A 71,734-nucleotide genomic window follows, 5' to 3' on the forward strand; every position below is an offset into this window, starting at 1 on the left:
ACATATGTTTCTGGCCTAGACAAGTTTGGTGAAGTTTTCTTCACTTTACATGTCCTCGAGTTATGGCCTTCTTTGCTACAATTCTCACTTGACTTTGGATTTTTCAACTGGAATGTCTCTCCCGTCTGCTACAGTCTTTGTTGCCACATCAGATTTCTGCAAGTATACCACATATCATCAATACATGAAAAACAATAAATAAGGTTTAAAGCAGGTTCATGTCATATATTTGTTGTACAACTTCTTTGATTATGACCAGGAGCTTTACAATATGTGCAATAAACTTTTGTATTAGTCCTCTTCAGCTGTGTAGGGTTTGTAGAAATATCATTCTTTTTGTTCATATTTTTTTTTGGGTCTTTCTGTAGGTATATTCACAGCTGGTGGCAATAACTTTGGTTATGGGGTATCATCCCAGAATTCTGGACCAACAATGGGTTCCAAAATATTCCATTGATCTTTTTCAATGCCCTCACCTTTGCTCTGTAAACTGCATGTATACTTACATGACATTTCAAATCATTTACAATTGCACTGATTGGCCAGCTAAGATTCATTCTTATTTTCGTTTCACAGTAATCAGCTATCCACTTGGAGTTGATTTGCTTTTGATAAAAGGTTGGCATACATGTGTGCTTCTTCACATAGGTTTTAATCTGATAAGTAACAGATCCTTTATGCCATGGAGATGCATATATTTTCCATTGACATGGAGGCTCACACACATATTGGACAATCTTACCAAAATTTATGCAGTTCATGATTGGCCTCTTATCAATAATTGCATGTTTTTTAACCGCTTCTCTAAAACTCCTAGAATTTCTAAAACACATACCAAGGTGGAAAACAGGGTTAACCATGTCTGCATCCTCATTAAACACTGGATAGTTGGTTTCATCTTCATCTGTGCTGTTGGCTGTCATCCTCTCCTCATCAGAACCAACATGGACACTTGAATGATCACTCTCATTCTCTATCTCAGTATCAACATTAAATTTATTTCTAGAAGTCTCATCCTCATCAACGTTTGTATCAAACGACAAGTCATCATCACTCTCATCCTTATTTGAATGGTCGGAGTGGAAGCTCTCTTCACTATCATCACTTCCATCACTATCAGCCTGATATTCTTCATCAAAACCCTCAAAACTCTCATCACCTTCATTCTTATTCAGGTCAGATGCAAATGCCTCTATAAATTCTTCCTCACCTCTAATAACAATCTCTTCAAACTGTGTAATGTTGTAGTAGTTTTCATCGAACATGGCTTCATCAGCTTCAACTTGTGTGTTCATTTCAATTTGTGAGGTAGAAATTGATAGAATAACTTCTGCAAATACCTCTATATATCTATCTAATTCAAGGCCCCTATTGCTATCAGTTGACACATAACTAGTACATCAGCATCAGTCTCCAACTCAAAACACCCTGCCTCCATTGTAGTATTAGGCAACCTATACCAAAATGTATAAAAGCCTCCACAGTCATCTACTTTTTTCATCATCAAGGTTAATTCTATAAGACACATTTTCTCTCCATTACAATGGTCAATATAATCAACACGACCATTTACATACTTCTTAGGATTACACTCCATTTCTCCATCATGTACCAATTTTATAGTAAAATAATCCACATTTGCAATTTTACAAAGAGGACTCTAAATTCAACATGTTCGTTTGAACCATCTACATTAACCACATACAAGTAACATCATTCGAACAGGTAAGTCACTTTCAAACCCTAATTGTAAAAACCCTAACTTTAAAGTAAGAAAACAATACCATAAACACTTTGATTAAAAGGGAAATGTCATAATTAAACATGCATGTAAACAAGAACAACATTTTCAAATAACCCCCAATTTGCATACACGTATATACAACTATCCATTCCATGGATGTACCTGTATACTTGAGGTTTTGTAGTGAATTGTAAGCTTCTGCATTTTTCTTTAGTCTTCGAAACCAAACCATTTCTTTTACTTCTCACCAAGAATTTGGTCGCCTTGTATAGTACGAGAATAATTTTGGGGGAATTGGGGAGAATGGTAGTGATCTGTAATCATATATTCTTTTAGACGTAAGTTTACCCAAATACCTTTGCAACCCTTTACTTTTCAAAAGTACATCAAACGCCGTTAGCTTTTTTTAACGGAAGTCGCCCAGAGCCCTTTAATTGCTTTAAAAAAGTATTGTCAGCCACACATTTGGCAACTTTGTTGTTTGAGCCACCAAAATGCAAAAACATCATATTTCGGGTATGAATAGTGCAAAACTGAAAACGCAAATTCAGGTTAGGTTTTCAAGGTTTTCAATGATTTTTCATTTCTTTCATTTTTTTTACCCAAAATGTTACATAATATTAAAATTTTGACTTCCATCTCTCTTCCAAGCTTAAAATATTATTTTAAGGGGAGTTTTATTCATATCTTATATATATATAAATATTTTAATATTTTTAAAACTCAAATTGAGAATTAATGAATTCTAAAATATTAAAAACAGTTAATATTAAAAACAGTTAATAATTGAGAATTAATGAATTCTAAAATATTAAAAAACAGTTAATATTAAATATTATTTTTTAAAAAAGTTTCCAAAATCCAAATGGGAGAATGTTAAATCCTAAAATATTAAAAATTGTTGAATGATGGCCCATTTTTTTCAAATAGTTCCGAGTTCAACAATTCTCAATTTAAGGTTTAATTATATATATGAACAAAACACTTTTAAAACAGCGTTTTAAACTTTAAAACATAAAATCATCTAGTATATTAGGTAAAAATGAAAAAAAGATGCAAAACACTAGTTAAACTAGTTTTATAAAACAACAGCTGAAATGCCGTTTTTAATCTTTTAAAAATTAAAAACAGGAAAACGGAAAATCTAAGTTGAGTTTTTGGCCTTAAATCCATGTTTTCAATTTTGAAAAAAATAAAAAAATGAAAACGCAAGACGTATTCACGTTTTTGTTAAATAAAAAAAATGAAAAGCGAGATTCCGTTTTGAAGTGATATTTGAAATTATATTTTCATGAAGTGACATTGATATGATGATCATTCTCTGTTAAGTAATGATATTTGAGACATTTTTTCGGTTGCAAAGTGTTTCGAAAATCATTTTTGGAAAAGAAATTATTGTCAATTTTGTTCCTAAATCACTTCATGAAAAAGAGAGAATTTCTAATTAAGTTTGAAAGAAAATTTTATATAAATAATGTTAAAGATACCAAACTGGCCGGTTAATAATCACGTTGATTGATTACGGATTAATTAATAATAATGAACCATTTCACCATAACATCATCCCAAATCATCAATTTATCAATTTTATGGTATTTGAGACCAATTTCTAATATTCAATTGGATACATGTGCACTACTCTTTCTCTATATTGTTTTTCAAAATTCTTCACACTTTCGCATAGATAAGTTACAATCTTCTATTTGATTTTTTGTTTCGGAACACAATTTTAATAGTTCTTTCAAAATTTAAAAAAAATATCATTTTACTAAAAGTTTCGTCTTTCACAAAATAGAGTGACCAACAATAACAAAAAACATATTCAAGATAAATAAGAAAAGAAACAAATACAAACCTTTTTATAAAAGAGTAATAAGAGATCGAATTTAGGCGGAAACCCGATTTGAGTTGAAAATTCCGGTAATTTTTTTTGAAGTCTAGATCTGTAGTCTAACATTAGTATAATATATTCATTAAAACTTGAATAGTATCAAACTATTGATAATATTCTATTTTAATTCTAATTATTTTAAAATTGCAATTTTGCCATGGTATAATTATTTTTTAACTAATATAATTTCTTAATCTTATAATTGTATATTTATTTTAAGATATTATTGGGCGAAACAAAGTCGTATCTAAACTTTAGGATAACTGAGAAATAAATTTTTATCCACTTGAGTTATCATTGCTATGTAACTATAAAAAGCATAAGTTTAACTTAGTGCAAGTTGAAAAAATCTTAAAATAAATAAATTATAACTTAAAATGATTAAGCGAACTAAAAGTGATAAATTAATAAATGTTTATAAGTTAGATTAATAATTCTACTTATAAATCAGATTTTTTATATAAATAAACTGAATAAATAATTTTTGAATAAAATTATCTTAATTCTAGATTTTGAGTTATATTAACATTTAAAAAAATATATATTTTAAAAATAAAATTAATAAAAATGCAGAAAATCAAAATGAGTTGTGAAAAAATATGTTATTACTATCATTGAATTTATAAATTGTAAATTCAAATTACAAATTAAATGAAAAAAATACTCGTTAATAAACTGTTACCTGGTAATGACACTCTTAACTAGTAACGACCTTATAAGATTTGACAAACCCTTGATAAAAGAAACAAAAAAGAAGTTACACCACTAGTGAGTATTTTGTGATAAGATGAGGAGTGAAATGGTTTGATGAACAATATTTGAGGTGATAATAAGGATGATAGAGATAATGGAACCAATCAACCGAAACTAGGGAGATGATCCTTCATCCATCAAGGCCCTGAGTTTCTTCGGTGACAATGACCAATGAGCCGATCATTACTAAAGTTGATAGGATATGGTTTTAAGTTCTAACCTCAACTCCAAGAGTGATCAATCTTGATGACCTAAATTAGAACGAGATAATTTTCTATTTCAACAATTCGGTCTAAATTTTGGTTCAAATTCATGTATTAATATTTTATTCCTTCAACTATTAAAATATTATTATTTTAATATATTGATACTAATTCACAAACATATTAATTCAGTTATACCCAAAATGAATAAGATCATATTAATTTCAAACTTAATAAATTTATTGAATTAGAAAAATATTACACTTAAATAAGAAAAATAAAGAAAAAATAATATTATATTTAATTAACTAAAATAAAATAACAAAAATATTAAATTAATATTATATTTAATTAACTAAAATATTATATTTCATGTTTAATGTATTAATAATTTGAATTAAAATAATTCATGGTGTTTAATATATTTTTGTTAAATAACTATTATATATATGTGTGAAAATTAAAAAATATAATTAATAAGTACTTAATATATATAATAATATTCCATCAATAACCTAATAAATATATAAATCATAAAAATTTAATATTTTATATTAAAAAGATTTAGACCGGTGAATAGTGTCGGCCCAGATTTAAACCGTCACGTCTAAATTGGAACAAGGCAATAGATTAATTATTAGATAAATTTGAATCGAAATTTAGACCAATTTAAATTAATAAAACACTGTTGGAGATGGCTTAACAAATTCAACGTAGGCTTATTAGGTTCCAATAAAAATTTGCTCAAGCACTGGTCTTTTCTCAAAATGAAAAAAAGGAGAAGCTGAAGTTCAGCTTATAGCTTGGGAGTTGGGATTATATCAATGAATCTATGAGCAACATTTTATGTTCTTGACGTTTAAATTTATAAATATAATTCGCATTGATTGTTGAAAATCTCATCGATAAATAAAATTTAGATTTTGTTAATTGGATTTAACAATTTACAAATTTCCCACACAACTCCTCCTTGGTCTCACAATCAGGCAAGTCCCGAAATACGATACAAATTTAACTCGTAAAAATACAAATTAGGAATGGAGGTTTTAATTTTCGGTCGAGTAAAAATTTATCAGAAAGAATCAGGTCATTTTTGAGTTGACATGAAATAACCGAATCCGACTTATTTATTTAAATAATCAATATATATATACATATATTTACATATGGTTATATTTGTATAAAATATTTATAATATTGTATTTTGTTATGTTTCTATTTCTTGCGTAGATTCGGCATAAAATTTTATTTTGTAATGTTGTAAATTAAAACTTATTAATTATATTTAATTTTGAATCGTTTCCGGTAAAATCGATTAGTTTGGGATAATTCGATTTTGTATCATAATTTTTGAACTTATTTTGAATTGATCAAATTTGAGTTAGACTAAAAGAAATTAGGTATATTGAACTATTGAAGCCGAACCGAATCCCATTTAGAGGCGAGAATTGGCACCCCTGCCTAGAGTTGTAGAGTATAGTATCTCTCAAAAGTAGTCAGCATCAACGACAAAAATGTTGACTAAACCAACAAAAACATCAGCATCTCTCTCTCTCCCCCCCAACAACACACCTCACTCTTCTTTCTTGTTACCAGCCGAACAACCATTATTTCCTCCACTCCCAGGTACACGCGTCTATTTCGTTTTCTACATTTTTAATTCAACTACTTATTCATACTTCATTTTTTGTTACTCCATTTTACCTCTATTTCGTTACTTATTTATCTTTATTTAATTTAGTCTTTTTCCTAATCTTCCTTTTAGGTTTTCTAGCCTAATTTTATTACTTTCATTCTTTGGCTTCTATTAAATTCTTTAGTTTTTTTTCTAATTAATTATACACGCACTCATCAGGACTCCAACTCTTAGGCTCTTATTTTGAGTTTTTGCTAATTACAGGAATTTCAGGACTGATATTGAAAGTAAATTTTACATAGTAATAGATAATTGGGTCTTGTTATAGTATTTCAAATTCGAGGGTTTGAAGTTTCTGGAATGGCTACGTGTGTATCGCCCTGCGATACTCGAAACCCTTTGGGGATTTTCACTTTTCTCAATGCTGGAGTTTTAGTCGATAAATCGAGTAGGGTTAGCTACAAGAAAATGTGTGATGTGAAAGTTGGGGTTAAATGTTCAGCAAATTCTCCGGGTGTGAATAGATATCAAAGTAAAGACTCGTTTCTTAATTTACATCCGGAAATTTCTATGCTAAGGGGTGAGGGTAGCAAGACATTGACTAATCCTAGACAGGATAGTCCAAGTTCAAGTGATACTGAGAGTTCAAGAGATTCGTTGAGCTCGAATGGTTATAATGCAGCTAGGATCAAAGTTGTAGGTGTCGGAGGAGGAGGGTCGAATGCAGTTAATCGTATGATTGAGAGTGCGATGAAGGGTGTAGAGTTTTGGATAGTTAATACTGATATTCAGGCAATGAGGACTTCTCCTGTATATGTGGAGCAACGTTTGCAGATTGGACAAGATCTCACCCGCGGCCTTGGTGCTGGTGGGAACCCGGATATTGGCATGAATGCAGCAAAAGAAAGCAGGGAAGCCATTGAAGATGCAATTGATGGTGCAGACATGGTCTTTGTTACTGTAAGTTCGTGCTTTCTTAATTAGATCATATTATATGCCTACATTGTCCATTACCTTTGGTGGTTGCAATTATATTAGAGTCAAGCGAGTCTCCAAATGTACTTGATGCAAAATCGCTGATGTTAAAGTTTTAGGAAAGTGCCTTAGTATTGGGTTGTAAAACTGATACCCGCAGTCTTTGTAAAAAGTACTCCTTCATTTGCTAAACAACAGCAAGTTGCCAGAATTTTTATTTGACCAGGTTATAATTATTATTATGTTTTTGTGGAGTATGAGATTTGAGAATGGTAAGGGTTTTGTATCTGTTCTATTTTTGGCCTATTATTTTAGAACTTATTTTCGACTACTTTCTGGAAACGTGATATGCTTTCTGTTCTCTGGTAAAGTTTGAAATTTAATTTGCAGGCTGGGATGGGTGGAGGAACAGGTACCGGTGGTGCCCCTGTGATTGCAGGGATAGCAAAAGAAATGGGCGTTTTGACTGTTGGTATTGTCACAACCCCTTTTTCTTTTGAAGGCCGGCGAAGAGCAGTTCAAGCCCAAGAAGGCATTGCAGCTTTAAGAGAGAATGTGGATACATTGATTGTCATTCCAAATGACAAATTATTGGAAGCAGTGTCGCCATCTACCCCAGTAACAGAAGCATTCAATTTGGCTGATGATATACTTAGACAAGGTGTTCGTGGTATTTCGGATATTATCACGGTATTATAACTTTTATAATTTGTTCAGAAGAGTTAACTTCTATCTCTGAGTAGTTTTTTGTACCAAGTAATTTATTAGCTGCTATAAGCACTGAATGTTCCTTTCTCTCCTTTGACCCCACTCTAAAGCTTGCTTATGTTAATATCAAAGATAATTCATCTGTATTTTATGCTGTTTAGACTTTAGAACAAGTACCTCTTTAGGTTTCCCTCGATTAGTTTTGTTGTTTATCGTAATTAAAAATTACATAATGTAAAAACCTGCAAATATCCAATTTAGATATTTGTGATGTATTTAATTTATTGGTTTATTAGATTAAATTTTTGGTGAGAGGGATAATGGGATGGTGTCCATCTGGACTATGAACAAAGACTTATGAATATACAGGGAACTGCTTTTTAAGTTACACACATCTGCTGATAGGCATATTTCCTGCCATTTCTTAATAACATATACTTTGCACATGAGTTTCTGATTTCATACTCTATTATATAAGTTTCTGAAATTATGCTCAAATATATGTAAAAAAATATTGTACATCAGGTTCCTGGCCTGGTTAATGTGGATTTTGCTGATGTGCGAGCTATCATGGCAAGTGCTGGTTCATCGTTAATGGGGATAGGAACTGCAACCGGTAATTTACATATGCTAGTTATTGATATATAGTAATGTGGCATTTGTAGAAACTTATGTCCATGCTTTTGTGGGGTTCTTTTTAATCATATTCCCCTTTTACAAATAAGTTTCTTGTACTTTATAACAGAGGGTAAAGCTCAAATGCAGATAAATAATTACTTGTAAAGGAAAGGCCTGGCCACTTGCGTGTAGCTAAGACTATCTAAGTATAGGTTATATAAATTTACATCATTCTCTGTTTAATACTTGCTACCAACTCACAAGTCACAACCAATGTAAGAAAAATGATATTATACTCTTCTAAACTTTATTGCAGCATTTCTTTTAATATATAGGACAGCAGAGAAAATCCTTGAAATTTCAGTCTTCCCGAGTTAATCTAGCTCTTTATTTCAAAATACATCCCTGTTTAGTCTGTTGTCTTTCATAAATTATATTTCTATCCTCGGTTCGGTATAGGGAAATCAAGGGCAAGAGATGCTGCGTTGAATGCCATTCAATCACCTCTGCTAGATATTGGTATTGAGAGGGCTACTGGAATTGTTTGGAATATAACTGGTGGCAGTGATTTGACATTGTTTGAGGTATCCCTCGTTAATTTTTCCCTCTTTAAGACTACAGTTCATATTTTAATTCTATATTCATCTACTTAATCAAGGGAACTGACAAATAGGGTTATTTAACATATTCATAATGTACCGAGTATAATATATTGAGGTTATATTTTTCCATGCGGTGAAAATCACCACACTCGAATGCATATATAGGGCCATCCTTTCGAGTAGATAACTTGTGTCTCAAACACTCAATTGCCTGAGTATCTTAACTGTCCTCATCAGAAAAAAAGTAATATGATTCTCAATGTTTCTTCTTGCGAAATTTTCCTTTCTTGCTTTTGATTGTTGCTATGCTATTGTCGTACTATTTACTGTCTCATATTGAATATTGGTAGGTAAATGCTGCAGCTGAAGTTATATACGATCTTGTGGATCCTAGCGCCAACCTAATATTTGGCGCGGTCATTGACCCATCACTAACTGGTCAAGTAAGTTACCATCTAGTCAAGCATGAAAATGATAATGCTTTAATTATCCAGACAATTTCAGTGCTGACATTTGCAATATAATTTCTGGAATTTTCATGAACTTTTTGTTTTTGGTCTTTTAAACTAATGGCAAGTATTAGATAACTTAACTTCCGACTCTTTTTGAATCCAAGTTTATTAATCTACCTGCATGTCGAACATGATGGTTCTAAGAATGCCCAAGCTTACATATGTAATTTTATATTACTATCAGTAGTAGGCTTTAATCTTATAGCAGTATGGTTCTTTCTAACAGATGTAGACATGTAGTTAATATTGTGTTATTAATTATTATTCAGATGCTGGTTACTCGCGTAGTTGCGTTGCCAAAGCAAGATTCTGAAGCATTTTACTTTAGTGTAGTACATTACTTTTGTAGTTTATCATATAATTTGTAAACCTTCTATCTTCTTGACTGAAGCAACCTAAGCTGCCATTATCTTCACTTGGGTTGCACTTTATGTTCTAACCTGAATTGCACCTGTCAGGTAAGTATAACCCTAATTGCCACCGGGTTCAAACGCCAAGAAGAAGGTGATGGAAGGCCTGTCCAGGTATATGATTCTTTTTAGTTTTCTACACACTATGCACTTGCATGCACAGAGTTTGAAGATAGACATCACATGTGAGAACTCACATACAGAACAGCACAGTCCCTTCTTGGCTGACTGGCTTATGGTTGGATTGCAGGCTGGTCAACTAGCACAGCGAGATGTCACACCTGGAATCAATCGGCGGCCTTCCCCATTCAGTGAGGGTGGTCTGGTGGAGATACCAGAGTTTCTGAAAAAGAAAGGACGTTCCCGCTACCCTAGAGCTTGAATCACTCCTTGCTTCCCATTGTAAAATAACCTCCACCTCTTGAGGGACCAATGGCATTTAGTTCTACAGGTTCGGGATTTTTCACCATTAGTCAGAGGTCTTTCTTAGCTGAAAGAACATAGCGTGTTCCACCAATCCTAATAAACTTTTATAGTGTTTTAAATGATATGAGTATATGTTACTGGTTTGTACAGAATAATTGTGCCCCACCACTGTTATACCTCTAATCCTAGAATTGTATTAGGTGATAATATAGGCGAAAAGAAGTTTGCTTGATTTCCTTTGCAAGTGAGGGCAAAGTATATTATAGATGATTGTGTAATTGTTTGGCATCTGCAGCCTCTTAAAAATAATGCAGACCTTGTGTGCGGTGTGTGTACTGAACATACGAAATTGCAAGGTCTACAAGAATACCTAGACTAGTTGACAAGTGCATCTTTAAATTTGGTTCAGATGGATAACATGAACAAGTCTGCATTCAGATTTCTCACTTTTAGTGAAGTGTCCCTGATAATTTGTCGGGGCCCCAAGTACAGCCTTGGTATTGGGCTGGCCCTGCAGGGATGTGAACGGTCATCAGCTCCTGATCAATGTGCCTCCTGCAGGCACCAAGAAAAGAACACCATCCAAAAGCATCAGGCTCAAATGGCCTCTTGCAAATTGTTTAGCTTCTTCAAACATTACAGTCCTGAGAAGCAGATAGTTGGGTCTAGATTTTTTAATTTCATATATTATTTTGGTAGACATCTCACACCTTTAAATATAATTTTCATATAAATTGTTGAAATACATTAATATGACCTCAAAATAAAATGAAAAAGAATGGCAGATTCAGGAAGTCTGCCACAATGCAAAGACATAAACATAGTATCTTATTATCTGGGGTCACTCAGATGCAGTATTATTAAGAGGTATGGTTATTAGGCGGCCTAGTTCATGGACACGATGATGCATTGCTTGCCAACATAAAAAAAAACACAGCCTGTTTATGGAGTGAAAAAGAGTACTCGGACCCAGACTCATCGATTATATTCAACACTTCAACTTCAAGGTACGTCGTATATTTTAATTCCGAGTAACCATATTGGACGACAGTCACATGGATACTCGTAATTGAATACTTTTATTTTAGACAAAAATTATATAAATTTTTTAAAATGTTTCCAAATCCGATACTTAAATACGTTTATATTGGATACTTTTAGCCGAGATGAATAACATGGGGCAGATCTTTATTGGCCAGCTATACATCTTCTTATTACAAACGCAGTAGATGTGAATAGTTAGGCCGGGTTTGAATGTTTGATGACTTGATTTTGTATATAACTTCATTGATTAGGCTATAGCTTATGTCTGGTAATTAGCGTAATGCATCCGCTGTATATGGCATATTGCCCTAGTATGAAAGGTTACTAATCAGACAATCAGACTAATTAATCTAATCTTGCTCGAGTAGCAATGTATATGTATACAATGTCACAAACAATGTTATTATCAGCATCACACAAGTCATAAATTTGGGAGAGAGATGTTTCAACGCCATGAAAAGATGGATTTCATTAAGGGAGTAGAATATGAGGGTGATATCACATGCCAAATGATGGCAATAAGTGCTGCACAATCAAAATATCCGATACACCCTTTGTTTATGAAACAAGTCTTCATCATTGTTCACATTCATTTCATTGCATACTATATTAATACATTGATACAACATCAAATACATGACGTGAACTAGATAATGTATTTTGTTATAATTATTTAATCAAATTTTACAACTACAAAGATACTTTAATCTACAATCTTTTGTCCCGGTTCGAATTAGACGAGTCCATAATTAAAACTAGTAAACTCTTTATTTTTTGAAAATTGCTTGTTTAATGTTGATATTTGTAGATATATTTATTTGCATTATTTTATGAATTTTACTAAAAGATATGTAATATACAATATACCTCATACCAGTATTATAACTGAATCAAACTGTTCGTGAGTTATTCAAACTCGACTCGTAAAATCCCCGAGCTTTATTGAAACTATGCTATTGGTGAGGTTTATCGAAACTGTACTATTAAAAAAATATAATAATAATAAATATATTTTTATGTAAATATTTAAAATTTTATTTATATTATATATAAAAAAAAACCAATCTTTTGAGTCTTTTTTAATATATGGTGAAATTAATTCAAATCTTCGAACCGAACTCGAGCCAAGCGAATTAATTACGAGCCAAGTTTCGAGTTCGAGTCCAAACTTTTTATTTTAGTTCAAGTTGAGTTTGACAGCATTTGACTCGACTCTTTGACTCGACTCAACTGACTTCTTTTTAATTTGTTACTCTCTCCATCCATCCCGTATTACGTTTCCTATTTTGACTTTTTACACGATTTATGATAAATGATTAACTACTAATTTACGTTTAATTTATAAGATCAAATATTGTCATGAATGATCTTGTTGGATTCGGATTTATGAGTAATTTAATATAATGAAATTTTTATATTTAATATTGATACGAAATTAAAGATATTAACAATTAAAAATGTGTATTGACAAACGTGTACAACACAAATATGAAATGTTTTTAGGGACGGAAGGAGTTACATGTAGAAAATGTGAAAAACTTTATCATCATTAATAAAAGTACTTACAAATTTCTGTCAAATACAAATACAAATAGTTCAAAAACATTTTTTTTTGACAGGATTCAAAAAACAATATGATTATGTTATATTAATCTATTATTAAAAGTACACATAAAGGTTTCATGAGTTTTTTTTATAAACTTAGAGTATCTTCGCTTAGTACATTTTTCATTAATATAATAAATGATTAGATTTAGGATATTATAAGATAAGAATACTTCAAAAACACTTTTATATATATGCTCATTTTTATTATTATACTAAAATTTTTAAAGAAGAAAAGGAAGAAAGAGAGAAAAAAGTAGATTAAAAAGGGGAGGACAGTAAATATTTTATTTATAAAAATGAAATAAGGGATGAGATATATGATTCCTTATTCCTTAATAATAAATTAAAAGAATAACATGTGAAATTTCAAAAAACAATTATGTGACATATATTCTATTTCAAATTAAAAGGTTCAATTTTGGCAAAAAAATAAAATAAAATAAAAGGTTCATTTAGGCAGTATTTGGATGATGCAACAGTACGTAAAAAAAAAAAATGTAAGCAGCATATGTGATACATAGTGGTGGCTCAGCAGCCTGTATAAAGGGTAGGAGCGAGGCAAGGACATAAAAATCAGAGGACAGAAGGAGGGTGGGCAAGTGAAAATATCAACCTCAGAAATGTTAAAACCAGCGAGGGAGGCGGCCTTTGATTTTATGAGGTCTCTCTGAAAAGCAATTACAAACGTAAGGAAAAGAAAAGAGACACCACACATTAGATTAGAGGAGCCCCCATCTTACAAAAGACACGTACTCTTGTCACTTACCATTCAAAAAAGCGCAACACCTTGTATTCTTGACGTGTTAACTATCATCCCATTCATTTTTCTCTCCCTTTTTCAATATTATATACACTATACACCCTTCCCATTCATTCTCTACACTCCACATATTCTTTTCTTTCTTATTTTACTTCCTCTCTTGTATTCTACTACTATTCTCCTAACCTAGCTACCTACATTCCCCTCCATCCTCTCTTCACCACAACTTGGACAACAAACAAGATTTTTAACAACAATACACGTAGAGGTATAGCTGTACTGTCTTGGTTTGATATACATTTTCATTCTTAGATAAGTTATACATGACATTACCATCTACTAGAATGGCGACTCCTACAAGCATGTCAGATCATTCACCCAAGAAATCTCCTTCCAAAGATGATAGTGGTGATCATGAAATCCAACCGGAGAAGCTGCAGGAACAACAAGAAGAATCATCATTAAAGAAGATTTACGATAACGATAGCGAGGTTGTTGAGAGTAGTACTAATGAAACTTCAAAGTCTAGTAGTACTGCAGCAGAACAAGAAGCTGCATTACTCGCAACTCCGACGGATATTACTACGGTGGTAGGTGGCGACAGCGTGGTGACGGAGGAGGAGAGTGGAAGGGAGAGACTGAAGAAACATCGGTTAGAGATGGCGGGTCGGGTTTGGATACCGGATACATGGGGTCAGGAAGATCTACTTAAAGATTGGATAGATTGCACTGCATTTGATGGATCACTGGTGAACAACACTATACTCTCAGCTAGGGCAGCTTTAATGCAACAACGTTCTACCACAAGTCCTGCTAATAATCCTACGCTTCTTACAACAATAGACAACAGGTGTTAAGTTTAGTCCTTTTATTAACTTGTTCACTCTCTTTATATTATTACATATATTCTTATCTTAAGCCATAGCAACCTATGTATATGTATGGTAATATTATCATATTATTGTTGATAATACAGGAATATAATAAAGTGATTATGGGAATATAATTTTAAACTTTCAAGAACGTTAATGCAAAACTGATTGTTTTTTTATTTTTTAATATTCTAGCGATGAAACTTCAAACTAGCTAGAAGATTGAGAAACCCAAGTAGAAGAGAAATGACGGAAGAACTCAAAATCGGACCAAGTATGTCACTTTCAAAATCCAAGTCTAATTACTCACTAACACATAATTACTCATTGTGGTACTATTAAGTGTTGATTTAAAATGGCTTTCACCAACTGCTATTTGAAGGAAGAATTAGTTAGTTTCCAAGGGGTCGACTATGGCAGAAATCGATTTTGCTGTATAAATCCATAACATCGTATAGGTTACTGGATATCCCAACCTATCCCAACCTCTTTCTCTTGGGGGCGATAATTTATTTGGGGGGCCGGTCTACAACAAACGTTTGTTGTAGACCGGTATACAACAAACACTCTTTCCACCGTTGGATGGTGGATCTAACGGGTGGAAACTAAATCTGCATAAGAGGGATTGCGGAAAATTTCAGCGGTCCGGTGTAATTTACGGTTTCCGCGGTCCGGTGTAATTACGGAAATATCCTTAGACACGGACCGCGGAAAATTTTCGCGGTTGGGCTCGTTTTTTGTATACCTACTCCCGAGCAAACACAGACTCTTAGCAAAACACAAACACAAAACACAGTCACACACCGCAGCAGTATATACACAGCAGCAGCAACACCTCCAACAGAAGCAAAACACCCACAACAATCAGCAAAATCATTCTCCTTTTCCGTAATTAAGGTATATAATCGATTTCTTTATGTTATTTACAGTTTTATTGATATAAATTTATGCTTTTTTCTTAGTGTAGATCTGATTTTATGTATGCAATTCAAATTTTTAGGATTAATTAATGTATGAATCCTTTTAATGAATTTTCATATGAAATATAGTATGATTAAATTCGAATTTTTAAAATTTTTAGGAAAATATTTAGTTTTAGTTTAAATTAGTGTTTAGTTTAATTCGATTAGTTTAATTTAAATCATTTTTAGGATTAATTTAATAGATTTTTAGGATAAATTAGTGTTGATTTCGATTAGTTTAATTCATTTTTTAGGATTTATTTAATTAAAATTTAATTTCGATTAGTTTAATTCGTTTTTAGGATATATTTAATGAAAATTTAAATTCGAATTATATTTATGATAAATTAGTGGTTAAAATTGAATTTAATTAGTGAATTAAATTGGTGCATAAATTTGGTAAAATCGAATTTGCATAATTTGGTAAAATTGAAATATTTTTGAATTAATTTAGTTAATTTCGAATTTAATGAAAAAAATAGTGTGAAATTCGAATTTAATGAAAAAATAGTGTGAAATTCGAACTGAATTAGTGTTAATTTCGAATTATTTAGTGTAAAAATAGAATTTATTGATAAAATTAGTGTTAAATTCTAATTATATTAAGAATTTATAATTTATGAAATTAGGGTTAATTTAGGTGATTATATATGTGGTGATTGTTTTTATTGTGTATGTTGTGGTGTTTTTATTGTGGTGATTGATGAATTTTGTTGGCAATATTAACAGGTATGGATAATTTTGATGATTTCGGGAATATGTTGTCGGGTCCTAACGCTCATAATATTATTTGGGATAATCGGTATCACGTCAGTGAGGATGTTTGGGATGGTGCAGGGAGAGATGAGTTGCAGAGCTATTCGGGGAACAAGTCATTGCACTTGTGGAAGTTAAGGAGACCACAACGGAAATTGCTACACATGCTTGGGTTTGGGATTTTTGCAGACCCTGTTGTTGTCTTGGCTACTGACACTCGGTTGATATCTGCTTTGGTAGAGCGTTGGAGACCCGAGACCAACATTTTCTTCACGAGGCAGAGGGAGATGACTGTTATATTGGAGGATGTAGGGTTTATTTTAGGGGTGCCAGTTCAGGGGGATGCGCTGACTTGTGGGGTGATAGAGAACAAGGCGGCGTATTTTGCTAATAATTGGTTTGAGCCTTTGACCGAGGAGGAGGTGAAGGAGGCTTTGTATCGGAATAACATCAAGCTGGGGTAGTTGTTTGAGAGATATGGTGCACAGAAGCCTGAGAAGAACAATATGAGGGCCACGGTTGTACATACCAAGGCGTATCTGCTATTCATTATGGGTTGTATCCTCTTCCCCTGCATCAACCGCTCTTTTGTTCATGTTCGGTATATGCACCCATTGATTAATATGCGGGAGATTCCTTATTATGCTTGGGGTGCAGCTGTGTTAGCTCATATATACCGGGGTTTGGAGATTGCTGCAAGGAAGGGCAGCAAGAGCATTGCTTGTTGTGTCTGGGTGTTACAGGTTTGGTCTTACGAGAGATTTCCTCGTATTGGCGTGCCTTTACGATCTCCCGGTCAGGAGGATTATCCGGTTGCTGAGGGATGGGCCTATGCTAGTGATACTCATGTCGGGGTTTCGAAGAAGCGCAGGATGTCAGGCCCTCACCACAGCTTACCGTTCTATAGGGGTGAGTTTGATGGTGTTGCTGGTGATGAGGTGGTCTGGAGGCCGTATGCTAGGTTCGAGGATGTTATGGACAGCGAGATGATACAGGCACAGTTAGCTGGGTGCGGTCGAGTTCCCCTTGTATGTTACGACGTGGTCGAGTGGCAGCATCCAGACAGGGTGTCGAGACAGTTTGGTTCTAGTACCCAGATTCCACGGGCACCGGTGAACATAGTTGGTTACAGGGGGGCTAAGGATGCCACGTTTGCAGGGGAGGATTGGCTGGTGCAGTGGTTTATTGATATTGGCAAATGGGCCAGGTTCTGTTCAGATTTGGATGGCCTTGTTGATGACTCGGTAGACATAGCTTCGGAGGCTGATTACATGGCGTGGTATGCTGATATATCTCGTATGCGCATAGGGAAGCCCAATCCACAGCCTCAACAACAGTACAAGACGAGGGAGTTGTATGATAGCCTCGAGGGCTATGAAGTTGTAAGTGTTTTACAAATATGCATATTTCACATTACACCCCCACACACTACAAAATTTGCATTCACACGTATTTCATCTTGATGATATGATATCTTTGTGGAATTAATGAAAAAATGTTTGCTTGTTTTTGTTTGTAGATGGTTGCCGGGCTTAATATGTTGAAGCAGCTGGACGCTAGGGTTCCTCCTGAGTTTGTGGAGGAGTTTGAGAGGATTTCTGCTACCTTCCTCACACCATTCTCTCGGTTGATGAAGAAGATCAAAGGACCCGCCTACAGACCTCCCACATTTCAGAACATAAAATCAGATTTCATTGCACCTTTGGCTGACGACTTTGACATTCCAGCCATTCCTGCCCAGGATGTCGTTGACATGACACAGCCATCCCAGTATGTGTCTCAGCCACCCCAGGCTATTGCCTCATCTAGTAGGCCCGCGAAGCTTGCATCCCGCATGATGAAAGAGGAGAAGTGGAGTATCACTAAGAGTCTCAGCATGACAAAGAAGAATGCTATATATTCAGATTGGGGATGGGGCTTTGGGATGGCGCCGAGGAATCCTGGTGGTCTTAGTGTTCAGGACTATCACGTCCATGTATCAGCTATACAAAGTCTGGCTCCAGGAACATGGGTTGATGACAGGATCATATACACTTATATGGTATTGTTCGTTGTCTAATATATTTTAGTTTTTGCATTTATTTTACTTGTTACATTAATTTTACTTGTTACATTTATTTTACTTAATGCATTCATATATACTTTCAGGGATTGCTAAGGACTCGGGAGGAGGAGATTCACACTAGAGGTATATGGGAGAGGAAACCCGTCTATTATTTCATGGATCCCTACTTCATGGTTCTTGGGAAAGGACATGTGAAGAAAATCAGAAAAACATCGAGGGTCGGTGGAGATACATTGCAGAGGGCATGTAATAAAGCATTACGTAGCTTTACCGGTTTTTCCAGTGCTACTGTTGGTCCTTCTGTTCTCGAGGCGGACTACATATTCATCCCATGTTGTGTCGGAGATGTGCATTGGGTTTTGTTCATGTTCGGTACTAGACGATTTGAAGGTCTTATCATAGATTCAATGAATGACGAGCCGAATTATCGTGAGGATATACGAGTGGTGGTATGTTCCTCTACTATTACTGTCTTCTATATAGTCCTTACCAATTGTATAATTTATTCATTCTCGGATCATAATTTCATTGCAGTCATGGTTGTTGCCGAGGCTATTGCATATGGTACACCCAGTCGAGGGGCGTGACCCTACTTCAGCCGAGGTCCTAGCTCTACCGTCCAGGCCAAAGCAACGAAACTCTAATGATTGTGGTGTTTATGTGATGAAGTACATGGACTACTTCACACAAGGATATGACTTAGCTGAGGTACCAAATTGGTCGCAGGAGGAGGTGGATACCTTTAGGTATCGGATAGCCAGGGAGCTTCAATTAGGGAAAGCAAGGGGGATTCCCGGGATTCGTATGCGTAGGCGTCACGAAGCTTCGTAGTTGAATTTCATTTGATTTTAGTTTGTCGGATTATGTAGTTGGATTGCATTTCATTTTAGGTTGTCGGATTATGTAGTTGGATTTCATTTGATTTTAGGTTGTTGAATTATGTAGCTGAATTTCATTTTATGTTGTCGGGTTTTATTTGGTTTATTTGGTTTGTTTGGTTTGACGTTGTTTAATTTTGTTGGATTTTTGTTATTTTTGAGCATTTTGGGTTGTTGTGGATTTTGGTGGATTGTTGTGTTGTAGGTGTTGGGATTTTGGTGGAATTTGGTTGTGAATTTTGGTTGTGAATTTGGTTGTGAATTTTCTGGCTGCTCTGTTTTCAATCTGTAAAAAAAAAAATCAATGGCCCCAACCGCGGAAAATTTCCGCGATCCGTCTACAGCCCCACCGCGGAAAATTTCTGCAGTCCATCAGTTTGTTTTTTTGCCCCTGAAAACAGAGCAAAAGATAGGGGAAACAGAGTATGCAAAATAATCTTCTGTTGAAATTGCTTAATTTTTGGAAGTTAGTCCTAAACTAACTTCCACTAATCCAAACCACTCTCAAAAGTCTTAAAATATGGTAATGAGTGATTTTCAATTTTTTTTTTCATTTTTTACGTTAAATTGAAAATTCCTTTAAAAAGTCAACAAAAGTCAACGTTTGTCCAAATATTGAAAAAAACTTTTCAATACATTTCATAACAATTTGTAATGTATAGTTCGACTTGTAAATTTTAATTTTTAATCTCAAATTTTTAGGTACACTTTCAATCTCAAATTTCATACTTTAATTCATAGAAAATTCATATAAATTCATATAAAATTCAATGAAAATACATAGATTCGAATGAAAATTACACGATCAATACAATCCACTAAATTTTATGAAATATATTGGTCCTAACCAAAAATACCTAGTATATTAGAAAGACCACCGGATAACCGGTGTTGAGCAACTCCTTGCGTAGTATCCACGAAGCATGCAATATGGTAGAGAACAAGTACACAACCATCACAGATATGGCCTTCCGTAAGTTCCAAGGGTAAGGGTTGGAGTCGTTCCAAATGGTAACGGGAATCGTATTCGAGCCATCGTAGAGACGAAATCTTGCAAAATATATTCCGCGTTCCCTCTCCGTCCCTCCCGTTAGGTGTGAAACCCAACCCTTCACATATTCGATGCGTATTTGGTCCATATTACAACCCTCACGAGGCCTCAAGTTTACAATATCGGCAATCCGATCACATTTAACAAGCTTACCGCCATTCCATCCGGATTTTTTCCATTTTCCATCGGGCGTGTTATTGCCCAAATTCAAGATCGGAAGGAAGTACGGATTCGGATGAGAGTTCACCAATCTCCACGGTTCAGTACCCTCCATCCAATTGCATGCCTCGATCCAATTTTTGGCCCTATAAGCCTCCTCATCGGGTTGTTGTCACCACTATACTCGCTAGTCATGTTACCTATCACAATAAAACACAATTATATGACAATAATTGGCAATTATATGACAATAAAACATAACAAAAAAGAAAGCAATGTTAAACACTTAAAATTCAAATACATTTAAAGATTACAACATTCGGTTACAAAATGGTACACCACTAATTATATTGCGATTCTTGAATATTTTTAAGATCTTCTAGTCTACTAGCACACTTCCTTTTATCATGACTTCCATTTGACAATAAGTGCACCTTCTTGGCGGCTTCTCCTTTTTACCAATCGATTCTATTGGACTTTTGAAACGAACGTCCTTCTTCCTCCCTTTAGTTTGGGACATAATAGGGTCAAGAATTGTTTCTTCATTAGCACTTGCATTTGGAGCTTGCGAATTGCTTTCGTAAGATTTAATTCCATCAACGCTCATTCTTTCGAGAATTGGTATTTCTCGATTCATCACTCCAACGACATAATCATACCGTTCCTTGGATGCAATGCTACTTTGACAAAAACTCATGGTTAACATTGTCATGCTATTAAATCGATCGGTTGAGGTCATCTCATGACTTTGTCAAACATCCAAATTGTAAGGCAACACACCATCAACTCTATTGGCATGCATTGTCCACCTCCGGTTTATGTAATACGGGGGAATTTCCGAAACCCGTTTCTTAGTGAAGACCGCCAATAGGTGTCTACAAGGTAGCCCCGAATGTTCAAGCATTCTACACGTACACATTCCCAAAGAGCTTGCTTTCTCGAATGCCAAAAAATAAACATTTCTTCCCGTAGGCTCGGACATGGGCCTATAACAACTATAGTACGTATAAATATCCCCCATTCTCTCCCCTTCTTCACTAGCTCGTCGGTCTTTTTCAACAAAGTATTTTGAAGACTCAACCAATTCATCTTGAAATCTTCTAAACATTTCCTTAGTGTAGATACAAGAAGCATGATACTCCAATGTGGTATGCAATTTCATGGGACGTTTTAGATTAATGGTGACATAATCTTCTTCCTTCTCCCTCATGAATTGCCTTGCCAATGCTTTTTGGGTATTTTCAATGAATTCCTTCAAACCCGTTGCCGAACTCACATACTTATCAAAGAAAGAATTCATCCCCTAACTCCTCGATGTACTATTTTGAAACGCCGAAAATTTGTTTCTAGTATATGCAGGAATCCACTTGTGCTTCAACTCATATAACCCATTTAACCATTTATGATCTTGCAAGTGATACTTTTCCACAAACGACGCCCATTTAGCTTCAAAAACACATTCGGTGAGAGATTTATAAATGCAATTGTTGAAGTCCGTCTTGAATTCCGGAAAAGCCGAATAATAATGAGCTAATTTCTCCGGGAATTTTTTACTAATGTGCCAAGAACACAATAAATGGGTAGTATTCGGGAGTACAACCGCAATAGCGCTTGCCATGACTTGATCTTGATTCGTGATTATAGTCAATGGAGGATTATTCCCCACACCTTCAAGCCAAGTACGATGAATCCACTTAAAAGTCGACGCATGTTCATCTCGCATCAATGCAAACCCGAAAATTACCGATTGATAATGATGATTGACTCCGGTAAATGGAACAAATGGCATTGCATACCTAATTGTCCGATAAGTGGTATCAAAAGCCATAACATCGCCAAAATTTTGGTAAGCCATTATACATCTCGGATCAATCCATACTAGACACTTCAAGCGATTCTCTTCATCGACTTCGGTCCTAATAAAATATTTAGAACCACTTTCTTCATTCAACCTATGCAACAAGTCCAACCCCGCTTGGGCGTCACTAATCTCAAACCTTTTCTTCCTCTCGTCTCTTAACACATTCCTAACATGTTGAACATTGAAACCAACTTTCTCATTACCTTTATGAATGTTACCAATCACATTCATCACTTGACAATTACGAACCCCCGAACCATAAAGCGTTTTAATCAAACTACGGGTCGCGGTGTTGACATGTCTTTCTCGTTGTACCAAATTCATCTTACTAGGGGAAACAAGACCGTAGTTGTGTACCAATTCAAGGCTAGTTACCTCCCAGTGACGTTTTTTCTTTTGATAATTGACATACATCCTCACCTTGCACTCGCTTTTAGGAAGAACCTCTCTACGCCGTTTATTTTGACTACTCTCGGCGACGACACTTTTTCCATAAAGCCTACAAACATATAAACGACCATATATCTCGTTGTCTTTATTACGATGACTAGCTTGAATTTTAATAGCAAATCCATTCGTAAAGCATAAGCCCTAAAAAAATGACCGGCCTCATCCACACTTTGAAAAATTTGATTCAAATATGGAACTCCCCCCATCAACATTTTCATACAAATTTGCATCCTCTACATTATCATCTTCATCTTCCTCCTCACCCTCAACATTATCACTATCATTTTCAACCTCGTTTGCAACCTCATTTTCATCATTTTCATCTTCAACATCAACCAAATCCTCATCTAAATTAATAAATTCCTCATTTCTATCTACAAAATCATCATCTTCAACATATACAGGGGTTTTAGGTTCTTCACTAGTATTTAAATCATCAAGATGTAAGCTATGATCAATAGACTCTTTTTTTTCATTTTGACGTTTATGACGAAACATACGAGCAAATAATTTATCCGCCATGAAAATGTGAAATTTAAGACAAGAAATATACCTTCAATTGACAAAACTACTTGAATTTCTTGATGAAAATGCCCCAAAATCGCCTAAAATGTAAACTTGGAGAGAGTAGAATTTTTCTTGAAAATTTTGGTGATTTTTATGGTGAAATGAGCTGCTGTTGGGATGCTGGGGATAAGGGGATAGTACCCAACCGCGGAAATTTTCCGCGGTCCGTCCACACCAACCGCTGAAAATTTCCGCGGTCCGGATACAATCTCACCCGTTAATCCCCATCCAACGGCTGTTAAACTGTTTGTTAACAACCTGTTAATAGCAAACAGTTGCTACAGACCCTCCCCATTTATTTGATATGCATTCTAGAGGATCGTCCCATCGTTCACCGTTGTCGGCCTCAGCCAACAATTAATTGGGTCTGTCCATCCTGGCCCTGTCTATTCACGGAGGGAGACACGTTTACTTGGTGGGGGTAGTACATGAATAATGTGTCCGAGATCTTACAATTCTTCGGAACAAGAAGGTTCTGGATTTTGGAAAGGTCAGGCATATTGCTCCAATTTTTCAACAATACCCTTGATTGTGGTGCCAACTCCTGGACTACTCAAAACACTCCCCTTATTTTCTACTAATATATCAAATCACTCGCAACATTGAAGAAACACATTAGAAATCAAAACACACTGGTTTTTGTTACCATGACTAAATCAAATTCACAAATGCACTATACATGCTGCTCTCATTCTGTCTATTGTGACAAAATAACAGGTATATAACCTTCATGTTTAACCATTAGATTGCAAAAACACTTTCCTATCAGTTGCATTGAAATCTATCACTGCGGAAATTTGCAGATTACATCTGCTGATACTGCACAACATTTGAATGTATGGCGTATTTACTACACATATGTCACCGGCGAGTAGTCAACTTTCATATCTTGACAGTTCCATCATCACTTGCTGAGGCAAGCAGCCCATTCTGCTGAAAAGAAGATACAGACATATATGAAAGATACTTCAAAGGAGATTTTGGACCCCAATTGAAAGGAGCCGGGATCCTCGCGACCAAAGTTTTCCTTTTTAACGGCTTGGGGAAAGTTATCAAAATTAACTTAACCCCGCCTAATCCACAAGGTAACTAAACCATCGGAGACCAAGTATTCCTACACTTGGATCAACCTTTCCTGGAGCCAGCATAGTATCTTATTTGTAAAAATATAACTTTAAAGTCAAACTAATTCAAATCTTGAATTGGCTGTCAAGTGTTTTTTTGTCTTAAGAGATAAACTTTAATTAGTCATTCACAGAACAAGAATTTCAATCATAGCAACCCCATATCTATCTGTCACCTCCGGAGGAAAAAAAAGGTTAAGCATTGGAATTTCTACCTATTTGGTTTAGAAAAGTGAAAATGCACTATCATTACGAATAGAGGAACACTGCAAGCTTTAATAAACACATCGATCTGCACCGATGAAGTATACTAGCTTGGAAATCTTCAATACAGGGGAAGTATGACTCCTAGGCATGAGCAACATATAGAAGACAGCTCATGTAATTTTGCCGGTAAAATGTGCAATGATGTAATATGGAGATAATTATACTAATCGGAATTCAAACAACGACAAGGAGCACATTTTTTTTAGGGGGGGGGGTTGCGGTGGCTCACCTCTGGGGCACACTGCATTGCGGTTACCTCCGTTTCATTAGCCTTCTCCTTTTCTTTAGCTTTCTCCTTTGGCATAAGCAATGTACACATATCATTGCATTTTTCCTGCAACTGAAAAGACAGCAAGGATCCATTATTACAGAAAGTCAGTTAATGAGAGGAGACCAGTTAACAATTATCTTTTAGAAGCAGAAACATCAGCAGATCATCTCTTTGATGGATGGTCACCTTGGGAACCTGCTGCACCGACTTCACATCCATTTCATGAGCTTTCTTCTTTGTCAAAAGAAATTCAGGCATAGTTTCACTTCTTTCCTGAGACTGAAAAGACAGTAAAGATCCATTCTTACAAAAGGTCAGTTGAATGAGAGCAAACATGTTAAGAATCATCTTTTAGATATAAAAACTTGAGTAGATCATCTCTTTAATGGATGATCACCTTGGGGGCCCACTCCACCAAGTTTTCATAGCTCCTCTTCTTTCCTGCGACTAAAAAGACATTAAAGATCCTTTGTTACTAAAGGCCAGTTGACTAAGAGCAAACATGTTAACAGTCATCGTTCAGAAGCAAAAACTTCAGCATCTCTATAATGGACCAGTATGTATGGCCCTTGTATGATTAACAGAGAACACAGTAACCACTTCTAGCTTTCCTCAAATAATCACCTTCTTGGGAGTTTACCTTGGAGGTCCACTGCACTGCTGTTACCACCGTTTCATTAGCCTTCTCCTTTGTCAAAAGAAATTTGTCCATAACTTTGTTTGTTTCCAGTAACTAAAAAGACAGTAAAGATCCTCTGTTACTAAAAGTCAGTTAAACGAGAGCAAAAAAGTCAACAATTATCTAGCAAAAACTTGAGCAGATAATCTCTTTGGTGGATAATCACCTTGGGGCTCTGGTGCACCAAGTTTACATCCGTTTCATGAGCTTTCTCCTTTTTCAAAAACAACTCATACATAGCATCGCTACTTTCCTGTGACCAAAAAGACAACAAGTTACCAAAAGTCAGTTGAATAAGAGCAAACATGTTAACAATTTTCTTTCAGAAGCAAAAACATGAGAAGATCATCTATTTGATGGATGATCACCTTGGGTGCCCACTGCACCGAGTTTATTTTTGTTTCATGAGCCTTCTCCTTTGTCAAAAGCAATTCATACACAGCTCCTCTTCTTTCCAGTGACTAAAAAGACATTAAAGATCCATTGTCACTAAAAGTCAGTTAAGTGAAAGTAAACATGTTAACCATTATCTTCTAGAAGCAGACAATTTAGTAGATCATCTTTTTAAATGACTAGTTTGTATGGCCCTTGTATGAGTAACAGAGAACACAGAAACCACTTCCAGCTTTCCTCAGATAATCACACTTGACTAGCAGAACAGACAGATGTTAAACTTTTTTGCTTAACAAGTTTTTAAACAGCCTGCGCCGACACTAGGACTAAAGTCAAGAATCATACAAACTCTGCTATTCAATTTAGTATACCACTGTTAAATTTTTAATAATGACCAGAAATGTTAAAAACACATGTTCAGTCTATTTGAAAATTTTTGTAATTTGTAAAAAAAGACTGGATCATTGTGTGGATCGAGTTCACTTACAGCCTACAGGAAGGACTAAATTTCAACTAGCTTATGTGATATCTAACAAATATTTTTACTCAGACTATGAGTTTGTAATCTTCAACACTGTTAATCTATCATCTAGATTTCTTTAGGGATGATGAATGAAGCTTGAGTCATTTCATGCAAATTTATACATAAGCTTCATTCTTAACATTTTACAAGAGAAGTCGGTTCCTTTATCAGTTTCTCTCATTCATTTAGTCCATTCCTTTATCAGTTTCTCCCATTAATCAATATTCATTCCATTTACTCTTCCTGCACTGTAAATTTACTGACTTGTTTTTATTATTTGAGTTTTGGCATCTGCTTATCTAATTTTGTAACTATTCTGAGTTTTGGCATCTGCGTATCTAATTTTATAACTCTGCTTAACCTCCGTTTTACTACAAAACTTAATTGAGGCTTTTAAAATTGTTTCCACTACATATTTAGTAGGAAGATTGACACTTAGACAACTTGATGGTAATGTCTTTTAAGAATTAAATCACAATCCCATTTTATTACTTAGGTCGATAGGACTATTAAACTCCATTTGAATTAAAGAAAAAAGGATCAGAAGCAATTCATGAAAGACCACAGCACTGGCTTGTCATAACAAAACACATGAGCCATTAACAAAAATTCTATTTCATATGGCTTGTGAGCAGAGAAAAAATTATCGTTAACTCTATTAGGAAATGGTTTATAAACATAAAAACTAAATGCGTCAAAGGAGGTTCACTACGAATTAGCAGAGTAGCACCTTTCTGTTGAGAAAAGCCATGCATGAACCCGAGATTGGAGAATGTAGCCAAAAATACATAAAAATCAGCAGGGGCAAAAGTTTTTTATGGTGGCGGTGCTACAAGCAAGCAACTAAATTATAAAGTTGATTTATATTTTTTCTATTCTCCTTTTTTTCTTTTGTGTTTGTGTGTGTGTGCCTGTTGGAGGAAAGGGTAGATATCAGAAGTATCTGTCAACGTACAACCGCAGTTATGCAGTCTGACAGTATTGAACCAAAATATCTACAAAATCACTGCTTCAGAAGGAATGCACTGAGACATGAACTCACCTTTAGAAGTAAAACTTGCTTCTGTAATGCAAGCAAAGGGGAAACACTTTATCACAATGTAAAAGAAGAAAAAGGCATATCATTGCTACTATACCTTACAATAGGAAGGAAAGGACAAAAGAACACCTTGAGTAGAATTCAAAAGACGTGTAGTGTGCCAAACCATTCTTAACAAAAGAACATGCAAGGAGAATTAAAAAGAAATATAAACATACCAAACCATCTTTATTCTCTTTAAATAAACAAATTACACCATCGGCTGCACCACTAGCAATTATTCCTTCGCTGTAATTGTTGCATGTGGAAGATGGCAATATCAATATAGGAATTTAAAAAGAAATGGACATTTACATTTAATGTTATCCAAATGGCAAGTGCAGTTGACAAAAATTCATCCTACTAGGCGGCAGTTACAAAATTACAGTACACTAAAAGCGTGCACTCCTTTTCTTTTGTTACTAATTTCATATTTCAAAACTAGATTTTTTATATTACTCAAATCTTTAGTTCGGAAATGTAAATTAATATTATATGTTAGTCATAAGAGTATTATCTTTTTGTCAAAAAATGCATGCCAGAACATAGTTTGAACGATAAAATCAAAAGTTTAACTGGACGAAGTAGTTTATTAGGATCCAGTACCTTGACCAATGAACTGAGAAAATTGTTTGCTTATGATAGCCATATAGAGTGTTTCCTGAAAAACCCAAACACACTTTCATCAGCATTGGTACCGTCAGAATTACCTAAGTTGTGATGCTCCCAGACATAGGTTTTATCTACCTTTAATTAAATACTGAGTGCTTAGGGCTTCTTCAAATAAAAAGTAGCAATTTTGAAGTATCCATTTTCAGATTATTAACTTGTGTGATGATGTCTAATAAGTGGAGAATGTAACTTCAAGAATAGAGATGAATGTTTAGTTGGATAACAATCAAGTTGGTGAACTCTAGCATAAGTGATCAAGGCTAGTAGACTAGTTCTATAAATAGTAAAATGTAAGTGTGAGTTTTATTAATTTAAATATGAATAAATGGAGTAGATTCACTATTTGTTTCTCTCTATAGAAGCTGCCATTAGCTTTTCTCTCTCTAATTGTTTTTTCGATTCTGTCTACCATTTTCTAAATCCTATATTTGATACATATATATAGGTAGGTTGGTTTAATTCCGTGTGAAGTACTGTTAAATGGAGTACTATATGTCCTGCACTATGTTGTCCGATATGTTTTGCAATATTCTCTAGGCAGAAGATAATGTAGAACGTATAGTACTTCAACTAAGGATACTCCATTGAACTTTTGCCTTTTCTGGTCCTTCCTCTATATTATCTAACCTATCTCCCTAATCTGTTCTCTTCTCTTGAACCTAGGTAAAATCATGAGTCTCACCCCTCTCTCCAGTTACTTTAAACCAAGCTAGGAGAGTAGGTGGGAAGCAATTATCATTTGGATGTTTAAAAAAGTACTGCACAACAAGAGCAAATTACAACAGCAATGCTCTATAATTGATAATGCAAGACGACATCAGGCATTGGACTAATACATGCTTTCTAAAACAGGTAATAGACTGATGTATACCTAATTGTTGTAAAATTCTACAAATACAAAGGTAGCCACTAGCCATGATTAAATGACTTTAAGGTTTGATGAATTGGCTGTATTAAGAAGCCAAAAATGTAAAAAAAAATAAAAATTAGTTGATATACCTATGCTAATGGATGGACAAGTAGACAAAAGAGGATGGAACATTAAACAAAGGCATTTATTGGAAATTTCATGCAGCACCAACATGGAAGATGAAGATAATTAATAGGGATGAGGTTTTTTTAACACTTCAAATGTAGACTTCTACATGCTCTCATTAAAAAGTATTGATGAATAAGGATGGAGCAAAAAGTAGGAAACGGAAAGTAAAATGACATGGACTGATTATTTGATTTTTTTTGCTCAAAAGGAATCTCACAAGCATGGTGTAAGATAGGGTCGTATTACAGCAAATGACTAGTATTGCTCGCTGACCTCGTTTTTCATTAAGGCTTAACTGATTTGAGTAGAATTGTCTATGAATTGGATATTGTGGCACAATGATTTCATCTTTACAAAAAAAAATTGAACATGTTAAAGTACTAGCATAGATTTTATAAGAAATAGAATCTATAGCTGGAAAATTAGAACACAATCATTCCCCAAGTAATAACTATATGTACACATAAACTTAACATTATCACTGGTCATGGACAATCACCATGTAAAGGAACCCTAGAAGTCAAATCACTAGGAGATTATTTGTCAAAAATATAAAACTCAACACTGTGAATAAGCAAGTTCATTACCAAGGTTGATAGCCACCACGTTCATGGTCACCACCAGACTGCATCCTCTCTTCAGCCCATACCTTTATGGAAAGATCAGCACTGCAGAGGTAACAAGTGCCATTCAACCCAAGACAACTATTATATCATTATATAAGCAACTCATATGTAAATTATCCTTTTCAGTACCATAAACAGAGCAGGAAAACACACAGTACTAGTATAAACATTCTAAAAGCATAGTATAAGGAAGCAACAAGATCTGTACCTAGAAGTAACCATTTTGTCTCCAGTGGCATTAAAAGACATGGAGCAGACTTTAGACATGTGTCCACTGCAGAAAGGGATGGTACAGCTTTACAAGACCAGATTATAAGTGCAATAGACAGGAAAATTATCTAAATTTAAGTGTTGTAACTTATTTATGGATCTATCTGTGGTATTCAGACTAGAATATAAAGTTAGTCGGCAATATTGTTTCAGTTTTGTGGAATCAGGGCTAGCCTAGTGGCAAGGCCTCATCCCCCCTACCTTTGTTCTCAAAAACTAATTTCTAAATGAAGATATAATGTGCAAACTTATAATTAAATAGAGAAGGGTTTCAGATTGTACTTCAAATCTTCAGCAAAACTCCATTCGTTGTAGTCACTAAATCTTCTCCAAACCTGCAGATAGGCATGCAAAATTTTCAAATTCTTAGTACTATTACATTCAGTTCAACAAAAGCAGCACAAGCTGTAAAAAAAATAGTTCATATCATTTATACCTTAATAATTTCATCGCAGCCACATGAAAACAAAATATCTTTGAATGGGTGCCATTGGACCATTTCGACATCTTCTTCGTGTATGAACTTCCCAACGGGTTTATATTTTTCAGATTCATAAAGTCCCCAGATCCAAACAGAATTGCTGCTGCAAGTGGCAAGATGGCCAGATATATTCCAAGACACACTTACAACTTCCGCCTTGTGACCCTGTATATATGCATAAACAATTAGATTTCCCAACAGCGACACTGTGCAGAAAGTTCATATATAAATGTCACAAGGTACATAAGAAGATGATCCTTAAGGCCATGTCTGTTTCATGGGATTACAATACCCAGATTATGATCTTATTTTCTCATATTCATGCTGTCTTTGGTCTCTGAGTTATCCCTTCGACTAAAATTTCAATCACCTTTTAGTTCATTTCTATTAGATTACTTAGGGAGAGGATGGAATTAGTAGTCCTCCCAAAATGAAGTACAAAGTAATAAAAATAGAGTACATAACTGGCTATTGTGACAATGAAGTTGCCGCTATAATACCTTTAAGTCGTATAAATGCTTAAAGTTATTCATGTCCCATAAAGAAGTGGTGCCATCATAGTTTGCAATTGCCAACAAATCACCCTCTGGTGACCAGGAACATGATCTAACAGTTCCAGTTTGAGCTCCTCTAATAGTTGCCTGCACAAGCATGGACATAAGTATACACATGCATGAAGTTTTGTGAAAATTATAACATCATGCTGTTAAGTATTTTTGGAATACAATTCTTCACTATTGTGAGAAAAATAGATCGAAATGTGTTCCTTTATGTAATAACAATGGGAAATAAAATTGCAGGATGTGGTATGATTTTTGAATAAGTGAATTTCAGAAAACAAATCAGAACAAATTATTTCAAAATTGCTCCCAGATACGCATCAAAAAATATGATACACACTCCACCTGGCCACATAATAACTTCCACGTCAATGTTCTTGAACTAGCACTTAACTATATGTACTATATGTATGCAACGTAAAGTTATAGAATAATGCCCCTATGTTATATCACTACTAGATATAGTCACTCACAGGGTAGGCATATCAACACAAACAAAATCACTTAAAAATTACGATTGTTTAACAAAAACTAAAAATAGCAGTACACAGTGAAAACGAACAGACATATATCAGGATGATCAATAAATCTGGGGCCAGTACTGTAACACCCCCTTCTTAAAATAGAAGGGAAATATTACTTAAAATCCAAAACCTGCAAACAGAGCACTAATATATTTCTAACAATAATTAAACAGTCTAAAATCTCAAAAAAAAATAATATTAAATCTTCAAAATATCTAAACCAAAAATATAAATGCTGAAATCTCTAATAAGAAATTAAGTCTAAATAATGATAGAAGTCTGAAATCCTAAAAACGAAATAAAGGGTAGCTCTCCATCACACAGCCCCAAAAGTCCCCCTAAGTACCTGCCAGAAGAAGAATACGGCATGAGCCAAATGCCCAGTACGGATTGGAATAAATTTATAAAACATAAAACAAGATGAACATTTGACAGTTTAATATAAAACAGCAAGTTTAAATAAAACAGGCTGAAACAACGAGGGCTAAGATATTTCATACCGAGAGCAAAACAAATAACAAATACACACATCATAGGGTACCTAATGTGTGCAACAAACCAGTTAACGAGTACGGCATATACAACGTCACTGTCGAATCAAATCACAAATCAAACTCTGGGTGCACCCACGTATCCTGAAACAAATATCACAATGGCCAAAGCTCTCCTCCTGAGCTATCAAAAGGATACGCCATGACCAATCACACTGCCATGGAAGTGTCATGCCAATGGTGCCGCAATGACATGGCTGTAGTACCCCTACAGCTGGTTAACTCGGTATACCCTATTTCACTCTAAGGGTTCAAATAAAATAATTTTCACAATTTTAAGAATCACTTGCAGCAGATATTTCAAATATTCTAAACAGATATTTAACAAACATAATTTTAAAGCTCGCAAGATTAAATATTTAAAACTTCCAGAACAGATTTAAAATAATTTTCAGAGATCAAACGAATAAGAACGGAATGAATAAAAATATGAAGGGAAAGAATCAGATATATTTAATAATAAAAGGAGTAGCACTGAAAGAAAGGGGACGAAATCCGTACCTCATCTGATGGACCATTAAATCGGATTGTTGAAATACGATTGAAAGTGAACAACTTATACTAATTCGAATTTTAACAGCAGATAAGTTAAGGATTTGAAATAATGGTCAACTGGAGAAATAAAGTAGATTTAACAAGGATTCCAAAATGATAAGATTCATCAAAAACGCACTGATAACGAATTAGTTATGAATTTTTGAAGTTCAGGTATCACAGCAGAAATTATTCAGGAACAGATTACAAAGAAGGCAAATTTAGACAATAAAGACAATCTGATCTCACTTCGACTATAACTAGACAATGAAAGAGAATTCTCAGAGGTTTCATAATTTATAAAGATCATAATTTTATGACGAATAATGAAGAAGATATGAATTTTTGAACATGAAACAACTATGCTGATAAGTATAAACAGACCAGAATATTTGTAAGGCAATTTAGGCAATTTAAAAGATTTAAATATATAATGGGTATACCATATAATGAAAGAGAATTTCATAAGCTTTCCAGATTGATATCATGAGTAATTTTCCGACATAAGATCGATTTATAACGAATTTTAGAAGGTATGAAAAACTGTTCACGTCATAAATCTGAAGGGTCACAAAGAATGGATATTTGCACATAGTTAGAGGCTGATTCCACAAAATATGTAAACATGGAAGTTGTAGGTATCGAAACAAGCTTTCCAGAAAATCAAGAATCAATGAATTCCGTGTACAAACGAATAAGTTATGGATTTTACAACAGATACGAGATGCTGATTTTATCACATACGAATTTCAGCACAAACAAATAAGAAGATGAACATGATATGATTATGAAGAAGAAAAGATCGATTCTCGTACCTTGATCAATCGAATAACACAAGAATAAACTTCTAAGATCTTCTTGTCTTCTCAAACCCTAGCCTCTAAGAGCGGCTCCAATTAAAAAGACATAGAATAGGACATAACTTGTATATATATATATTTATAGGCCCACAAGCCCACAATTAATAGAATCCTATCCCTAATCTAATTAATAATATAATTACTAATTCTATTCCAAATCAAATTGTATTAAAAATTACTATTATTACTAATTCTAATCTATTTCTAACTAATACAAATATTAAATAGATAATAATTAAAATAAAAATACGGATATTACATATATACCCCCTTAAAAAGGATTCCGTCCCCGGAATCGAACGAAACTAAAACTCGTACCTGAATCGAACAAATGCGGATATTTCTCACGAATAGATTCTTCTAATTCCCAAGTAGCCTCTCTTTCCGAATGATTTTTCCACAAAACTTTCACAAACGGAATGGTGTTCTTCCTCAAAACTCGCTCCTCTCGAGCTAAGATAGCCTCAGCTTCCTCCTCACAAGAAAGATCCTCTTTAATCTTATGTAATGGATACTGAACTACATGTAATGGATGATATTTGTAGCCCCTCAAAACCGACACATGAAACACATTATGCACATGAGATAGTTGTGGTGGCAACGCAACTCTATAAGATACTTCCCCTACTTTCTCCATAACGTCAAAAGGGCCAACATATCTCGGACTAAGCTTTCCCTTCATACCAAAACGCTTCACACCCTTACAAGGCGACACCTTTAAGAACACATGATCACCTGGCTCAAATCCCCCAAACTTCCTATGTTGGTCCGCGTAACTCTTTTGACGAGATCGAGCTTCCTTCAGACTTTCTTTAACTTTCTCTACCTTCTCATTAGTAATTCTAACTAACTCCGGCCCTTCGATGACTCTCTCACCAACCTCATCCCAACAAGATGGTGCCCTACACCTCCTACCATACAAAGCCTCAAATGGTGGCATACCAATACTCGCGGGCCAACTATTATTGTACGCAAACTCAACAAGATACAAATATTTATCCCAATCACCTGTCCACTCTAACGCGCAAGCCCTCAACATATCCTCCAATGTCTGAATCGTCCTCTCTGACTGTCCATCGGTCTGCGGATGATAAGCTGTACTGAAATTAAGCCTCGTACCCCAAGCTTGCTGGAATCCCTTCCAAAAACGCGATGTAAATCTCGTATCCCTGTCAGAAACTATCGACACCGGCACACCATGAAGTCTAACAATATCTCGCTGCAAAATCTCTGCCAACTCATGAACAGGAGTAGTCTCTTTAATAGGCAAGAAGTGAGCGGACTTAGTGAGTCTATCAACCACCACCCATATAACATCATTCTTCTTGAAAGTCCTCGGCAAATGAGTTACAAAATCCATAGTAATGTTTTCCCACTTCCAAACTGGTATATCTAGCTGTTGCAACAATCCACTAGGCCTCTGATGGTCTATCTTCACTTGTTGACATGTAAGACATTTTCCCACAAATTCTGCTATATCTCCCTTCATTCCACTCCACCAAAAGTGCTTCTTCAAATCCCTATACATCTTGGTGGAACCTGGATGAATAAAAAATGAAGAACTATGAGCCTCCTTCAAAATTTCCTCACGAATCGTCGGGTCTGCGGGCACGCACAATTTACTACCCAACCACATCACACCCTCATCATCGAAATGAAATTGTGTTTGTTTTCCACCTGCCACCTCGGATCTAATAGCTTCCAAACCTGTATCACTCTTCTGAGCTTCCTTAACCCTTGAAACAAGATTCGATTCCACTTTCAAATTTGCAATACTACCACTTGATCCTCTAACATACAACTCAACACCCAAGCGCTCCAAATCTGAAATAAGGTGCGGCTGAGTAATGAGAGATGCAACACTCCCCAAGTTCTTCCTACTAAGAGCGTCTGCCACTACATTCGCCTTCCCCGGATGGTACTGAATATTTGCATCATAATCCTTAAGAAGTTCAAGCCACCTCCGCTGCCTCATGTTAAGCTCCTTCTGAGTAAAGATGTATTTGAGACTCTTGTGATCAGTAAAGATGTCACAAGTCTCTCCATAAAGATAGTGTCTCCAGATCTTCAAAGCAAAGACCACTGCTGCTAACTCCAAGTCATGGGTAGGATAATTCACCTCATATGGTTTAAGCTGCCTAGAAGCGTAAGAAATCACTTTCCCATGTTGCATAAGAACACACCCCAATCCTCTCTTAGAAGCATCACTATACACCTGAAAACCTCCACTCCCTGATGGCAACACAAGTATTGGAGCTGACACCAACCTCTTCTTTAACTCTTGAAAGCTCTTCTCACGATCATCATTCCACTCGAACTTAATTCCCTTCCTCATTAGCTGAGTCAATGGTAAAGCTATGGAAGAGAAACCTTCCACAAAACGCCTATAGTAGCCTGCCAAACCCAAGAAACTCCTCACCTCCGTCACATTGCTAGGTCTGGGCCAATTAGTAATAGCCTCGACTTTCGCAGGATCCAACTCAATGCCCCTACCAGATACAACATGCCCCAAGAATGCCACTTCCTCCAACCAGAATTCACACTTGGAAAATTTCGCAAACAACTTCCTCTTCCTCAAAATTTCAAGTACAGTACGTAAATGCTCCTCATGCTCCTCTCTGCTCCTAGAGTATATCAAGATATCATCGATGAAGACCACCACGAATTTATCCAGATAATCATGAAAGACCCGATTCATCAAATCCATAAATACCGCTGGTGCATTCGTCAACCCAAAGGACATCACGAGAAACTCATAATGACCATAACGAGTGCGAAATGCAGTCTTCGAAACGTCTTCCTCCCTAACTCGTAACTGATGGTAACCAGATCTCAAATCTATCTTCGAAAAGTACTTCGCCCCTTATAACTGATCAAACAAGTCATCAATGCGTGGCAAAGGATACCTGTTTCTAACAGTCACCTTATTCAACTCCCTATAGTCAATGCACAATCTCATAGAACCATCCTTCTTCTTCACAAACAACACAGGAGCGCCCCATGGAGACACACTTGGTCTGATAAATCCCCTATTCAACAACTCCTGCAACTGCTCCTTCAATTCTTGCAAAGCAAAATGAAACGATAAAGAGCATAATGAAACGAAATTAAATGGAACACCCATCCTATCATCTACCCAAACTCACAGGTCAACCTAAGTAGGTTTTCTACAAGAAAGAACCTAAGCTCTGATACCATCTCTGTAACACCCCCTTCTTAAAATAGAAGGGAAATATTACTTAAAATCCAAAACCTGCAAACAGAGCACTAATATATTTCTAACAATAATTAAACAGTCTAAAATCTCAAAAAAAAATAATATTAAATCTTCAAAATATCTAAACCAAAAATATAAATGCTGAAATCTCTAATAAGAAATTAAGTCTAAATAATGATAGAAGTCTGAAATCCTAAAAACGAAATAAAGGGTAGCTCTCCATCACACAGCCCCAAAAGTCCCCCTAAGTACCTGCCAGAAGAAGAATACGGCATGAGCCAAATGCCCAGTACGGATTGGAATAAATTTATAAAACATAAAACAAGATGAACATTTGACAGTTTAATATAAAACAGCAAGTTTAAATAAAACAGGCTGAAACAACGAGGGCTAAGATATTTCATACCGAGAGCAAAACAAATAACAAATACACACATCATAGGGTACCTAATGTGTGCAACAAACCAGTTAACGAGTACGGCATATACAACGTCACTGTCGAATCAAATCACAAATCAAACTCTGGGTGCACCCACGTATCCTGAAACAAATATCACAATGGCCAAAGCTCTCCTCCTGAGCTATCAAAAGGATACGCCATGACCAATCACACTGCCATGGAAGTGTCATGCCAATGGTGCCGCAATGACATGGCTGTAGTACCCCTACAGCTGGTTAACTCGGTATACCCTATTTCACTCTAAGGGTTCAAATAAAATAATTTTCACAATTTTAAGAATCACTTGCAGCAGATATTTCAAATATTCTAAACAGATATTTAACAAACATAATTTTAAAGCTCGCAAGATTAAATATTTAAAACTTCCAGAACAGATTTAAAATAATTTTCAGAGATCAAACGAATAAGAACGGAATGAATAAAAATATGAAGGGAAAGAATCAGATATATTTAATAATAAAAGGAGTAGCACTGAAAGAAAGGGGACGAAATCCGTACCTCATCTGATGGACCATTAAATCGGATTGTTGAAATACGATTGAAAGTGAACAACTTATACTAATTCGAATTTTAACAGCAGATAAGTTAAGGATTTGAAATAATGGTCAACTGGAGAAATAAAGTAGATTTAACAAGGATTCCAAAATGATAAGATTCATCAAAAACGCACTGATAACGAATTAGTTATGAATTTTTGAAGTTCAGGTATCACAGCAGAAATTATTCAGGAACAGATTACAAAGAAGGCAAATTTAGACAATAAAGACAATCTGATCTCACTTCGACTATAACTAGACAATGAAAGAGAATTCTCAGAGGTTTCATAATTTATAAAGATCATAATTTTATGACGAATAATGAAGAAGATATGAATTTTTGAACATGAAACAACTATGCTGATAAGTATAAACAGACCAGAATATTTGTAAGGCAATTTAGGCAATTTAAAAGATTTAAATATATAATGGGTATACCATATAATGAAAGAGAATTTCATAAGCTTTCCAGATTGATATCATGAGTAATTTTCCGACATAAGATCGATTTATAACGAATTTTAGAAGGTATGAAAAACTGTTCACGTCATAAATCTGAAGGGTCACAAAGAATGGATATTTGCACATAGTTAGAGGCTGATTCCACAAAATATGTAAACATGGAAGTTGTAGGTATCGAAACAAGCTTTCCAGAAAATCAAGAATCAATGAATTCCGTGTACAAACGAATAAGTTATGGATTTTACAACAGATACGAGATGCTGATTTTATCACATACGAATTTCAGCACAAACAAATAAGAAGATGAACATGATATGATTATGAAGAAGAAAAGATCGATTCTCGTACCTTGATCAATCGAATAACACAAGAATAAACTTCTAAGATCTTCTTGTCTTCTCAAACCCTAGCCTCTAAGAGCGGCTCCAATTAAAAAGACATAGAATAGGACATAACTTGTATATATATATATTTATAGGCCCACAAGCCCACAATTAATAGAATCCTATCCCTAATCTAATTAATAATATAATTACTAATTCTATTCCAAATCAAATTGTATTAAAAATTACTATTATTACTAATTCTAATCTATTTCTAACTAATACAAATATTAAATAGATAATAATTAAAATAAAAATACGGATATTACAAGTACTTTAGCTTATTTTTGTTACTCTGTCTCGGCGAGCTCCAACAAAAGAGAAATCAGACATAAAACATGCGTCCAATCAATTTTAATAGAAAACTATACTAATAATTGTTGTAAAAGCATGAATAATATTGAGTTTCTAACAAAGCATACAACAATTTACAGAAACGAAATCAAATAGTAATGTTACAAACACACACAGAGAGAGATAATATAACGAATAATGAAATAACCGCGCGCAGATTACATTTCTTCGAAATCTTCATCATAATATGCACACTAACAGTCTAACACACACACAAACACACAGTCACACATCTGTTTGTAATCTACGGTGAAAATAAGTTCAACGTATATGAAACATGTGTCAGATTAATTCTTATATATAGAAAACTATAGTAATAACTGTTCAGATAAAAGCAAACAGTCTAAATTAATTACATTGCGATTCTAACAACAATTTACAGAAACAAAATCAAATAGAATTCTCTCTCTCTCTCTCACACACACTGTAACGAATAATAATGATATAACCGCAGATTACAGTTCTATAATATCTTCATCATAATACACACACAAACACAGTCACATTCTGTTTGTAGGTTCCGGTGAACATAAGGTACAACTTATAGGAAACAATTTCTGAGAGGAGGAGAAAATGTATGTTAGATATTTTATTATAATATATCTATGTGTGTGTGTTCTCTAGTAATATTAGTAAATACATACGGTTTTTCATCCTCCTCCTTCATCATAATGTGTGTGTGAACAGAGACAGAGAAAAGTTAGGGTAGAGAGGGAGAGAGAGAGAGAGAGGCACCAAACACTCGAAAGCAGAAATGGCAGGATATTGCTTCCAGATACGAACGGTGTTGTCGCTGCCGCAAGAAGCCAAAATCGCCGGTGTGCCGTCGGTTCCGGCGACAGGGTTCCAGACTACGCTCCATACCTTGCCTTTGTGACCTTCCAGCTTCTGTATCTCCCTCAGTTCTGATCTCTCTCCCATCTCTCTCTCTCTCTTAATTTTATCAATTCAAACAAGGCAAAGTATTACTATTGGACAGAGTTTGATTCAATTTATATACACACCTGTATGTATAATGCCTGTATAGTGCCTAGTACACATTTCACAGCTATTTCCACTACTCTGAGACTAGTAGAGCAGGAGCTACTTGTTCATCACGTTTGACCCCAGGGAGTATGACCGCCAGATGTCACTATTATTTCCTGTCTCTGTCACATCACCAACTATGAGTCATTTTGTTTACTCCATCATCTCCTGTTTAATTTTCTTTTGTGAAATTCTATTAGAAATTCCAGTATATTACTCTCTATGCTACATCATTTTTTGGCAGGCCTTCGTTATATTTTTAATTTTTTTTTCTGTATAAAAGTTCTATATTTAAATTTTTATTCAAAAAATAAATAAAATAAAAAATATTATAAATTATATTTTATAGAAATGTCGAAATGCGTGCAAATAGTAGACGTCTCAAAATCAATGGGAGGGAGGGCGTATGTTTTTTCTTTCTTTTCCACATTAATGCATTTTAATAGTATGTACGGGAAGAAAAATCAACATTAAAATTAATAAATCAATCAGAATATAGAAAAATTTGATTTTAAATTTGTGTTGAATAAAGAAGTGTACAATTATTTGAAACAATTTTTTTATAAAAAGTAATAAAATAATATTTTAAATAAAGTTCAAATTTACAAAAATGCAAAAAGGGAGTTTAAATTTGAGTTAGAACATCAATGTTGTAACAAACATTTCTAGAATTAGTTGTAATTCGATATATACATGCAGGTCATAAATCAAAGGCTTAGTTGCACCGAGCATTTTTTTTGGATCATTATCATTTTAATATTAATAATTTCAATAATTACACTTTATATTAGAGAATTTTTTGAACGCCACACTTTACATCCATTCTGTCGGTGGTAAAAAAATAATTTGACATATTTAATTATATTTTGATCATTGAAGTCTAACAGATTTTCCATCCTAATCTTCGAACATTTTTTTAAATATTTCGACATTCAACTATAAAAAATATATTTTTTAATTATTTTACTAAAAAAATTGATAATATTTATATATAGTTTATTTACAAAAAAAATTATATTTTTGATAATATTCATATATATATATATTGTTTTATTTTCAAAATTTTGAATAGTTACATATAGTTTCATTTTTTTATTTTTTGAAAATTTGATTTTTTTTTGTTTTCGATAATAGTAACCCCTTAAATGATATTTTCTGAAAATTTGTAAAAAATGAAGGTGCTAGATAATAAAACGATTTTTCCGAAACGATAAGTCTCATTAAAAATGGAATTATAACGGCTCGAGAATTAAGATAAAACGCACACCCAATGAAAAATTGTACAAATGAATTTTGTGTTTATTTTTTAATTTTTTACGATAATAGTTTAAAATATATATGACGAATCATACAAATTTTTTTACAAAAAAATCTGTATTTTTCGTATTTTTTGTTTTTTTATTCAATTATATTTCAAATATTCTAAATTTTAAAAGTAGTATATTTTTTTTAATAAAAGGGTTTAAATGTACATTTTTTATTTTTTTTATTTTTTTTATTTTTTTGTCACAAAATGTACATTTTTTATAGTTGAAGGTCGTAAATGTTAAAATAAAATGTTAAGGGATTTAGATGAAAAATTTGTTGAACTTTAATGATCAAAATGCAATTAAATACGGTAAAATTACTTCTTTACCTAGACTTACTTAAGGATAACAACAAAAACTCACGAAAGGGCTGCAAAATACAGTGTCCAAACTTGTTTGGGATGTAAATTGTAAAGTGCAATTGTTGATATCAAAGTAACAATATCAAAGATTATGCCATTAACCCTAACTAAAAATGAATTTTAATTCAGCAAAAACTGATAAGGAGGCGAACACAAAAGGCTATGTACTTCCGAATTGGCATAATGCCATATATTCAACTCATATCATGGTCATATACTCATATATGTCACAAACATCAATAGTCAATAGCTTGACAGACCAAGTTTTGCTTCTCAAGAACATACCAAATTGTATTGTGAAATAAAGTTCAGAGAAAAAAAGAAGAAGAAGATTTAATTAGGAAAGTTACAGAATTGTATACACTCCAGTCACTCTGCATCTTCTTGCACTTAATGAATCATCAGCAAAAGCTGTATGTTATTTTACTAGAATTTATAGTTATTATTATAAGATTGCAGAGATCGATGTTGCGCATAAATTCATAACATGGTAGTCTAGCAGATATTCCAACCTATTCTCGTGGGGTGGTGATTTATCAGATACGATTTGTGAAGGATCATCCCATCTTCATCGTTGTGTGTCTGTCCATCGTGGCCCTGAAGCCACTGATAAAATTGTGTACACATTGTACAGAGACACTTTAATTTTGTGGGTAGTACTAGTACATGCATCTCCTTACCAAGCTACCGGAGATATTACACAATTCATCGGAGCGAGAAGGTTCGGGAGTTCAAATAGGTCAGGGATGCTCCCATTTTTTACATAATACTCATTGATTTGTGGTGCCAACTCCTGGACTACTCAAAACACTCCTATCATTCTCTACTGCAGTTTGAACTGGATATATCAAATCACCCGCAACAATAATTAATGGGAGAACCATATAAGAAACATATTAGAAAATGATAAAGCACAGAATCTTGTTACCAAGACCAAATCAAAATCCACAAATGCACTGTATGTTATTGCTCATTCTAAACATCCACAAAATAACAGGCATATAACCATTAACTGTCATGCTTAAGCATTAGATATAGAAACCACTTTTCTGTCAGTTGCATTGAAATCTTTCACTGCTGAAATCTGCATATTACATACGCTGATATCGCAAAACATTTGAATGTATGGCGTAATTAATTCACTTATATGTCACGGGGGAGAAGTCAACTTCCATATTTTGATAGTTCCATCATCACTTGCCGAGGCAAGCAGCCCAGTCCCCTGGAAAAAGATACAGTAGAATAAGAAAGATATTTCAAAGGAGAATTTGGACCCTACTATGTAGGAGTTAGGATCCTCGCAAAGTTATCAAAATTAACTTATCTCTACACAAAGTAAACTAAACCATCTGAGACCAAGCATTCCTAGACTTCAACCTTATCTGCAGCCAGCATCGTAATTTATTTGTAATATAAAACTTTAATATCAAACTATATCAAATGTTGAAATGGCTGTTGAGATTTTATTTTGAGAAAATTATTCACTGAACAAGAATTTTGATCAAAGTAACCCCATATGTAACTCTCAGTTCCTAGGAAAGAAATTCAATCATTGGAATTTCTACCTACTTGATTTAGAAAAAGTAAAAATTAAATGTCACTAAGAATAGCAGACCACTGCAAGCTTTAAGAAACACAGTTCTACCAATGAAGTATGCTAGTTTAGGAATCTTAGATACATGGGAAATTTGACTCATAGGTATGAGCAACATATAGAAGACAAATCATGTAATTCCAGCAATATAAAAGTGACAACATTATGTGGAGATAATACTACTTATGTCAGACCTCAGATTCTAATAAGATCATGGAGTATATGGTGGTGGGGAGGGGGAGAGCTTACCATGGGGCTCCACTGGACCGAGTTTATATTGTGTCCATGAGCATTATCCTGTTTCAAAAGCAATTTATGCATAGGTTCACTTTCCTGTGAAAAAAGACAGTAACGATCCATTGTCACTGAAAATCGGTTGGATTACATATGTTAACAATTATTCTTTAGAAGAAAAAACTTCAGTAGATAATCTATTTAACGAACCAGTATGTATGGCTCCTGTATAAATAATAGAACTTGACTAGCAGAACAGAAAGATGTTCAACTGAGTCGCATTCACACTAGGACTGAAGTCAAATACCACAGAGAACTTACTATTCAAAATTTAACAATGATCACTCTATCATATATGATTATAGGTCATTGTACTTTGTAAAAGAAAGGAAGACATGGATCTTGAAGTTCAGTTGAACAGGAAGGACAAAATTTCAACTCGATATGTACATATACAAATATTTATGCTGGACTATGAGTTTGTAATATTCTATAGTAATCACTTATCTAGAGTTCTTTGGGAAAGAAGAAACAAAATTCAGTCATGATGTAAAAGAAGAAGAAGGCATAGTATTGCTACGATACTTGAGAATGGAAAGGGAAGGGACAAAAGAACACCTTGTGAGTAGAATCAGAAAGATGTGTAAGCATGCCAAACCATCCTTAAAAAAGAACATGCAAGGAGATTAAGAAAACATATGAACATACCGAACCATCCAGATTCTCATCAAATAAACAAATCGCACCGTCAGCTGCTCCACTAGCAATTATTCCGTTGCTGCAGTAATTTCATAGTAATTAATATCAAGATAGGAAGTAAAAAGAGATAGACAATTACATTTACTGAGATCCAACTGATGAGTGCAGTTCACAGAGTTTCAACTTACTAGGAGAAAGTTACAATAAACTAAATGATTTCACTCCTCTTTCCTTTCTAATATCATATTTTAAAACTAGAATACTTTATTTTACTTATACATCTATTTCAAAAATGAATATTGATATTAACTCTTATTAACAAGAGTTTCATTTTAATGTCGTAAAATGCAAACCAGAACATAGTTTGAACCATAAAATCAGAAGTGAACTGGAAGAAGTACTTTCATGTGATCCAGTACCTTGACCAATGGACTGATAAAATTCTTTGATGATGATAGCCAGATAGAGTTTGAAGATGTTTCCTGAAAACCCCATTTACGCATATATAATCAGCAGTTGTATCTTACTGAACTAAAAACGGTTATTTGCCGTACATGACAATAAAACTATTTATTTGTGGATACTAAAAAGCAACTATTGCACGATAATCTTGGTGCAAGTGCATCCTTAAATTTCAATACTTGCTGTTTAATCCTTAAAATTTTAGCTATACCCTACAGTGAGGTACTTAAGTAAGAAATAACTACCTAGAGAGTTACTTTTAATAATTTACAAGTCAAAATATAGTCCAGGCAGATGGGATCTCAGTATACTGAAGAGTTGGGTAGGAGCGCGGGTAAAAGGTATCTTTATTATTTAACCTTGTGAGCCCCCAGTTGGCATTTTAATGCTAAACATTCTAGTGGTATATGAAAATGTAAAACACAGCGAATAGCATATTTTATTTTTGACAAAATAGTTAGTAGTGCTCCAAATATTCTATGGTCTGAAATACCTAAGTTGTGATGCTGCCAAATTAAGATTTCATTTATCTTTACCCGCATACTGTGTGCTTAGGGATTTTTCAAATAAAAAGTGAGCAAAATTTGAAGTGTCCAGCTTCAGAGTTATTAAAATGAAAATTTAGGGTGTCAAATGTGATTTTACTTATAACAAAGCACTTATCATTGAATAAGATAAATAAGGTAATGCACAACAAGAGTAACTTATAATAGTAATGCCCTATAATTGAGAAGAGAGAAAAATGCAAGACTACACCAGGCATTGGACTAATACAGGCCTTTTAAAACAGGTTATAGACAAGATGTATACCCAGGTACAAAAAAAATCTACAAAAACAAAGGTAGCCACTATCCTGACTTCTACTTTAAGGTTTGATAAGAAGCCAAAAAAATTAGAGAGATATTCTAGTTGATATAGTTATGCTATTGGATGGGCTAGTAGACAGAAGAGAATTAAATTTGAAACAAAGGCAATAACTGGAAAGTTGACGCAACACCGACTTGGAAGATAAAGATGATTAATTAGAGCGAGGTCTTTTACTATTCAGGTATAGACTTCTAGATGCACTTGTTAAAACGATCCATAAATAAGGATGGAGCAAAAAGCGAAATAAGAAAAGGAAAATTACATGGAATGGATTATATGATACTATATATTTGCAAAAGGTGTCTTGCGAGCATGGCATAAGATAGGGTCGTTGCAATAAAGGACTAGTATTGCTGCCTTGTTTGTTACTAAAAAATTATTGATTTGAGTAAAATTGTTTATGGATGCTCTGCCACAATGAAATATCGAAAAAGAAACTGTTGAACATGTTAGGGTACTTGCATGAATTTTAAAATCAATAGACTCTAAAGCTGAGAAATCAGAACACAGTCATTCCCCAGTAATGACAATATGTACATAAATTTAACATTGTCATGAATCATGGACAATCTCCATGTAAATAGAATCTAGAAGTCAAATTACTTGTGGAGATCAAGTATTATAAGTGATGTCAATAAGACAAGACTCAAGACTGTGAATAAGCAAGTTCATTACCAATGACCATAATCATAACCATACTGCTCCTTTTTTGCACCCCATACTCTTATGGAAAGATCCTCACTGCAAAGTGAGCTGAAGGACAACTTAGTAACATTATATTAGCAACTAATGAAATAGATGTCTTTTCCAGTATCATGAACACAGAAGGTCAATACTCTAGTCTAGTAGCATGAATATCCAAAAAACATAGTGCAAGAAAGCAAGAAGATTCGTACCAAGAAGTAACCATTTTGTCTCCAGTGGCATTAAAAGATATAGACCAGACTTTAGATGAGTGTCCACTACAGAAAAGAATGGTATAGCTTATAAGACCAGATTAGATGTGTAATACATAGGATCAACATCTCTATTCAAGTATTATTGCTCACACAAACACACACACACACACACTGGTATTCTGACAAGAAAATAAAGTTAGTCGTGGAGTATTATACCAGCTTCAAGGAATTAGAGATAGCCTAGTGGCAAGTAATTTATTAACAAATATATTATGTGCAGAATTATATTTACCTAGAGAAAGGTTTCAGGTTGTACTTCTCTGCAGAATCCAAAGTTTGACCAAAAACCCACTCACCGTTGTCAATATTTTTTTCCCAAACCTGCAGATAGAGTATCATGCAAAAAATTTCAAATGCTTAATACTATTTTATTCAGTTCAAAAAGACCGCGAGTGCTGTAAGGCAAAGATTTATATCTTTTATACCTGAATAGAATCATCAGATCCACATGAAAACAAAATACTTTCATCTAGCGGGTGCCATTGGACCGATTGTACACTTTCTGTTTCTCCTACTAATTTGTCAATTGACTCATTGTAATCAAAGTCTGCATATCCCACACCCACACGTTCCAAGAGCCAAATAGAACCTCCGATGGCAGTGGCAAGATGGTTGCCAGATGCGTCGCAAGACACACTTACAACTTCATTCTTGTGATCCTGGAGGAATGCATAAATACAATAAGATTTTCCTGCAGCGTCATTGTGCAAAAAGTTTATGTATAAAAATTACAAGTTACGTATGAAGATGGATTTTAAGGCCATTTCTGTTTCATGGTATTACAACCCCCGGACTATTATATAATTTGCTCATGTTCATACGGTCTTTGGTCGCTGAGTTGTCCCCTTGACTAAAATTTGTATCCCTCTTAGTTCATCTCTATTAAATTACTTAGGGGAGGATGGAATTACTAGCCCCACCAAAATGAACTAGGAAGAGATAAATAATAGTTCATATGTAGGATTTGTTTAAGGGATTAAGTATGACAAAAAGAGTGCAAATTATAGATAGCCAAGGGATTAAAATGCTTCCAAACATGTACAGCATAACATCTGTTGCGATCCCTTCCAGGACTGGAAACATTTCTCGAAACAGGTAGTGGTACTTGCAAACGACAGACATGTATGAACAAGAACTGACTGAAAAACTGGCAATACAAGTTATCATAACAATTAACTGGTGATTGTGACAATGAAGTCATCGCTATAATACCTCTATCTTCAGCACATGTTCCAAGGAATTCTCATTCTCGTCCCATATGGAAATGGTTCTTTGGCTTGCAATTGCCAACAACCTACCATGTGGTGTCCAGCAACATGATGTAGTAGTTCCTTTATAAACTCTTCCAGTATTTCCCTGCACAAGCATAAACGTAAGTGTATGCCTGGGAGAAGTCTTGTGAAAATAATAAAGAACATCAGTCTATTAAGAAATTTTAGAATACTATTGTATAATATTGTGAGAAAACTAGATAGAGAATAAGACTTGATTTTTCTTTATTGTTATCTAATAGTAGGTGTATAACTGTGTTCCTCTATGTAATTACAATGGATAATAAAGACCCGGGATGTGGCATGACTCATGACTAAGAGGCTAATTTCATAAAACAAATCAGAATAGACCAAATCAAAACTGCTTCCAGACAGGCATTAAAAAACAGGATACACACTCCCAAGGACCACAAAATTCCTTCCACTTCAATGTTCTTGAACCAGCACTTGACTACTTGTATGCAACATAAAGTTATAGAGTAATGCTCCTTTGTCACATTTACTACTTGATGCAGTCAGTCTTATGGCAGGCATGTCAACACAGACAAAATCACATAAAAAGTGTCATTCTTAAAATTTATAATAAAAAAAACAAACAGCACACAGTAATAACGAATAGACATATATCAGAGTGATTAACAAATCTGGTGCGAGTACTTGAGCTAGTTATTGTTACTCTGTGGAACTCCAACAAAAGATATATCAGACCTAAAACATGTGTAAAATCAATTTTTGTATATATATATATACACACACACACAAAAAAAAAACTATACTAATAACTGATCAAGTAAAAGCAAACAGTCTAAATTAATTACATAGCGATTCTAACAACAATTTACAGAAACAAAATCAAATAGTATTCTCTCATACACACACACTATAACAAATAATAATAAAACCGAAGATTACAATTCCATCAAATTTTCAGCATAACACACACACACACACACATCAGTTTGTAATCTACGGTGAATAAAAGTTAAACTAATAAATACAGTTTCTTAGTCATTGTAATACATCTCTGTGTGTGTAATCTCCAGAGAAATTAGTAAAACTAGATAAATACAGTTTGTATGTATTAGTAAAACTAGACAGGCTTCAAAAACAGGATACATCATAATCTAGTATCATTATAAACATCTCTGCGTTATAATACAGTTTTTGTGTATTATAAGTCTTAGATCATTTATAATACGAACACTGTGTGTATAATCAGCAGAGAGATTAGTTGAATAGAATTTATACAGTTTCTCATGCTCCTCCTTCAACATAATGTGAGTGTGTCTAAAACAGAGACAGAGTAAAGAGGAAGAAGAGGCACCTGGTAGTCGAATGCAGAAGTGGCAGAATTTTGCTTCCAGATACGAACGGTGTTGTCGCTGCCGCAAGAAGCCAAAATCGGCGGTGTACCGTCGGTTCCGGCGACAGGGTTCCAGACTACGCTCCATACCTTGCCATTGTGACCTTCCAGCTTCTGTATCTCCCTCAGTTCTGATCTCTCTCCCATCTCTCTCTCTCTCTCTCTCAAACTTATCAATTCAAAAAACTAAGACAAAGTATTACTACTGGAGAGAGTTTGATTCAATATATATACACACACATTTATTAATGTATGTATAATGCCTGGATGTATAGTGCCTTGAGTTCACACCTCGCAGCTATGAGCACTACTTTGAGACTAGTAGAGTAGTAGGCTACGTAGCCTACTTGTTCATCACGTTTTTGACCAAGGGGAGTGTCACTGCCAGATGCCACTGTCATTTCCTGTCTCTGTCCCAAACTATTACTACCAATTTTATTTACTCCATCCTCACCGTTTAATTATTATTATTATTATTTTACCGAGATCAGCAAATTTTATACAATATACTGTATTTATTTCATCTTTATACACGTTAATGCGTTTATAGTAAGTACTACCAGTAGAAAAATCAACAACTATAATAATAAATAAACGAAAATATTAGTAAAAAGATGGTTATAATTTTGCGTTGAATAAAGAAATGAACAACTGCAATTAAATATCGTTTATTTTCAAATAAGATCCAAACTTCAAACCGATTTTCTTGCCAAGACCATAGGAGTTTATGAGTCATAAGATCAATGCCTTTGATATAGAAAGTGATAACCAAAAAAAATAATCAATTAGTCGTAATCGAAATACAAGAAAAAGTGTAAAAGTAAAAAATAAAAAAATTAAAGATAATTTTAATTCAAACTGACAAGAGCAGCCAACTTTACTAAAACAGGGCAGGGGGAGGAGAACGCCAAAGGCATGCACTTCGGAGTTCCAAATTTGCATAGTGCATATTCAATACATATCATTGTCATATACTACAAACATCAATAGTCATTTGCGTGACAGGCCAAGTTCTGCTTCTGCCTAACATACCAAGTTGTTTTGTGAAACAAAACTGAGATAAAAAAATTAATTTATCAGAATTTATTAGTGCGCATCTACTTCAACAAGGTTATTGTATTTTATATTTTATACATGTGTATGGTACACTGTAAAAAATTGTACAAAAGAAGAAACAATGTTAAAACAATTTTGTGACGTTTGGATGAACGTCGAGAATGAGTTCAAAGCACTAGCAGAAAAATAAAGTGGCCAGTGAGTTGAAAAAGTTAAAAAAGTACGGCTTCAGGTGCTACGTAGGGAGTTCAAAAATTTGAAAATGAAGAAACGGGAATGAGAATGGTGAGAACGAGAATAATATAAAAACTTTGGTTACCATTCTATACTCTCTGGTTTCTTTTCTAATAACTAATTCAAACACTAACTAATACATAAGATTGAGGTTCCTGGATTACTGATTGCTTTCTTTTGTATATTCTAACGTAACAAGATTGATAAAGCAAGTAGAAGGATTTACCAAGAGCTTTTTAAAAGAAGAATTAGTAGTTCCTACTTCCTAAGGGGTCGACTCCGGTAGTGATCAATATGAGGCATCGATCCCATTGTAGTCTAATGGATATTCCAACCTCTTCCCTTGGTAACAATAGTTACATGCCGAGACTCCAGGGTGATAATTACATGTACTGTAGATGATCATCTTCTGATTGTCATTGTCTGTCCATCCTGGCTCTCTAGCCACTGATGAAAGTGTGTGTACACACCGAGGCACTTTACTTTGGGGTATCCGACTTTTACGAGTACTCGCTGATTGTGCTGCCAACTCCTGGACTACTCAAAAACACTTTCATTTCTACTGCAGTTTGAAACTGGTAATAATATCAAATCACTTGCAACAACACTTAGTGTGAGAAACATTGACGAAACTTATCAGAAAAAAACAAAAGTATGGAATTGTGTTACCATGACTAAATCAAAATTCACAAATGCACTGTATGCTATTGCTCTCATTCTGTTTATTGTCACAAAATAACGGTATATATCCATCATGTTCAACCATTAGATATAGAAATCATTTTACATTCAGTTGCATTGAAATCTCACTGCCGAAATCTGCAGATTACATAAACTGATATTTGCACAACATTGAATGTACAACGTTATTTTTAGACATATGTCACTGGTGAGAAGTCAACTTCCAAATCTTGACGGTTCCATCATCACCTGACGAGGCAAGCAGCCCAATTCCCTGGAAAATGATACAGTATAACGTAAATGTAAGAGATATTTCAAAGGAGATTTTGGACCTAATCAAAAGGAGTTGATCCTCACCAAGGTATCAAAATCAACTTAAACCCTAATCCTAGAGGTAAACCAAACAATAGGAGATTCTCTACACTTGGATCAGCCTTGCTTGAAGCCAGCATAATGTAACTTTCTTAGTTTCGAGAAAAAATAAAATCAATCAATGAAAGTCCTGCCTATTAAATTCAAAAAAGTGAAAATGGAACGCCATTACGAATAGCGGAACACTGCAAGCTTTAAGAAACAGTTGCGTAAATGAAATATACTACGTTGGGGATCTTAGATAGGGGGGGGGGGGAGTTGACTCATAGGTATCACCAACATATAGAAGATAGATCATGTAACTCCACCTATAAAATGAGCGATGATGTAATGTAGAGATAACAATACTTGTGCTAGACCTCAGATTCTAACAAGACCATGGAGGATGAGGTGGTGGGGAGGGGGGGGGGAGTTCACCTTGGGGCTCCACTGCACTGAGTTTACATCTGTTTCATGAGCCTTTTCCTTTTTCAAAAGCAATTTATAGGTAGCTTCACTTTCCTGTGACAAAATACACAGTAAAGATCAATCGTTACTAGAAGTCAGCTGAATTAGAGCATACATGTTAACCATTAACTTTTAGAAGCAAAAACTTCAGTAGATAATCTCTATAATAGACCAGTTTATCTGGCCCTTTTATGCATAACAGAGAACACAGCAACCAGTTCCAGCTTTCCTCTAATAATCAAAGTACTTGAGTAGCGGAACAAAAAGTTCAACTGAGTTGATTAACAAGTTTTGAAACAGCCTGCACCTAGACACTTGGACTAAAGTCAGGTATCATTAAAAGTTTACTGTTCAACTAAATATACTACTGTTCAATATTTAAGGATGGCCATGATTTAAATATATGTGCAGTCTATAATAAAAAAAGATATGAATTATAGAGCTCAATTGTAAAGGAAGGGCTAAATTTCAAATCGCATATGTAATCTTTAACACATTTGCGTTGGACCAGAGTTTGTAATATTGAACACTGTTAATCTCTTACCTAAAGTTCTCTTCGAAGGAAGGAATGCAATTTCTGTCATTTCGTGCAAATTTACACATAAGCTCAATTAAATTATTTTACAAGAGAATGGTCTTTCCTTGTCGGTTTCTCCCATTCATTTACTATCAAATATATCACAAATTTCTATTTGCAATAATCACATGCTTCCCACACTACATCAATCTATTCCCTCTTCCTCCCTCCTTTCTGTCTGCAATTTTCTTCACAATTCATTTAATTCCATTTACTCTCCGTCTCTCCCTGCACTGTAACATTACTGAATTGCTTTTATTTTCTGAGTCTTGGTATCTGCTTAGGTATTTATATAACTCTGCTTAACCTGCACTTTCCTACAAAACTCAGTTTAACCTCTTAAAATTATTTCCACAGTCAATATGTTGGTAATACATTGTTAAAAAACGAATTAAGATCCCAATCCCCTTCTACTATATTATTTAAGACCATAGGACTTTGAACTCCACAAATGAATTAAAACAAAATTTAGAAGCAAGGTAGTGAAAGACCATGGTACTGGCTTTTCATAACACAACACACAGAATCCAACAAACATCCATTTTCAATGGCTTGGGCAGAGAGAAAATTACCATTGATCTCTTACAAAAAATGGTTTATTAACAAAGAAAGTAAACGCGTCAAAGGAGGATCACTATAAATAACAGAGGAGCACTGTTCTAATAAGAAAAGCGTTGCCTGGAAATATCAGTAGGGGGCTGGGGTTCTTAATTGTGGTGGTGCTACAAGCCCAACACTTAAATCACATAGTTGATTTCTCTGTTCCCTTTTTCTTTTGCGTGTGTGTCTATCAGTAGGGGAGAGGGACAAAACTATCATAAGAATCTGTCAATGTACAACTGCTTATGCAGTTCAACAACATGAACAAAAATATTCTACAAAAAATTACAGCTCCAAAAGAAATGCACTCAGACATGATATCACCATTATTAATATAACTTCCTGCTGTCATGTAAGCAAAGGGGAAAACACTTTATCACAATGTACTCGAAGAAGGCGGCGTAGTATTTCTACAAAACTTTATAATGGGAAGGGAAAGGAGCAAAGAAATATCTTTCAGTAGAATTAGAAAGGCGTGTAAGCTTGCCAAAATATTCTTAACAAAAGAACATGCAAGGAGAATTAAGAAGACGTATAAACATACCAAACTATCTCGATTCTCTTCAAATAAACAAATGGCATCAACAGCTGCTCCACTAGCAATTACTCCTTCGCTGTAATAATTGCATAGTGAAAAACAATAATATCAAGAAAGGAGATGGACACTAACATTTACCGAGCTTCAACTGACGAGCGCAGTTAACAAAGATTTTCAACCTACTAGGAGGCAGTTACAACAAACTAAAAGCTAGAATTCCGCGCTGTTTCATTTCTAATGTAAAATTTCGGAACTAAATATTTCAATAATACTTATATCTCTAGTTCGAACATGAAAATTAATATTAATTTCTGTTCATAAGAGTATTAGTTGAATAATATAAAATGCATACCAGAACATAGTTTGAACCGTAAATCAGAAGTGAAATAGACGAGTTCTTTCGTATGATCCGGTACCTTGACCAGTGGACTGAAAAAATTGTTCGATCATGATTGCCAGATATAGTTTGAAGATGCTTCCTGAAATTCCAAATACAAATGTTTCATCAGCATTTGTATTTAACTAAAAGTTAACTGACAAGTCAAAAATTTAGTCCAGACAAACGTTATATCAGAATACTGAAGAGCCGGGTACGAGGGTGGGTAAAAGGTGTAATATTAAATCTTGTGAGCTCTCAAAATGCAGTTAGATGCTGAACAATCAGCGCTTAATGAAAATGTGAAGTCCAGCTAATCGCATATATCATTTTTGATAAAATAATTAGTTGTGCTCCAAATATTTAAGAAATGCCAGGTTAAAGAACACAAATCTGAAAAATTGAGCTCAACTTATCTTCTCCGGTCAGAAGTTACCTAAGCTGTGATGCTCCCAAATAAAGATTTCATCTATCTTTGATAAAATACGGAGTGCTTAATGCGTCTTTAAATATGTGGTAGGCAAATTTTGAAGTGTCCAGTATCAAATTATCAACTTGTGTGATGATGCCTATAAACTGGAGAGGCATGTAACTTCGATAATAAAGGGAAATGTTAGTAGGATAACAATCAAGTTAGTGAAGGTTAACTCTAGTATAAGTGATTCAGGCTAGTTGACTTTAATCCTAAAATGTAATTTGATCGTTACTAATTTAAAATATGAATATGATGGAATAGTTCCAATATTTGTTTCTCTATTCAGAAACTACTGTTAACTTTCCCCTCTCTAAAATTTCTTCGATCTTGTCTACTATTTTCAAAAACCTATATTGATACATATCTCTCTCTTTATCTCTTATTTATCTAAATTTTGTGCAATTCTTCCTCTTTTATTATATGGCCTACCACCCTAATTTGTTTCTATTGTCTTGGACCCAGGTAATATCATTGATCTCACCTGTTGCATGAGTAAAAAGGGCAATGCCGCTTCTCTACCAGTTCTTGACAATGCTTCTGACTTAATAGAATGAAAATTTAGGTAGTCAAATGTGAGTTTACTTGTAACCAAGCTAGGAGGGAAGCACTTCCCATTAGAACTGGTAAGAAGTTACTGCACGATGATAGGAAATTACAGTAGTAATGCTCTACAATTGTTAACGAAAGAAATGAAGACTACATCAGGCAGTGGACTAACACAGACTTTTTAAAACAGGTGATAAACAGATCCATACCCAACTACACGAAAATTTAACAAAAACAAAGGTAGCCCCTAGTCATCACTTATGAATTAAAGGTTTGGCGAATTAGCTGTTAAGAAGCTAAATATTAGAAGAGATATATTAGTTGATATACTTATGCTATTGGATGGGCAAGTAGACAAAATAATAGAACATGAAAAGAAGACAGTCATTGGAAAGTTGACTCAGAACCAACTTGGAAGATAAAGATCATTATTACGAGGAGGTGTTTTTACATTTCAGGTGTAAAATTCTAGATGCATTCGTCAAAACGATCAATAAATAAAGATGGAGTAAAAAGCAGTATATGAAAATTAAAATTACACGGATTAAATTTGAAAATAAGTATGCACAAATGGTGTCTCACAAGCATGGCCTAAGATAGGGTTGTATTGCCAGTTTGCAACGAAGGACTCATATTGCTGCGTGCCGGCCCATCTTGTTCACGAATTAGACTTAATTGATTTGAGTAGAACTGTCTATGGATGTTCTGCCACAATGAAGTCGTAATTTAAAAAAAGGTTGAACATGTTAAAATACTTGCATAAATATTATAAGCACTAGGCTCTAAATCTGAAAAATTAGAACCACAACCATTCCCCAAGTTATAGCAACCAAGTGATTACAATATATACACATAAATTTAACATTTTCATGATCGTGGACACTAATCATGTAAATAGATTCTAGAAGTCAAATAACTTGCAAAGATTAAGTATTTTAAGTCATGACAATAAAATAAGACTCAAGACTGTAAATAGCAAGTTCAATACCAAGGTACATAGCCATGACCAGTCTGCATCCTTTCTGGACCCCATATCTTTATGGAAAGATCATCACTGCAAAGTCAACATGTGTCATTCAACCCAAGACAAATTGTATTATTATACAAGCAACTAATTTATGAATATATCTTTTCCAATATCATAAACACGGAAGGACAAATATCCAAAAAGCAGTGTAAGAAAGCAAGAAATTTCATACCTGCATGTAATCATTTTGTCTCCAGTGGCATTAAAAGATATAGACCAGACTGTTGATGAGTGTCCACTACAGAAATGGATGGTATAGCTTAATAAGACCAAATTACAAGTGTTATACACAGGAACATCATCTCAATTATATACCTGTATTCTGACTAGAATATAAACTCGCCCGGGGAGTATTATATCAGCTTCGAGGTATCAAGGGTAGCTTACTGCAAGGCCCCGTCGCCCCCCCCCCCCCCCCCCCCCTCTTATTCTTAAAATCTAATTTATAATGTGAAAACTTGTACTTAATTAGAGAAAGGATTCAGGTTGTACTTGTTCGCACGATTCAAAGTTTGAGCATAATACCACCAATCATAGTCACTATATCTTGGCCAAACCTGCAGATGGTATTTCAAATGCTTAGTATTATTCCATTCAGTTAAACAAGAGCAACACCTGCTATATGAAAATAAATTTATATCATTTATACCTTAATTGTATTATCATAGCTGCATGAAAACAAAATATCCTTGAACGAGTGCCATTGGACCATTTTGACATCTTGTGTGTGTTTTACTAACTTTGCAAGCCTTTCATGTTCAGATTTTTCCACAACTCGCCAAATACAAACAGATTTATCTCTGCTGCAAGTGGCAACATGAGCGCCAGATGCATCCCAAGACACACTTTTAACTTCATTTTTATGACCCTGTAGAGATGCATAAAAACAATAAGATTTCCCAACAGTGTCACTGTGCACTAAATTTTGACATAAATATCAAAAGGTACATTAGAAGATGGACTTCAAGGATTATAATTCCTGGACTATTATGGTATTTGCTCATATTCATACTGCCTTTGGTCTCTAAACTATCCCATCGACTAAAATTTCAATCACTTTTTAGTTCATTCCAATGAGAATAAAAATACCTAGGGAGAGGATGGAATTAATAGTCCCCCCAAAATGAACTAGAAAGTGATTTGAGGATTATCTGTATATAGTGTCAAGTATAACAAAGTGAGTGCAAATAATAAATAGCTCATGGATTAAAATGCCTCCTTCAGGTAGAGCATAACATCTGTTTTTGTCCTGCCAAAATTGGCAACATTCTCAAAACAGGTAGCACTAATTGCAAAAGACATATATGATCAGGAGTTGACTGAAAGTACTGCAAGCAAGCAGGGACGGAGCCAGAAACCAGACTTTGGGGTGGCGAAATTCTTTTCGGAGTAATTGATTTATATTTTTAATTTATTATATATTAAATAAATAAATAAATATTATTTTTAACAATTTTAATGTACAAATATACTTGAATTCATGTATCTAAATTCATAACTATGGTAAATATCATTAATATTAGAACTAAATTCATATATTTTATATATTTTCGAGGGGGTGAATTGAAAATATATTTTTTTACTACTAAATATACAAATATGTAAATTTTTTAAATAAATTTTGATACTAATTTCATGATTATACCGGAGTTTGGGGTGGCGGCCGCACCGCCGGCCACCCCCTGCCTCCGTCCCTGCAAGCAAGATAAGTTATGTTAACAATTAACTGGTGATTGTGACATTGAAGTTGCCACTACGATAATACCTCTAAGTAGTACCAAAGTTTAAAGCGAGTTTCGATCTCGTCCCATATGGAAACCGTGCCATCAAAGCTTGCCACTGCCAACAAATGACCAGATGGTGACCAGGAGCATGATCTAACAGCTCTAGTATGAGCTTCGTCAATAGTTGCCTGCATAAGCATGGACATCAGTATATGCCAGCATGAATTCTTGTGAAGATAATAAGAACATCATGTTGTCAGTAAAATAAGAGCACATAAATATTATGAGAAAAGAAGATAGATAAATCTAGATTCTTCATTGTTATCAAATAGTTGTGTTCCTCTCCCTATGAAATTACAACGGAAAATAAAATGCAGAATGTGGCATTATTTATAAATAAGAAGTTAGTTTCAAAACAAACTAATTGGAAATTGCCTCCAGAGAGGCATCAAATAATAGGATACACACTCCCTGGACCACATAATAAGTTCGAGTAGAATGTACTTCAACTAGCAGTACTTGGCTTTGTATGCAATGTCAAAGATAGAGAATAAAGCTCCTATATGTTTATTATAGACAATCATAAAGTAGGCATATCAGCACGAAAACGCATAAAATATATAATTTTAAAGTCTACAAAAATAGAACAGTTAACAGTTAAACGAATAGACTTAATTCACACTGATGAATGAATCGGTGCCATTACTTGAGTTAATATTATTGTCACACACTCACGCCCTGAGATAAATTAGACCTCTATACGTCTGCCTCATCAAATTCTTATAGAAAATTATGGTAGTAATGGTTCACGTAATTCCAGTGATATGTGTGTGTGTGTGGGGGGGGGGGGGCGAGAGAGAGAGAGAGAGAGAGACCATGCAGTAGAAAGCAGAAGTGGTAGGATTTTGAGTCCAGACACGAACAGTCTTGTCGCCGCTGCAAGAAGCGAGAATGGGTGGTTTGCCATCGGTGCCGGCAACAGGATTCCAGGCGACGCTCCACACCCTGTCCGTGTGTCCTTCAAGCTTCTGTGTCTCCTCCAGTTCAAACTTCTCCTCGGACCCAGACATTTCTCTCCTCGCCAAAGTTTATCAATTCAAAAAGCTAAACTTTCTGTATTACTGAAAAAACTTTAATTCAATTTTATATACATACAAATGTGTGTGTGTGTGTAGTCCTCTGTGTTCAAAGCTATAGCAAATTAGCAACTACTCTGAGGCTACTTACTCTTCACGTTTCAACACAGGGAGTGTCTGCCAGCCTACTAGCTGTCACTATCATTTCCTGTCCGTCTCTGTCACTATCTTTTTATATCTTTTTTGCCTTTTTCTTAATTTATTCTGGAATATTACAGTAATATAGATTATTATAATTGATATTCAACCTTTATTTGGTCTCCATTTTTTGCCAAAAACATAGGAGTTGTAAGTTGTAACAACAATCTCTTGAACTGGTGTGAGGAATTGATGTACACCTAATTTTTCAAAAAAAACAAATAATAAATAAAATTGAAGTTACTTCACCACGGAGTGATGAAAACAACCAACTTTCCGACAAGTCAAGAACAGGGCAGGCGAAATGTACTTTCTAGCACTGCGTAATGCCAGAGTACAAATATTTGATATGTATTTTCTCATAAAAGTGAAGGTGCCTATGATACTTCTAACTGATTAGCTCTTCACGTTGTTTTCAAATTATCCTACAATGAAGGAACTTTTACAGCTACATCCACCAACTGCACTTGGATTCGATGCCACCTGCACCATGAAAGAAGGTAGAAGTTCATGCAATATAAGGATCACTTGATTTTTAGAATATACAAGAAAAACGAAGAAAAGGCAAGTGCAGGAAAGAAAATTTTAAATGCTCATGCCACCATATAGAAAAAATCTCACGTTCCTACTTTATTTATGCGAAGGGAGAATATTACCATTATTTGTACATGTACCTATGTTCGTCTTGTCTAAGAAGCGGAGAAAACTGTTATTATTTATACATATGCTTGTGCTGTAAAAAAGTGGAAAATATTAAAAAGTTAATAGAAATAGGTTGAGTTCACTTGCAGGAAAGAAATGAGGTTTGAACTTTTTGAATGGTACTAACGAATATAGAATTTACAGTGCTGCCTTCATTCCACTTTAGGGTGTAACTGAATTACATTCCTTCTTTCTACTATGTTCTTCACAGTTCTTTTCAGAAGAAATTTGCATTTCTCTCATACTATTTTTTTACTTCTACCCTTATTTCCATCTCTTACCTTAAATATTATTGATGCTCTTCTCCATCATTCTATTCTTGACCACAATTAATGTTTTACGATACTTGGGTTGTCTTGAATGTCTTTTGACAGACGAGATACTACATGGATGAAAAACATGGTTGGTTCATGAAATTGTTAAACAAGGAGCCTGAGATGTAGGGAACTCATAATCAATTGTCAGATTAATCCACTTCAGAAGGCAGCTTTTTGCTATTACTATATAAACATGAGGCGTGTTTTAAATGCTCAAGGTATATATGAACAAAATATCTACCAAGTACACTTAAGATGCTCTATAACATGTACCACGTGACGGCTATCAAGCTGTAATCTACATACATAGCAAGGAGACATCCATAAATAATTTACACAAAGACTACTAATACATAGTGTTATTTTGCATGGATGAAATAGATGATCTACAACATGTGCCATGTAACACAACTAACTTACTTGGAATGCAGACCTTATAAGTTCCTCCACATAATCAACAGTTGATCCTTTCACGAAGTCATATGAGATATTATCTACCACCAGTTTAACCCCTTCCCTCTCGAATATCCTATAAATAGAAGAAATAAAAATAAGATTGTAAAGAATAAAACAACAAACGAATGCAGAGCATTTAATGCACTATCTGAAGAGGGGAGAAAAAGCCTACATTATAGACTACGCGTATTGATTAACTTAAGCTTCTTTGAATAGAGTAAACTTTAGTTAGATACTATGATAAGCTGAGTTAACCTGTCATCTGAGTTAGTCTTATCATCAAGTGAAAAACTATATTGGAAGCCAGAACATCCACCAGCTTCTATGCTTAATCGAAGCATCTTCTCTTCATGTTCATTTGCTTGTAACTCTTTCATCCGCTGCAAAGCACCTTCAGGTCAGTCATATGAATAATATATGGTGGCGTATAAAATCAAAGTATGATGACATGCAAAACTGAATACACTAATACAAGCTGTTCTCCTTATCGAAGATTGTTACAATCTATACAAATCCTTGTAAAAGCCAATAAACCTCTATCCAGAACCACCTCAACTGGATCAGAGCAAACAACGATGTTGAATCAGGCCAACCCTTGCCGCCTTTCCTAAGTTCTGACTACTTTAAATTATGTATATCATCACATTTTCATGTACAGTCTTACAAAATGTAATAAAAGACGTTGCAATGTTATATGAATCAATTTCAACCTTGACGAAATGTGTACTTTGTAACATATTTCAGGCCAATATATTAGTATTACTTTCTTTCTGTTTACATTCAAGGAAAACTAAGAAGATAGATAATTATATAAATAGTAACTATAACTTTTTCCATTGCAAGGAAAAGCTTCTCAGACAGCATGCCAGGATCACAAATAAAAAACGCCTAAAATTTTAGGTGTATTCGTGAGATAGTAAAACAATTTTGGAAGGTTAACAAACCAATACACATATGCAGCACATTCAATTCAAACAAACTCTATACGGCCAATAGTATATGCAGTGTCAAAATATAAAAAAATAAACATATTTTTACATGTATAGTAAGTAGGAAATATGAATGCCTAATCAGGTCATTAACTATAATCGATGTGTTAATTGTAAAGAAAACAAGGGGGAGGGAGGGAGAGGGGCGGGAGAGGGAGGGAGAGAGGGAGGTGAGAGAGAGGGAGAGAGAGAGGGAGGTGAGAGAGGGAGGGAGGGAGAGAGAGGGGGGGGGGGCAGAGAGAGGGGGGGAGTATACCCTAACGAAATTATCTGTCAAGTGAATAGATTCAGAAGACACAGACGTGGAATGAGGCTGAGAAAGAGCAGTTGAAGATGGATTTATTCTTCTCACACCCAAAATTGTATAATTCTGATGTATTAGAGCTGCGAAGTACGAAACAAATTCTGATGTATTAGAGCTGCGAAGTACGAAACAGATCGCTTCATCAACGAGCTCGACGAAAAAGAAGGCATATCATCTTCTCCTTGTGTGCTATTTTCTCATTATATATATATGGGTCCCTATCTACTGCCATAGTTGGATAGGGACCACTTCCAACCAATAAATCAAGATCATTGAAATAAAAAACGAATGATTAGGATCCGTTATTCTCGCTATGTTTCATTGCGGTAAAACATTGCGGGAGTGGCCCATATACTCCATTCCCTTTTTTACCATTTTCCTATGTTAATTCATTTATCAATGCTTTTTTAACTACATAAATATTAATTTAATAAGATATTATTCTTAATATTTCTGATTAAAAATTGTATATTTAAAAAATATTATAAAATATTTTATAATAATATTATATATTATATTTAATATTTAATATTCAATATTTTAAAAGTATTGAAACACTAAAATGAAATTAATATATTTAAATATTTAATAATATATATTAAAATAATAAAGGAAAATATTTTGATATTTACATATTTTAATTATTCAATATTTTTAGTAATAAATTAAAATATTTGAATATTTGAAAATATTAATAATATTAAATATTAATTCGAATTTTAAATAAACATGAACCTACTACCGCAATGAATCATTGCGCTACCAAGCATTGCGGTAGTCGTTTTTTAAACACAGACACACGCGGAAACTACCATTATACCCGCCCCAACCCAGAAACAAACACAAAACACCGGCGATCAAAAGCGATTTCAGCGAAATCAAACAGCTCCTGATATCTTCCTTAATCAAGCAGCTTTGTTCTCTTTCTCTATCTCTCGCTCATACATTCTTGAGGTAATTTTCCGAAATATGTTTGTTTTTAACTGTTAGGGATATAATTGGGGGAATACAAAGTTATTGTTTTCAACAATAATGTGATTGCAATACAAAGTTATTGTTTTCAATAATTTGGTTGTGTTGTTGTTAATTTTTCGAAATTAGTTAATTATATAGCTGATAATTTGTAATTTTATTCTTTTACTTGAAATTTAGGTGTTTAATGGGACACTTTGGTGATTTAGGGTTTCTAGTTTATGAATTATGAGTTTCGGATGTAATTTGTGCTTTTTAATTGGTTTTATTTGAATTTGTTAGAAATTACAGGTTGTTGTGAATTGTGATGTTTTGAGGTTTTTGGTGGGCTCACATGGCTAGCGAGATGGGTACGGTTGAGGAAAATGTGAGTGATTTTGGGGAAGTAGGTTTAGTTGCGGATCGTGAGTGTGGTGTTGAGAATTTATTGGTTTCAATGCAGTCATGTGAACCCTTTTGTACGGATCAAGTTGAGAAGTTTGAGAGTTTGGTGGTTGCTTCTGATAGAGTAGGGATTGATGCAATTGTCGATGCCTTTGATAATATTAGTATAGTAGAGTCTTCTAGACAAAAGCGGGATGAGAAGGAGACACGTGGATGTAATGATTTTGCTTCTGATGGAAAATGTCTTGATGCTAGTTGTTCGTTAGTTTGTACGAGGAGTGACATTGGTAATGAACCGCTGTTGAAAACAGATGCTAAATTGTTAGAGAGGTCGTTCTTAATTAATTTCTACTTAATAAACTTCAATTCATGTCCCTACTCTACAGTTAGGTTTTTCTCCTTGCTAAATTTGTTATCATGTCCCTACCCACGTTGTTTCATTGCGGATGCCGCAATGTTTCATTGCGGGGGTAATCTGGGTTTTGCATAAATTTGCAGATTGGTCATTGCACTTGCAAATGATTTATTTTTTATATAATACTTTTTCTGTTTTACAGAAAACTTTCTGCCCAATTTTGGAAAAAAAAATCTTCAAAAATAACTTTTTTTCAATTTTTTTTTGGAGTCACTTCTTTTTTTGGGATTATTAATAATGGCAAGAAGTACTAACATTAACAACATTGAAAATATTTAATTAAAATTCATTAATATTTCAATATACATGATAAGAAATTACAATCAATTTTTTCCTTTTTTTCCTAATAATCTCGAGGGACAATTTCTTCTATCATGGCTTTCTTCCCTCGCCCCACAAAAACTGCACTTTCGAAATTGTTTATTTGAACTTGACGTCTCGATACCACTTTTGAATCTACCCGCTTTTGGACGTCCTTTTGTTTGTGACCTTGGGGGATCTAATAACGGATCATCTTCTTCATCACTTTCATAGTCCTCATTTATTTTTTTCTCTCACTCTTCTCCCGGAAAAGACTTAATCACATACTCCTTTTCTCTCTTGATCACGCTTATCAAGTAATTGTACCGCGGAACGGAGCAACTACCAACAACGGACAAAACTTGGAAAGCTTTACACAATCCACTATATCTTGTCGTTTGAGATTCTACAATATTACCAAGCATCCGAGGGGTACACGGTAGAGGTCCCGCAACTTTGTTTCCATTTATTGTCCACCTCATTGTTACAAGATCTGGCGGTATCATCGTCTTTTGTTTCTTGTTAAGGTAACGGATCATGTGTCTACAAATCATCCCGGAATGTTCAAATTTTTTACATGTACAAGAATAACTCCCGTCGATGGAAACCTTCAAGAAAAAATTCCTTCTATTAATTTCCGGCAAGGTGGACTTTTCTACCAAATACATCTTTGAAAGATAATCTCCACAACTTTCATGCTTTTCACAACAAAAGATTGACTTTTTTGAAGCTCTTTTTGAAATCGCTTAAACATCTCTTTTGTGTATATCTTGAAGGCATGTATCTCCATTGACGAGTTAGAGAATAGTCTCTTTTCCTTGTACTCGGTGTCAAAATCGGCTTGAACCTCCCGTAAATATTGTGAGTCCAAAGCCTTTTGTGAATTCTCAATGAATTCTTTCAAACCGGTCGACGCTTTCACATACTCATCAAAAAATGAATTCATAGACTCGCTCCTTGAGGTGGTAGTCATACCGGCGGCAAAATGTTGTTTCGTGAAAGCAAAAACCCATTGCCGTCTAATTGCATACTTATCATTTAGCCAATTGTGATTTTCAAGATCATATTTCTCTTTCAAGTCCTCCCACCTACCTTCAAATTCCGTTGGTGACAATGACTTGTAGATACATGCATTAAAATCCGTCTTGAACTCCGAGTATTGAGTATACAAAGTAGATAGTTTCTCGGGAAACTTGCTACTAATATACCACGTACAATATGTACGGTTGGTGTTAGGCATAACCTCGGAAATGGCATTACTTAAAGCGATGTCTTGATCCGTAATAATGGTAATAGGTGGCTTGTTATCGACCGCTTCCAACCAAGTCTTCAAAACCCATCTATAAGTAGTCTCTTTCTCGTCCCTTATAAGTGCAAATCCAAACAAAATATTTTGGTAGTGGTGATTCACTCCCGTAATTGGAATAAAAGGCATGTCATACCTATTAGTCCGATATGTCGAGTCGAAAGTCACCACATCTCCAAAATTCTTGTACGCGTTAAGCGAACGAGGATCAACCCACACCAAACCCCTAACCCGATTCTCCTCATCCACATCCACTCGGTAGAAAAAATTGCCATCACTTTGTTTTTGCAAGTCTCGTAACAAAATCAATCCACACTTCGCATCACCGGAATCAAAAACCCGTCTTCGAATGTCACGTGTTACATTTCGTACGTCTTGAGCGGAAAAACCAATTTTTTCAATACCACCACACGTCTCACTAAGTAAATTCATCACTTTCGGGGTCTCGATACCCGATTTGTTGAATAACTCAATCAAAGATCGGGTAAACGGATCTATGTTGCGTGATCTTTGCATGAAATTTACCTTATCCGATGTAACCATAGCATGATTGTGCTCTAGGTTGACCTTGGTTACTTCCCATTTGTTTGAGCTTACTTTGTGAGCAACACACATACGAGCACGACAACAAGTTCGAGGAATAACATCTCGAGGTCGTTTCCCTTTAGCCCTATCTTCAACTTCCAAGGGTTTTGGGCCCAATCTTCCACCCTTTAGACATATATACAAACATGACGATATACCACCATTTTTTAAATGCTTATGACTACTTCGAATAATTATCTCGAACCCTATACTTCGACCATAACCTCGATAAAAATTTTCCGCTTCATCCAACGAATCAAACATCATACCAACACAAGGAACTACATCATTCATATTTCCAATAAAATTTTCATCATTAATTTTATCATCATCATCGCCATTAAAAGAATCATTACTATCATCGGAATCACCGTGAACATCGTGATTCTTCCAACCGAAACCAACATCATCATCACTATGTGTTTTTCGCTTCCCCGGATCATTAACTTTATCTTCAATACTATCAACATCTATTACTTCATCATCATTAAAGATTTTACGATAAACCCTCTTTTTTGTGTGGGGGGTTGATGGATTTTTAATCGCAGCGGAGGCATGGTAAAACACTTACGCACATATAAAATCCAAATAAAAGCATATAAATCGTGATTAAAACATATGAATCGATTACTAACCTTTAATAGCGATCTAAAAGCAACGATCGGAGATCCTTAGCAACTGCTCCTCAAACGTGAAGCACTCCACCGGTATCCACCAAGAAAACGATGCTAAGGAGGAGGAGGAGGTGGAGAGAATTAGGTTTTCTAAAAATTTTTGGGTTAGGGTTAGAATAAAAATAGGATTTATAATAGTATATTTATAGGCAAAATTTTTAGCTGAAATTTTCCCATATAATATTATTATTATTAACCCATTTATTATTCTCATTAATAATTAAAGCACCTTTTAATTATTAATCCTTTTTCTAAACACTTTAGAAATAATTCTCTCTCTTGATTTAATTTCCAAAAATTAAATTCTTAATTAATAATATTAAGAACTTTTCTTAATTAATTTATAATCAATTAAATCTCATTTAATCAATTATTAAATTTGCCAATTAATTATTTATTTCATAAATAAATAATTATCAGCCATTATTAATTAATTCCTCCACCATTAAATCATTCTCTTCTTATGGTGTGACCCTGTAGGTTCAATATTAAGCCGGTAGTAGAAATAAATAATAATAAAACTATTTTATCATTATTTATATAAATTCTCTAGTTTATTAAATATGATTAATTAATTAATCATATTTATTCTACATCGTGAGGGATACTTCTCAGCATATCGCGACTATCCGGATAATATGAATTCACTGCTTAGAATACCAAGAACCTATTCAGTGAATAGTTACCGTACAATAAACTCCTTCTACCCTACAATGTCCTGATTAAATACAAGGCATGAATCTTGTGTCAAGCCTATCTAATTTAATCACTTGCTTACCATTTACTATGCTTAGTTCTATGCAAATTAGAAACTCCTTTCTAATTTCATTCACTCTGGCAAGAGATTCCTGAACTAGCATAAGTGGATCAACCTTGAACATTCGCTTCCTTCACTGGAAGGGGTAGATCCTTTATTGATCATACACTATCTTCGTGTACAAATTCCTATACCCAGTAGAGCCCTAATAATTGTCCCTGGAGACTATGAACTAAACCAAAGCATAGTTCAGTGTACACAAGATGACTATGATGACCTCAAGTCTAAGGATACTTATACAACTATCACTATGTGAACAACTGCTGACACGTGAGTGAACTCCATCAGTTGTTCAGCTGTGCGAGTCATGTTCAGTGAACTTATTCTATAATAAGCACCTAAATACTAGCTATAGTGTCCCCACACAAATGTCTATGAGAACAGACATCCTTCATAATGAAGCAAGCATAGTATGTACCGATCTTTGTAGATTATTAATTATCAGTTAGTAATCCTATGATCAGGAACTATTTAAGTTTAGAGTTATCATCTTTTATGTCTCACTATTATGATCTCATCATAATCCATAAAAAGCTTTACTCTAAACTATGGTATATCTTATTTAAACACTTAAATAGATAGAGCCCGTAATAAAAACAAAACAAGTCTTTTATTAATATCAATGAAATCAAAACAAATTACATAAAAAGTTATTCCTAAACCCTAATACATGATTGGACTTATGACATATTCCTTTCAATCTCCCAATTGTACCAAAGCCAATCACTCTGGTATCTAATACCCATCTTGTCTTTATGACGATCAAAGTGACTTTCATAAAGTAGCTTTGTGAGTGGGTCTGCTATGTTGTTATGTGTGTCAACTCTAATTCAATACAACACAAGAAATGTTATCGCGCTCCCACTAACCCTTTTATAGACACATGGTTCATCTACGTTTTTCATAAAACCAAACTCTTTGATTGTCTCATCAAAACGGATGTTCCATCTACGAGAAGCTTGCTTTAAACCACATATGGTTCACAGCAGCTTATACACTAGGTTTTCATTTCTCTTGGAAAGAAAACCATCTGGCTAATTGCCAGATCTCATAGTCGTAGTAAGCAGCAATCGCAAGCAAAATCCGAACTGATTTTAACAGGGCTATAGGTAAAAGGTTTCATCAAAGTCAATCCATTGCCTTTGTTTGAATCCTTTTCCCAAAAGCCTGGCCTTAAAGGTCTCCACCTGGCCATCTGCTCTAATCATTCTTTTGTATCCCGTATACATAGATTTCATTCCGGATTTCATGACATTATGCCATTTCTCTGAGTCAACACTACTCATAGCCTCATTATAGGTCTTAGGGTCGTCATCATCAATGATCGACAACTCATTGTCATTCTCAATGACAAGGCCATATTACCTCTCAGGTTGGCGAGACACTCTCCCTGACCTACGAATGGGCTGTTCCACAGAAGGTTGTTCAGTCTATACAGGTGTTTCAACTTGATCCGTAGTAGTTTGTGCTTCTTGAACTTCATCAAGTTCAATTTTGCTCCCACTGTTTCCTTCAATGATAAACTCCTTTTCCAAGAAGGTAGCATGTCTGGAGACAAACACCCGATGATCAGTGTAAAAGTAATACCCTAAAGTCTCTTTAGGATATCCCACAAAACTACATTTTACGGATCGATATTCCAGCTTATATGGATCAACTTACTTGACATAAGCTGGACATCCCCAAATCTTAACGTGTTTAAGACTCAGTTTCCTTTCTTTCCATATCTCATACGGAGTTTGAGGAACAGATTTGGAAGGCACCTTATTCAGTAAATATGTTGGGGTTTCCAATGCATAACCCCATAGGAATACTGGAAGATTTGCATAGCTCATCATGGACCGAACTATGTCTAACAAAGTTCAATTTCTCCTTTCAGATACCAATCTGGAGGCGTCCACTGGGAGACTATACCATTTACTTTGAGATAATCCAGAAACTCTCCATTCAAGTATTCACCACCTCGATCTAATCGAAGAATTATAATACTATGTTTGGTTTGTTTCTCCACTTCATACTTATACTCTTTGAACTTTTCAAAGGCTTTAGACTTGTGTTTCATCAAACACATATCCGAATCTAGATCTATTATCCATGAAAGTAATGAAGTATGAAAATCCACCCACGGCTTGCGTAGACATTGGTCCACATACATCTGTGTGTACCATTCCTAGCAAATTTGCAGCCCTCTCTCCATGTCTACTAAATGGAGACTGCAGTGCCACAATGAAGTGAGATTTTCATCATCCCTTTTCTTTTATTAGTTTGTTCAATCTGAAGTAAATTATGTCACATTTATACAGACCATTATTTAAAGTACCACGTCCATAAAGAATATTATCTCTAAGAATAGAACATTCATTATTCTCAATAATAAATGAAAATCCAGCCAAGTCTAACATGGGAATAATATTCCTCACAATTGAGGGAACAAAATAACAATTATTTAAAAAACAATAGTCTTGCCCATAGGCATATGTAAATGAAATGATTCTACATCTTCAGCAGCAACTCTTGCTCCATTTCCCATCAGTAGAATCACCTCCTTTTCCTCAAGAGTCCTACTTCTCCTTAGTCCCTGCAACAAATTGCAGATATGAGAACCACAGGCGGTATCTAATACCCAAGTAGAAATTTGATTTAATGACATATTCACTTCTATCATGAACATACCTGAATCAGAAGCGGTAGTCTCACTACCCTTCTTCTTCTTCAATTCTGCAAGGTATACCTTGCAGTTCCTCTTCCAGTGCCCCACCTTGTTACAGTGAAAGCAAACAACTTTGCTCTTGGGGTCTTCAGCTTTTGGTGGAATCGGCGTTTTCTCACCTACTTTCTTCTTCTTGGAAGGGTTCCTCTTCCTTTTCTTAGGATTGGAACCTTCACCAATTAGAAGAACAGAACTCTTCTTAGGGGAAAAATTCGATTCCGCATTCTTCAACATGTTGTGGAGTTCAGGCAGGCTGACATCCAACTTATTCATGTGAAAGTTCACAACAAACTGCGAGAACGAACTCGGAAGCGATTGCAAGACCAAGTCTTGGCTCAGCTCCCCATCCATGGCAAAACCAATTTGTCCAAGACGTTCAATCAAATTGATCATCTTAAGTACATGGTCATTCACAGATGATCCCTCAGACATCCTACAACTGAACAGCTCCTTCGATATCTCATATCGAGCTGTCCTCCCTGCCACATCATACAACTCTTGTAGATGCATGAGGATAGTGTGAGCATCCATATCCTCATGTTGCTTCTGTAGCTCAATGTTCATGGAAGCTAGCATGATGCATTGAGCAACATTTGCATCATCTACCCACTTACGATATACAACATGTTCATCATTATGTGCATCATTAGCAGGTTCAGTAGGCTTAGGTGAGTCAATCACGTATTCCAGTTTCTCAATCCTGAGAACGATTCTCAAGTTTCGAAGCCAGTCAGCATAATTAGGACCAGTCAACTTGTGAGCATCCAGTATGCTCCTGAGTGATAGTGCAGAAGACATAATGTATATTGTAAATCTGTAAATGATAAACACATAACAACACTTAGCAAATATTCGATTTCATTTTAAAAACACTATATGAATCAGGTCTTCATTCATAAGTGGCTCCCACTAGTTTACCTAATTTATTCAACCCCCTACATGAAAAATTAAGCATTCATAATGCTAGTGGGAATAGGGATCCTACATTCCATTACACAACCCCGGCTGTAGCACGAACCGCCATGTAATGTTCAATAGGCAGACAACTCTTGTCAATTACATCTTATGTTATTCCTTAATCAAACTTTAGCCTTTTGAATAATTGAGTCACGGTTGTGGCACGACAAACTCAATATTCTAAGTCAAGTCTAACCCAACATTCCGTACAATTGAATCAGTCCCCAACGGCCCACGGCTGTGGCACGTACCGACCTTTAGATTCTAATTCAATGTACACATCTCTATGTAATAGACAAGTATTTCTTATTTCGAAATCAAAGCCCTCGGCTGTAGCACGAACCGACAATGATTCAAAAATAAGAACTACTTTTCTATCATGTTGGAAGGCTATGACCGA

General features: G+C 34.7%; 6 protein-coding genes across 20 annotated transcripts; 2 read left to right on the forward strand and 4 right to left on the reverse strand.

The window, feature by feature from the left end:
* The first annotated feature begins 6,065 nt into the window (after positions 1-6,065).
* Positions 6,066-10,856, forward strand: LOC141690177 (cell division protein FtsZ homolog 2-1, chloroplastic-like). The gene is made up of 8 exons (XM_074494844.1): positions 6,066-6,217; positions 6,492-7,187; positions 7,593-7,892; positions 8,436-8,526; positions 8,988-9,112; positions 9,481-9,573; positions 10,101-10,166; positions 10,303-10,856. Exons 2-8 carry the CDS (start codon positions 6,588-6,590, stop codon positions 10,432-10,434), a joined length of 1,407 nt encoding a protein of 468 aa, XP_074350945.1. The 5' UTR covers positions 6,066-6,217; positions 6,492-6,587; the 3' UTR covers positions 10,435-10,856.
* Positions 10,857-14,051: 3,195 nt separating this feature from the next.
* On the reverse strand, positions 14,052-40,495 carry LOC141691758 (uncharacterized). Its single transcript, XM_074496516.1, has 18 exons — positions 40,111-40,495; positions 31,435-31,575; positions 30,890-31,099; positions 30,736-30,788; positions 30,392-30,457; positions 30,145-30,225; positions 30,019-30,038; positions 29,775-29,905; positions 29,201-29,276; positions 28,453-28,507; positions 28,026-28,095; positions 26,221-26,313; positions 26,019-26,105; positions 25,798-25,906; positions 25,571-25,620; positions 25,360-25,452; positions 25,132-25,242; positions 14,052-14,324 (listed from the first exon to the last, which is right to left on the reverse strand). The coding sequence occupies exons 1-18, from the start codon at positions 40,294-40,296 to the stop codon at positions 14,265-14,267; spliced, it is 1,692 nt and encodes a 563-aa protein (XP_074352617.1). The 5' UTR covers positions 40,297-40,495; the 3' UTR covers positions 14,052-14,264.
* LOC141688883 (uncharacterized) lies at positions 14,972-19,505 on the forward strand. 2 transcript variants are annotated; one of them, XM_074493012.1, is made up of 5 exons: positions 14,972-15,659; positions 16,454-17,862; positions 18,000-18,521; positions 18,629-18,994; positions 19,080-19,505. In XM_074493012.1, exons 2-5 carry the CDS (start codon positions 16,987-16,989, stop codon positions 19,374-19,376), a joined length of 2,061 nt encoding a protein of 686 aa, XP_074349113.1. In that variant the 5' UTR covers positions 14,972-15,659; positions 16,454-16,986; the 3' UTR covers positions 19,377-19,505. The 2 variants fall into 2 exon arrangements, with proteins under 2 accessions (XP_074349113.1, XP_074349114.1); XM_074493013.1 differs by having other exon boundaries at positions 16,562-17,862.
* Positions 40,496-42,964: 2,469 nt separating the features above from the next.
* On the reverse strand, positions 42,965-49,836 carry LOC141688884 (protein CIA1-like). Of its 3 annotated transcripts, none has more exons than XM_074493014.1 (10): positions 49,481-49,836; positions 48,098-48,241; positions 47,311-47,544; positions 47,118-47,206; positions 46,823-46,888; positions 46,602-46,679; positions 45,017-45,079; positions 44,607-44,676; positions 43,914-43,997; positions 42,965-43,292 (listed from the first exon to the last, which is right to left on the reverse strand). In XM_074493014.1, exons 1-10 carry the CDS (start codon positions 49,664-49,666, stop codon positions 43,221-43,223), a joined length of 1,086 nt encoding a protein of 361 aa, XP_074349115.1. In that variant the 5' UTR covers positions 49,667-49,836; the 3' UTR covers positions 42,965-43,220. The 3 variants fall into 3 exon arrangements, with proteins under 3 accessions (XP_074349115.1, XP_074349116.1, XP_074349117.1); XM_074493015.1 differs by having other exon boundaries at positions 46,602-46,667; positions 49,481-49,835; XM_074493016.1 differs by lacking the exon at positions 46,602-46,679.
* Positions 49,837-51,494: 1,658 nt separating this feature from the next.
* Positions 51,495-59,534, reverse strand: LOC141688885 (protein CIA1-like). 9 transcript variants are annotated; one of them, XM_074493017.1, is made up of 11 exons: positions 59,400-59,534; positions 59,048-59,293; positions 58,214-58,360; positions 57,098-57,316; positions 56,941-57,005; positions 56,621-56,686; positions 56,410-56,475; positions 54,441-54,503; positions 54,031-54,100; positions 52,280-52,363; positions 51,495-51,764 (listed from the first exon to the last, which is right to left on the reverse strand). In XM_074493017.1, exons 2-11 carry the CDS (start codon positions 59,240-59,242, stop codon positions 51,693-51,695), a joined length of 1,047 nt encoding a protein of 348 aa, XP_074349118.1. In that variant the 5' UTR covers positions 59,243-59,293; positions 59,400-59,534; the 3' UTR covers positions 51,495-51,692. The 9 variants fall into 9 exon arrangements, 4 of the variants coding, with proteins under 4 accessions (XP_074349118.1, XP_074349121.1, XP_074349120.1 ...); XR_012562180.1 differs by having other exon boundaries at positions 52,171-52,363; positions 59,048-59,522; XR_012562183.1 differs by lacking the exon at positions 51,495-51,764 and having other exon boundaries at positions 52,279-52,363; positions 54,377-54,503; positions 59,048-59,522.
* A 242-nt stretch (positions 59,535-59,776) lies between these two features.
* On the reverse strand, positions 59,777-62,420 carry LOC141688886 (iron-sulfur assembly protein IscA-like 2, mitochondrial). 4 transcript variants are annotated; one of them, XM_074493021.1, is made up of 6 exons: positions 62,312-62,420; positions 62,167-62,276; positions 61,177-61,301; positions 60,899-60,994; positions 60,121-60,179; positions 59,777-59,929 (listed from the first exon to the last, which is right to left on the reverse strand). In XM_074493021.1, exons 1-6 carry the CDS (start codon positions 62,382-62,384, stop codon positions 59,895-59,897), a joined length of 498 nt encoding a protein of 165 aa, XP_074349122.1. In that variant the 5' UTR covers positions 62,385-62,420; the 3' UTR covers positions 59,777-59,894. The 4 variants fall into 4 exon arrangements, with proteins under 4 accessions (XP_074349122.1, XP_074349125.1, XP_074349124.1 ...); XM_074493024.1 differs by having other exon boundaries at positions 60,886-60,994; XM_074493023.1 differs by lacking the exon at positions 60,121-60,179.
* Positions 62,421-71,734: the final 9,314 nt, after the last annotated feature.

The sequence above is a fragment of the Apium graveolens genome, chromosome 10 (genome assembly GCF_009905375.1).
Source record: "Apium graveolens cultivar Ventura chromosome 10, ASM990537v1, whole genome shotgun sequence".
NCBI classification, from domain to species: Eukaryota; Viridiplantae; Streptophyta; class Magnoliopsida; order Apiales; family Apiaceae; genus Apium; species Apium graveolens.

Bases quoted from the DNA above. Each gene is read 5' to 3' on its own strand.
- LOC141688886 (XM_074493021.1), bottom strand. From the start codon at position 62,384: ATGCCTTCTTTTTCGTCGAGCTCGTTGATGAAGCGATCTGTTTCGTAC. The intron at 62,277-62,311 runs TGTTTCGTACTT...TACATCAGAATT, and splicing joins AGCTCTAATACATCAGAATT to ATACAATTTTGGGTGTGAGA. The intron at 60,180-60,898 runs GTCTGCATTCCA...ACTTTTTTACAG, and splicing joins TATGTGGAGGAACTTATAAG to CACAAGCATATGTATAAATA.
- LOC141688883 (XM_074493012.1), top strand. From the start codon at position 16,987: ATGAGGGCCACGGTTGTACATACCAAGGCGTATCTGCTATTCATTATG. The intron at 17,863-17,999 runs GTAAGTGTTTTA...TTTTGTTTGTAG, and splicing joins GCCTCGAGGGCTATGAAGTT to ATGGTTGCCGGGCTTAATAT. The intron at 18,995-19,079 runs GTATGTTCCTCT...ATTTCATTGCAG, and splicing joins GTGAGGATATACGAGTGGTG to TCATGGTTGTTGCCGAGGCT.
- LOC141690177 (XM_074494844.1), top strand. From the start codon at position 6,588: ATGGCTACGTGTGTATCGCCCTGCGATACTCGAAACCCTTTGGGGATT. The intron at 9,113-9,480 runs GTATCCCTCGTT...GAATATTGGTAG, and splicing joins GTGATTTGACATTGTTTGAG to GTAAATGCTGCAGCTGAAGT. The intron at 10,167-10,302 runs GTATATGATTCT...GTTGGATTGCAG, and splicing joins GTGATGGAAGGCCTGTCCAG to GCTGGTCAACTAGCACAGCG.
- LOC141688885 (XM_074493017.1), bottom strand. From the start codon at position 59,242: ATGTCTGGGTCCGAGGAGAAGTTTGAACTGGAGGAGACACAGAAGCTT. The intron at 56,687-56,940 runs GTACAACCTGAA...CCATTTCTGTAG, and splicing joins ACTTTGAATCGTGCGAACAA to TGGACACTCATCAACAGTCT. The intron at 54,101-54,440 runs GTACCGGATCAT...CAATTATTACAG, and splicing joins TTTTCAGTCCACTGGTCAAG to CGAAGGAGTAATTGCTAGTG.
- LOC141691758 (XM_074496516.1), bottom strand. From the start codon at position 40,296: ATGGGAGAGAGATCAGAACTGAGGGAGATACAGAAGCTGGAAGGTCAC. The intron at 29,277-29,774 runs GTGAGATTCCTT...CTTGTTGTGCAG, and splicing joins CCCTATCTTACACCATGCTT to TACTTTTTTAAACATCCAAA. The intron at 26,106-26,220 runs GTGATCATCCAT...TTTTGGTCACAG, and splicing joins CGGTGCAGTGGGCACCCAAG to GAAAGTAGCGATGCTATGTA.
- LOC141688884 (XM_074493014.1), bottom strand. From the start codon at position 49,666: ATGGGAGAGAGATCAGAACTGAGGGAGATACAGAAGCTGGAAGGTCAC. The intron at 48,242-49,480 runs GTGCCTCTTCTT...ATGCTTGTGCAG, and splicing joins CTTCTGCATTCGACTACCAG to GGAAATACTGGAAGAGTTTA. The intron at 46,680-46,822 runs GTACGAATCTTC...GTTGTCCTTCAG, and splicing joins GACAAAATGGTTACTTCTTG to CTCACTTTGCAGTGAGGATC.